General features: G+C 40.0%; 1 protein-coding gene across 2 annotated transcripts; it reads left to right on the top strand.

Annotated features, from left to right (window-relative positions):
• Nucleotides 1-34511: 34511 nt before the first annotated feature.
• On the top strand, nt 34512-58624 carry LOC140314769 (alpha-2-macroglobulin-like protein 1). Of its 2 annotated transcripts, none has more exons than XM_072393127.1 (36): nt 34512-34702; nt 36115-36295; nt 37011-37176; nt 38860-38912; nt 39614-39634; nt 40624-40792; nt 40916-41000; nt 41712-41832; nt 41929-42043; nt 42126-42235; nt 44407-44562; nt 44780-45016; nt 45188-45251; nt 45915-46060; nt 46170-46319; nt 46480-46695; nt 47061-47136; nt 47406-47535; nt 47882-48107; nt 48913-49039; nt 50083-50204; nt 51009-51060; nt 51227-51310; nt 51457-51633; nt 52382-52463; nt 53408-53564; nt 53998-54072; nt 54567-54732; nt 55947-56143; nt 56234-56449; nt 56779-56897; nt 57091-57181; nt 57262-57330; nt 57461-57566; nt 57684-57725; nt 58187-58624. In XM_072393127.1, exons 1-36 carry the CDS (start codon nt 34626-34628, stop codon nt 58207-58209), a joined length of 4404 nt encoding a protein of 1467 aa, XP_072249228.1. In that variant the 5' UTR covers nt 34512-34625; the 3' UTR covers nt 58210-58624. The 2 variants fall into 2 exon arrangements, with proteins under 2 accessions (XP_072249228.1, XP_072249229.1); XM_072393128.1 differs by having other exon boundaries at nt 34629-34702; nt 36150-36295.
• The last annotated feature ends 13465 nt before the right edge of the window (nt 58625-72089 follow it).

The raw sequence follows: 72089 nt of genomic DNA, 5'->3' as shown, positions 1-72089 counted from the left end.
GGCAGGACAGGAATCATGGACTGGTACGCAAAAGTCTCCTTAAAACTTTAAATCTTTAAATCTCTTAGGTCAGTACTTGTAATAGTAAAAAAAACAAAAAAAAAAACAACAAACAACTTTTTTTTAGGACGGAAAACAAGAGCTGACATCCATACACAGCACAGGTTCTTTGGCCCTCTTAGGAGTATTCAACGGTGAGTAAAAAGATCTGATGATAAACATATAAATGCGTGTATAATTATATTACCACACCATGACAGAGTGTTAATTTCCAGAGTTGGACGCGGACGATCTGGATGACTTCATATTGACGCAAGCCGATTATGGTAATGTTTCTTTAACTTTAATAACCTTTAACAAGTGAAATGTTTCAATGAAATAACATCAGATGTAACTGTTTACAGATTTATTAAACAGTGTGGAGCAAGGGCTTCCCTGAAAGAAGAACCCAGTCGTGTTTGAGGGAGATTTGACTTTCATCGCACCGAGTGGGGGAAACGGACATTCCCTGAATAAATCCCGGCTACGACGAAGACTGCTCCCTGTTCGGGACAATCAGTTTTCAACGGAGTGTCCGAGTGTTACTACAGAGGACGGGCAGTTGGAATCATTGGTGTTACACACACCACCGAGCATACGTTTCTCCCCTCGAATAATACCGCGGGCGGACTCGCCGGTGAGCGGCTTCGGCCCTGAGACAGTCGCTGGTGAAGGAACACAAGCTGGCGGTGTAGTAGGCTGCATATCGGCGCAGCTATTAGAGGCGCGGAGAGGAAGGACCCCTCGCTAAACAGCCTGATCTGCGGGGTAAGTTTTAAGAAAAAAACAACTCATCACTCTTTGTTTTTGTTTTCTCATGTGTGCGCGTAAGCGTCATACGTCATCAACACGGATGTGACGCATAGGGAGAGAGTGAGGGTGGGAGGGGTAGTGGTTAAAAGAGCGCAGCCTTTTTCAGTAGAACTCATGTGAAGTGCCTGTAAAACAAGCCAGTTGATATATTATTACTGCTCTGTCCACTTTTCCATGCTGCATTCAACGGGGGCATTACATGGTAACATCTATGCAAATGTCACATAGTGTATACTTAAGCAAGGTTTTTTATTTATTTATCTATTTTTATGCTATTAAACTGTGTTTCAATTTAATCTGAATCTGATGCTATAGTTCCTGTGAGGTCCGTGGTAAAGAATCGACGGTGCAATAGAGTGCGCAACAGACTGTCGCTTGTCCGAGGGTTAATGAGAGGTATAGTTTCTTTCTCTTCATTTTTTTCTCTTTTTAAATTTTTTTATTATTATTATTATTATTATTATTATTATTATTGTTGTTGTTGTTGTTGTTGTTGTTGTTGTTATTATTATTATAATTATCATTATTATTATTATTAATAATATTATTATTAATATTATTATCATTTTTATTATTATTTATTTATTTATTTTTAAAACATTCACAATCATGGAACCAGGTATATCTAAAATACTTTTATGGTTATTTCTCCTTCATCCACAGAGGCCGACCTGTTGATAGAACGGATAAGTCCTACAATTCGGCCCGACCCTCGTCTGTGGAGGAAAAGAAATGCTACCATCCAACGTGAAAAATCAAGAGCTCGGGCATTCATGCGAAGTAGCGAGATTCTTATACAGAAAATTAACCGTGACTTGAAGGTGATTTCGAAGTAAAGTAAATGTGTGTATATATATAAGTAGATATCTTAACCCCTCTTAGCCATTCCCAATTCTGTGTAAAGATGGATAATCAAGCAGGCAGAACTGTGCCGGCTGTAATATCCGAAGCTGTGGGAAATTTGGAAAACATTCCCATACCGGTTCATGTGTGGAATTACTTTACACCGCTGGAGTATGCGCTCCTTAATGTCGATTATCAGTCATCTCCTATGAATATTGAAGAAGATGAAAATGATGAAATTGATGTGTTTCACGAATTAGAATCATCAATCCTGAATTTAAACGGGCCTCCGCCACCCGCCCTGAGTTTGCAAAATGAGGCACCGAATATTGTCTCACCAAATACAGCTCCTTGTGTCACATCACTAGATACAGCCTCAGCGAATAGTGCTTCTCAAACATCAGCATTAGATACTGTCTCACCAAATCTTATTTCTTTACCTTCTCCAGCTGCAGCAGAACAAACTCGGCAGCATGGTAGGGGTTGAATCAGGAGAATGTAGCCGTCCCTGGACAGAATCAGAGAGATACACCTCCACCGATTGGGGGCTTGAATCAGGAGAATGTAGCCGTCCCTGAACAGAATCAGAGAGATACACCTCCACCGATTGGGGGCTTGAATCAGGAGAATGTAGCCGTCCCTGAACAGAATCAGAGAGATATACCTCCACCGATTGGGGGCTTGAATCAGGAGAGTGTAGCTGTCCCTGAACAGAATCAGAGAGATACACCTCCACCGATTGAGCGTGAACGTTTCAATTGTCTTGAAATAAGACGTCCCGTCACAATACCGCGTCCGTGCCCTGATATAATGCCCAACATCGCTGAGTTCACTTCAGCTGTTATGAGCAATCTTATTGAAGTGGCAGAAACAGCGCGATCACTCGCCAGATTTAATGATGTCGTCCAGCTAGAATTAGTAGGTGAGAGTATTTCTCAACACATTACCGTTTCTGTCACAGACGAGTCTGATGTAATCCTGAAAGCCTTTCTGGACTTTTTAGACGAGTTAACTCAATCTAACGCAGAGATTGCCTCTGATACTAACATGGAGTTAGTCCTCCAGGTAGTAAGAAACCCTAGAGGGGGCGCCAAACGGAAGGCTTCAAAAACCTTAGAATGCGAATTAATCCATAAGAAAAAACGTCACTTGTACATTACAGATAACTGTGACAATCAGCTCTGCTTCGCCATCAGTCTCGCGCACGTCTCCGGCTCTAAATTTACCGATAGTCAGGCTTCGGCCCAGGCGAGAGAGTGGCAGCGTCAGGCAGGGCTGACTGATCAGACGCCTGTATCTTTCAGTGATGTTGGAAAATTCGAAAAAATCCTAAACAGAAAAATTGTGGTGTTTCACAGAACCAAGGGTGATCTAGTTCTGTGTAAATTTGAGACTGATTTCAGAGATCGATCAAGCCCTCTCTTTCTGTTATTACTCCAAAACCATTACTATGGAATAAAAAACCTCAAAGGATTTATAGGGTCGAGGTACATTTGCGAGCACTGTTACACCAGTTACAATGAGCCACACTCACACTACTGTCCTGGTTACTGTCCTGTGTTTTGCACTCGTCATGTACAAATCAAGAGTTCAGTCCTGTATTTTGTGGCGATTGCAACAGAAGCTGTCGTAACTCGTCATGCTTCAACAGACACAAAGAACCTCGTGAGAGACCCCGAGCCAGAATGCAAGTGAGTGATTGTGATCTGATTAAAAGGTGTCCGACGTGTAAGAGATTTTATCGCGTTGCGATGACTAAGATAAAAAAAACCCACGTGTGTGAAGGTTTAAAATGTACAATCTGTGGTGAGAAACTGACCCCCGGTTCTACAGAAACTCTCAGTGGACACCAGTGCTACATTCAGCCTAGCAGCGCCGACGAACGGCTTGACGAAAAACTGATCTTTTATGATTTTGAATCCTTAGTCGGTCAGAACGATGTGCATGTCCCCTTTCTGGTCTGTGCAAAAACGCTGAAAGGTGTCGAGTGGTCTGCCTACGGATTGGATTGTGTCAGGAAATTCCTCCTCCATTTCAGGAGACCACGCTACCGTGGATACACGTTTATTGCTTTATTAAATGGACGAGGTTATGATAGCTATCTAATCCTTAACGTCACGGTGCAACTAGGTATGAAGCCCTCTCTCATCACACAGGGGAGTAAAATTCTCTGTTTTACAGACTGTGATTATGGTTTGAGATTCATCGATAGTCTGTCATTCCTGGCTATGAAACTGAGTATGATGCCGAAAGCATTAGGTTTCAGTGATCATACCAAAGGTTTCTTTCCCCACAGATTCTCTTCAGAACAGAATTTGAAATATGTGGGGCCTTTTCCTTCACCGAGTTACTACTCTGTAGAACTTATGAGCCCCAGTGAGCAGGGAGAGTTCTACAGATGGTACGATGGAGTGTGTAAAGGCACCTTTAACTTTCGTGAACAGAGCATGCTTTACTGCAAAAATGATGTAGACATACTCTTCAAGGGGTGTGTCAAATTCCGCGAGCAATTCTTTAACGAGACGCGTGTGGACACCCTGAAATGCATCATGATCGCGTCGGCCTGTATGAAGGTTTTTACCGCCAACTTTCTGCAGCCTAAAACCCTGGCTATACCTTCACCCGTTGATTACAGTCAGCAGAGTAAGACCTTCTCAAACGCATCCATCCAGTGGTTGGAGTGGTTAGCGTTTAGCAGAGGGATTGAGATTAGCCACGCGTTAAACACAGGGGAAAAGGGAATCGGTCCTTATCACGTAGATGGGTATGCGGAAATTGACGGTGTGAGGGTTGATTATCCATCTTTACACAGAATTGAGAATGGCTAAGAGGGGTTAAGATATCTACTTATATATATACACACATTTACTTTATTTCGAAATCACCTTCAAGTCACGGTTAATTTTCTGTATAAGAATCTCGCTACTTCTCATGAATGCCCGAGATCTTGATTTTTCACATCGGATGGTAGCGTTTCTTTTCTTCCACAGACGAGGGTCGGGCCGAATTGTAGGACTTATCCGTTCTATCGACAGGTCGGCCTCTGTGGATGAAGGAGAAATAACCATAAAAGTATTTTAAATATACCTGGTTCCGTGATTGTGAATGTTAAAATAAATAAATAAATAAATAATAATTAAAATAATGATAATAATGATAATAATAATAATAATAATAATAATAATAATAATAATAATAATAAATTAAAAAAAGAGAAAAAAATGAAGAGAAAGAAACTGTACCTCTCATTAACCCTCGGACAAGCGACAGTCTGTTGCGCACTCTATTGCACCGTTAATTCTTTACCACGGACCTCACAGGAACTATAGCATCAGATTCTGTCAAATTGAAACACAGTTTAATAGTATAAAAATAGTAGATAAATAAATAAAAAACCTTGCTTAAGTATACACTATGTGACATTTGCATAGATGTTACCATGTAATGCCCCCGTTGAATGCACCACGGAAAAGTGGACAGAGCAGTAATAATATATCAACTGGCTTGTTTTACAGGCACTTCACATGAGTTCTACTGAAAAAGGCTGCGCTCTTTTAACCACTACCCCTCCCACCCTCACTCTCTCCCTATGCGTCAAATCCGTGTTGATGACGCTGGGTTCTTCTTTCGGGGAAGCCCTTGCTCCACACTGTTTAATAAATCTGTAAACAGTTACATCTGATGTTATTTCATTGAAACATTTCACTTGTTAAAAGTTATTAAAGTTAAAGAAACATTACCATAATCAGCTTGCGTCAATATGAAGTCATCCAGATCCTCCGCGTCCAACTCTGTCATGGTGTGGTAATATAATTATACACGCATTCATATGTTTATCATCAGATCTTTTTACTCACCGTTGAATACTCCTAAGAGGGCCAAAGAACCGCCGGTTGGCTGTGTATGGATGTCAGCTCTTGTTTTCCGTCCTAAAAAAAAAGTTGTTTGTTGTTGTTTTTTTTTGTTTTTTTTACTATCACAAGTACTGACCTGCACGGTGGTGTGGTGGTTAGCACCGTCACCTCACATTAAGAGGGTTCCAGGTTCGATCCCTCCCTGGGGCCTTTCTGTGTGGAGTTTGCATGTTCTCCCCGTGCATGCGTGGGTTTTCTCCGGGTACTCCGGCTTCCTCCCACCATCCAAAAACATGCATGTCCGGTTAATTGGTGACTCCAAATTGTCCGTAGGAGTGAGTGTGAGTGTGAGTGTGCATGGTTGTTTGTCTCTATGTGGCCCTGTGATGGACTGGCGACCTGTCCAGGGTGTACCCTGCCTTTCGCCCGATGACTGCTGGGATAGGCTCCAGCCCACCCGCTACCCGATTAACGGACTGTCGGACTTTTGCGTACCAGTCCATGATTCCTGTCCTGCCTCGGTTGAGCCCCCGACGTAAATGCCTGAACCATTTTATATAGTCTTATATCCCCCTCCATAGAAATAAGGGTGAAGTGCTAATTTCAACCCATTTGCTCTTCACACCTAGTCTACATCCATCCTACGGTTAGTAACAGATGTGTTGATTCTGTTTACTTGTGAAGTAAGACATAGGATGTTTCCCGCACAGCATGATGCATTCTAGTGAACATCATATATGTTCATTTGTTTACTTGCGAACTAAGACAACGACACAGACTGTTTACCACACTGTACTTTGCATTCTTATGACCCCTGGCCATTTGTTCCTACTGCTCAGTGCCACAGTATGCATTCTTGCGACCCCCTGCAGTTGAGTCTCATGGTATGAGTTGATCAGTCAGAGGGAGCCAAATGTCTGTTACCCCCCACCCACACCCAAATCCTGGCAGTGCTGCATTCTTGCGACCCCCCACACATCTAATTATTTTCTCATCTTTACCTTACAGGGACCGATCTTTGAAGCTGTTAAAATGTTGACCGCTTCTACAACTTAACCTTTTCTATTAACCCTAACCCTTTCTCTTATTTAAACATTCAACTAATATATTTCTCACAACCTCCTGACTTTAGCTGTAATCGTTCTTAACCCTAGCCATAAACACCCCCTTCCTTAGATGTCAAAGACCTCTTCAACAGATGGCTGGTCTATGTCAAACAAAGGTCACACGTCAAATAGCTTGATCGATCGATAAGAGGTCAAAAGTCATATCCCCAGATGTCAGCAAACGGATGTCAAACAAAGGTCACCTGTCATATTAATTTGATTGATCGATAAGAGGTCAAGGGTCACCTGTCAAAAAGAGTTTGATCGAAGGTATCCTTTTATTTCTCTCTCGTGCCTTATCCCGTTACACCTGAGTAGAACCTGGAACTCCTGCCCGGTAAACTCTGTGCCATTATCAGATCTAATGCACTTTATCTTTCCATATGGAGCTACGTCTGCTATGAATTTTTCAGCAGCTTTTGTCGTGTCACCCTTCACTTTGATAAAGTATGGAAAAATCATCCCACTGTAATCATCAGTAAATGCTATTGCATACCTGTATCCATCTTTATCTGCTGGTTCTATAGGCCCGCATAGGTCTGTGTGCACTAGCTCCAGTATGGTTGTAGCTTTAGCATCTGCCTGTCTGTTTCTGCTTTGTGTAACCTTGCCCTGTGTGCATATTTCACAGTCTTGATTGGACTTATCATGCTTCCCCTTTATCGACATCCCTTCAACCACTTTTTCTAATTTTGCAATATCATCGAAATTACAATGACCAAGTATCCTATGCCACATTTGGATATCATGACAACCATACACTTCATCTGTATTTTCATTTTCCACTGTGCTTAGGTAATACAGCCTACCGTATACATCCATTTTGAACTTGGCACCATCCTTGTGGACCAGCCAATCATTACCGTCCTTGAAGTGAATCTCGGCTCCGTTGGCTGTGGCTGCTTTGACTGAAAATATGTTTTGTGGAAACGATGGGATGTAGAGTGCTTGCTTGTGCCTTGTTTTCACTTGCCGTCCCTTGCTGTCCAGCAAGTAGATTTCGGCGTCGCCCCTCATCTTCGCCATCCCGCTCACCTTGGTTCCATCGGCAAGCTCGATCATGTGGTCCTCGGGTCTGAAGCTCTTGTCCACTGTTTTGAACTTTGTGGCGTCGTTGATCATGTGTGATGTGGCGCCGCAATCGACCATGAGTCCCTTCTTGTTTCCTCTATGTGTAGGACAGTCACTCTTCTTGAAGAAACAGAAAGATGTAGGCTCTTCCACCTTCTCTTCATCTGCTTTCTTCACATGGTCACGGGCTCGTGCTCGACCGCGCCCTCTTCCTCGCTGTGGTGTGTCCCATTTTCGCTCTTCTCTTCTCGCCTGGGATGTATCAGGGCATGTTCTGGCCATGTTTCCTTTTTTACCACACGTGTAACACTCGACATCAGCCAGGTTAATTTTCATTCTCCCGCTTGTCTTCATCACGTTGTCTTCTTCTACATCCATGTCACTTCTCCCATACTTTTCAGTACTCTCATAACTTCGCAGTTTTGTTTTAAACTCGCCAAAAGTTACAATGTCATTTGTCTGGGTGATGTGAACAACAAACGGCTTGTACGAATCAGGTAGTCCCTTTATTACCATCTGAAGCCCATCACTAATATGCTCGTCTGCTCTCCTCAATGACGTGAATATAGTCTCTGCTCGAATAATATAGTCCGTGATTGTTTCGTTGCTCGCCTTATGGAGCGAGGAAAGTTCCCAATACAAACTCACAACGCAGGGTTTGTCCTTTCCCGCATAGTGCTCGCGCAGAATCTCCAGTGCTCTTCTTCCATCACGTTTTGCGTCCCTCATTATCAATGACAAACTCTTGTTGTCCAGGCATTGCACTAGTTTTGCATATGCTTCACCATTCTTTGCTTCATCTTCCACAAGAGCTGCTTCGTCCTCCTCAGCTATCTCCGGGTCCTCCAAGATGACTTCTCTGAGGCCGCGCAACTCCATGTGCGCAAGGAACCTCGTTTCTCAAAGTTCGTAATTTTTCTCATCACCATCGAATAAAAGTCTGAACCATCTTTCGCCTGCATGACTGGGCCCATAACCTGTAGCGTTAGACATTTGTGCAGCAGTCTATCGTTAACAGTCACCAAAGTGGTTAGCTAGCACTTATACCCACGGGAGAAAAAGCACAGGCTCCATCGTCTCTTTGGTCTTGGAACTCGTGACCATTTTTATTCTGCGCATGCTCATAACAACAACCAAGTGCACGCAGGCACGCATGATCTCACATGACTTTGCTACTTACTCATATTATTAAATATGCTTAACAAAAACCCCTCGTCCTCTACCGTTTGGTTCATGGTGTAATGTCGCTGGCAGGGTGTAGTGGAGGGCTCTTTTATACTCCAAAGGTCACTGACTCTGACCCAACTGTTGAATTTCTCAGATCAGTTTTTCCAACGGACAAAGGCCTGTTTTAATTCAATTCAATTTTATTTATATAGCGCCAGATTACAACAATTGTCATCTCAAGGCACTTAAGTAATATAGTCCAATTCAAGCCAATTGGAATTCAATTCATTGTAATCATAATCCAATTAATTCATATAGAGACAATTCAAAAATTAATATCCTAGCTAAGGAAACCAACAGATTGCACGAAACTTGTCTTCAGTCCAATCTCCCGTCCTGAGCGTGCCTGTGGCGACTGTGGAAAGGAACGACTCCCTTTTAACAGGAAGAAACCTCTGGCAGAACCAGACTCAGGAAGAGTGGCCAGCCGCCTCGACAAGCTGGGGTTTGAGAAGACAGAAAAAAGGGAAAAGGGGGGGGGGGGGGGGGGGGGGGGACATAACGCCATTCAAAGGATATCTGTTGGAACAGGGAAACACAAGTTAATAACCACAATAATGTCACATGTACATAAAATCAATTGTGAAATTAAACAGGGGGAAAAAGAGAGCAAAGTGAGGAAAGGTGTGACAGATGAGGTCCCCCAGCAGTCTAAGCCTATAGCAGCTTAACTATGGGATGTTTCAGGATTACCTGAGCCATCCCTAACTATAAGCTTTATCAATAAGGAAAGTTTTAAGCCTAATCTTAAAAGTGGAAAGGGTGTCTGCTTCCCGGACATTTACTGGCAGCTTATTCAAAAAGAGAGGGGCCTGATAACTGAAGGCTCTACCTCCCATTCTACTTTTAGAAACTCTGGGAACAACAAGTAAACCTGCAGTTTGAGAGCGAAGTGCTCTGTTAGGAAAATATCTTACAATGAGATCTTTAAGATATGATGGAGCTCGGTCATTAAGAGCTTTATATGTGAGGAGAAGAATCTTAAATTCTATTCTGAATTTAACAGGTATCCAATGAAGAGAAGCTAAAACTGGAGAAACATGATCTCTCCTGTTAGTTCTCATCAGCGCCCTGGTTGCAGCATTTTGGATCAGCTGGAGGCTTTTCAGAGAATATGTGGGACAGCCCAATAAAAAGGAATTACAGTAGTCCAATCTTGAAGTAACAAATGCATGAACTAGTTTCTCTGCATCACCCTGAGACAGGATGTTCCTGATTTTAGCAATATTACGAAGGTGAAAGAAGGCAGTCCTAGAAACCAGTTTTATATGTGCGTCAAATGATAAATTCTGGTCAAAAACAACTCCAAGGTTCCTCACTGTAGAACTAGAAGCCAAGGAAATACCATCTAGAGTAACTATATAACTAGACAATTTCTCCCTGAAGCGCTCAGGTCCAAAGAGAACAACTTCAGTTTTGTCTGAATTTAAAATCAGACAGTTCTGAGTCTTCCAAGTCTTTATGTCTTTAAGACAGGCTTGTAGTCTGACCAACCTATTAGTTTCATCTGGTTTCATAGATAAGTACAACTGAGTATCATCAGCATAACAATGGAAATTGATGCCATGCTGTCTGATAATGTTACCTAATGGAAGCATGTATAAAGTAAAAAGAATCGGTCCAAGCACAGAACCCTGAGGAACTCCATGACTTACTCCAACGTGTGAGGAAGATTCTTCATTTACAAGAACAAACTGGAATCTATCAGATAAATATGACTTGAACCAGCCTAATGCAGTTCCTTTAATCCCAATAACATGTTCAAGTCTCTGTAACAGAATGCTGTGATCGATCGTATCAAATGCAGCACTGAGATCCAACAGGACAAGCACAGAAACAAGTCCGCTACCAGAGGCTAAGAGGAGATCATTGGTAACTTTCACCAGTGCTGTTTCTGAGCTATGACGCACTCTGAATCCTGACTGAAACTCTTCAAACAGATTATTTCTATGTAAATGATCACAAAGTTGAACTGCAACTATTTTTTCAAGAACTTTACACAAAAAAGGGAGATTGGATATAGGTCGATAATTAGCCAACACTTCTGAATCAAGAGTAGGTTTTTTAAGTAAAGGTTTAATTACAGCAACCTTAAAAGTCTGAGGTACATATCCTGTCAACAAAGACAGATTGATCAAATCCAATATGGAAGTGTCAATTAAGGGGAAAACCTCCTTGAACAGTCTGGTTGGGATTGGGTCTAACATACAAGTTGATGGTTTAGAAGAGACTATTGCTGTTGTTAGCTCAGAAAGATCAACTGGGCAGAAGCTGTCTAAATACAAATCAGGTTCGAAAGATACTTCTAAAGCTGCTCTACTTGATGATACATCAGTGATAATAGTGGGAAGGAGTCCTATAATCTTCTCTCTGATAGAACAATTTTATTGATGAAGAATCTCATGAAATCATCACTGCTGAGAGTTAAAGGAATACATGGCTCAACAGAGCTCGGACTCTTTGTCAGCCTGGCAACAGTACTGAAAAGAAACCTGGGATTATTCTTATTCTCTTCTATCAATAATGAATAATAAGCAGTTCTAGCTTTACGAAGGGCTTTCTTATACGTTATTAAACTATCTTTCCAGACTAATTGAGACTCTTCTAAATTAGAAGTCTCTCCAGCTTTCTTGCAGTCTGATTTAACGCACGCAGCTGTGAATTATACCAAGGAGCCAAGCTCTTCTGACTGATTACCTTCCTTTTCAGAGGGGCAACATTGTCCAGTGTTGTATGCATTGAAACTATAGTGCTGTCAACAAGAGAGTCAAGTTCTACTGGAGTAAAATTTAGGTCGCCGTCCTCTGTCATATCTGCACATAACAGTGAAGAAAAGGATGATGAAATCAACTCTTTAAATCCGGTTACAGCATTCTCTGACAGACACCTTCTATATTTATAGTCAAGTAATGTAAATTCAAAAGTTATTAAAAAATGGTCAGACAAGACAGGGTTATGAGGGAACACTGTTAACTGTTCACTCTCAATGCCATAAGTCAGCACAAGGTCAAGGGTATGATTAAGGCAGTGAGTAGGTCTGTGAACATCCAATAGAGTCTAATATAGAATTAAAGTTAATATTTAGGCTATCATTTTCAATATCTACATGAATATTAAAGTCACCTACTACAATGACTTTATCTGTACTCAGCACTAACTATGATAAAAACTCTGAGAATTCAGACAGAAACTCAGAATAAGGGCCAGGTGGACGATACACAACAACAAACACGAGGTTTTTTTGTGATTTCTACTTTGGGTGGGAAAAACTGAGAATCAGAGATTCAAAAGAGCTAAAACTAATCTTGGGTCTAGGACTGATTAGCAACCCTGATCTGAAGATAGCTGCCACTCCTCCTCCTCTGCCTGTGGTTCGAGGAACGTGAACATTTAAATAGTCAGAGGGAGTTGATTCATTAATGCTAACATGATCCTCCTGCTGCAGCCAGGTTTCTGTAAGACAAAATATATCAATATGATGATCACAAATCAAGTCATTCACTAACAGAGACTTGGAAATGAGAGATCTAATATTTAGCAAACCACATTTAATAGTTAGATGTTTTTTTACAGTTCAAAAACTGTGCTTATTGATTTATTTATTTTGATTTTGGGAGGGTAGCAGGTGGGAAAACCATATTTCAACACCGTAGTTAAACTGCTATAGGCCTAGACTGCTGGGGGGCCTCTTATGTCACATGGAATATAAATATGAAAATGAATGGACTAATGAAAGCCAATGAGGATCCAGACATTGTTGATGAACATTTGAATGAATGCTCAAAACTTTTGAGAGAGTTTGGTCATGCAAATGAAGGTGTACTCAGATTGTTTCCTGATAATGAAAGGAATGCAGATCAACCATTTTGGTTTCAAACCAAAAGATGAGCACATTTATTAATGAAGCTTGTAAATGACCACATTTGGATTGTGCTGATTAATAATGATATGGTTTGGGCATAGCGCAAATATTTATGCAATATTTTCTGTGATTTATTGTTTTTATATTCTTAACTTATTCATTAATGTTCTAACTTCTTATTGATATGATGTGTGTATGATATGAAGTGTGTATGTGTGTGCGTGAGGTGACCGGAAATGCCTTCACCTGTATGACTGATATTTTTTCCAGCGGAAGCCCGTGATTTGTTTTGGCACAAAGGAAATTACTTGAAAGTAGCTGGCGGGTGCTGCCATTTGATATGGCTTTATGTGATGTTGATGATTTATGTATGTGACTGAGATTGCACTTTGTTTACACATTTGCACTTTGTTCGTGAGAACCTATTAATGGCTGGAGAATTGATGAACTGAATCGGATTGTGATCTTGGAGAACGCAGCAAGGTATGATTCTGGTTTATTTTCTTTTGTTTATGAAGAATTTTTTATTTTTTTTTTTAAATCGGGATTTTATGGCTGTGTAATTCAGGTGCTTCATATAAATGTGTGTATGGAGAGTGTAAATAAGTACCATGTGAACCAAGTGAAATGTTTGTATTTGTTTCAAAACAGTTTTCACGGTGCATGGTGACGAGGATTAAAAGTTTGGCTGACATCGTTTAGAGAATGAAATAAAGACACCTTATGCATCAGTCAAGACTCTCTCTCTTTGGATCCAAGGGCTGCTACGAATGGATCTATGCATCACGGCCACAGCATCAAGAAGAAGTGAGTCCAGATAGCAGCATATCTGTGGTTGCTACACCAGCGGAGTATGAATCTGTGCTCCATATGGCACAAGGTATAATGACTGTCCATTCTTTGAGATTGTTCAGATCTTCAAGATCGTCCAGATCATCAGGATCTTGAAGATTGTCCATTTCATCTATACGTCAGAGGGAACAAGCAGAACACGCTGCCTTACTTGAACGAGCAGAATCCCTGAAACAAAAAGAAGCATTGGAACTTGAAGAGTGCAAGATAAAGGCAAAGAAAGATCAGCTTGAGATTTAGTATAAAAGTGCTTGAGAATTGTGAGTATGAGAACCAACAATCTATAACTGCATTTTGACATTACCATTCATATTAAAACTGATAATGACGATGACAGGTTATACTACCTTGAACAGTTTACCAGAGGTGAGCCCAGAGACTTAGTCAGGAGTTGCCAACATATGAGTTCATATCAAGGCTAAAGTGAAGCAAGAAAATTGCTGACATCACTTTGGCAATGAGCTGAAAATCCTATCTGTCTACATGAACAGACCTCTCAATTAGCCAAAAATCAAACCAGATGATGCTAAGGCTCTCCATAGTTACTCTGTTCTTAACTGGCTGTAACAATGCAATGCAAGACCTTGATCAACTGCAAGAAATGGAGAATCCCACTAATCTTAGAATCATTGTCTCCAAGCTACCAGAGACCAAGATTTACAGATCTGGTCAGATTCATAAATAAACTAAAATAGCTGCAGATTCTCTTTTTGGTTGCATAAAGGATACTGAAGATAAGAGGAACCATTTTGCAAATATGAAAAAAGTCAGAGCAACCAGGCCAAAGGGGAGTACATTTGCTACAAGTGTAGCACAAGCTGCATATGAGAACTCACCTGAAAACTGTAAAAAGTCCTCTCGTCAAGTTGTTAATGCCTTTCAGAAGCCATGTATATTCTGTGAAAAACAACATACATTGGCAGAATGTTTCAAAATCAGAAAGCAGCCCTATAAGGAAAGACTGGTGTTTCTTAAAGGAAAATGACTGTTTTTCATGTTTGACTCAAGGTCATATGAGCTAAGATTGTAAACAGAGAGCTTCATGTGAACACTGTTCTAAGAAACACCCAAGCGTGCTTCATGTCACAAGGGAAGATGATAATGAAGCTGTCAAGAGCAGTGAGAAAAGCACAATAGAATACATGACAACTTGTGAAACAACACACATCTCAAGTGGAGCTTGTTGTGCCACCGGGGCCAGAAAAGACAGTTGTGTCTTAGCAATTGTGCCTGTCTGTGTCAAGGCAAAGAAAGGCAACTGGGTAATAGAGACTAATGCAGTCATGAACAATGGAAGTCAAGCCACTTTCTGTACTGAAAAGTTAATGAGACAGCTTGGTATTGAAGGCAAGAATAGGTTAGGGCAAAGCTGCCATCTTTCAGGTCTAGAGATTTTAGAACATTTACATTGACTTACCTGAGATCTATACTCATAAAGACATTCCTGTGTCCAAAGAGAACATTCCTGTGCATGAAGGTTTTGAAAAGTGGCCACATCTTCTTCATATCAAGCTGCCACAAATAAAGGCAGACTGTTGATAGGCTGTGTTTACAAGGCCATGGAACCATGGGAAATCATCCACAGTGAGGATGACGGCTCGAGTTCGAACAATCTTCGGTTGGGTTGTGAATGGTCCCCTCAGGGGTCATGGTTGCATTACTCCATCTGAAAGTGGACAAAGTGTTTCTGTCAATTGCATCAATGTAGAGAAGTTGCTTGTTGTAGCCAAATTATATATAGCCGGCACACGTGGCACCAACAAATAAATAAATATATATATATATATATAGATATATATAGCACACACACACATATTTTAGCTTGTTTTAGGGCACCACCTTCAATCGAAGGAAAAAGACAGAATCTTACAATTCTGGTATGTTCAATTAATAATCAATTATTAATGAATAAATTCCAGTCCCATATAGTCGCTACTCGTGAATTCTCGTTTTGTTGGACTCATACATACATAAAGAACACATACACAAAAGCCGGTTGTTTTTTATATATATATATATATATATATATATATATATATATATATATATATATATATATATATATACATATATATATATATATATATATATATATGAGCCATTTATTAAAATGATATGACCAAAGACGTGAACCTCAAGACAACAGTAGAAATGCTTTGAATGAACATGAATGAGTAATAGCAGGACGGTTCTAGCCTCCATTCTAGCCTTGGATAATATAATTTTTTTCCACCACAGAGGTCACTAAAATTTGTGTTTTATCGATGTGTAATATTGCCAAAACAATGTTAAACTTTTTTCCCTGGACCCCTGCGAAATCTGACTAGTAATGACAAGTTTAGCCGTATGTCATCCTTCAACCGCTGGCTGTCTGAGTGTTATCCAGCAAACAATGTGGACTACATAGATAACTGGCAAACCTGGTCTGATTAAGGACGGCTTCCATCCCACCTTGGAAGGGGCAGCTCTCATTTCTAGAAATAATTCTGGATTTATTAGTCGTCCAAAAACATGACAACCCAGGGTTGAGACCAGGGTGTTGTAGTCTTACACACTCTGCAGCTTCCCACTTGCTGCTACCCCCCCTCCAAAAAAAAAATTACTGTGCCTGGCCCACACCACCCAAATTAAATAAATCAATAAAACACAAGAGGAGCAAATCCAGAAAAACAAAAAAAGAATGAAGACAAAAAAATTTAACTGACCAGAAACATAAAACTATTAGATGTGGTTTGCTAAATATCTCTCAAAAAATCTCTTTCTAACTCTCTGTTAATGAATGACTTGATTGGTGGTCATCATATTGATTTTGTCTTACGGAAACCTGGCTGCAGCAGGAGCATCATGTAAGCATTAAATAATCAACTTCCTCTAGCTATTCAAATTTCCACATTTCTTAAACCACAGGTAGTGGAAGAGGAGTGGCAGCAATCATCAGATCGGGGTAGGCCCAAGATGTTGAAAATGACTAAATATGAATTTTATTCTAAATTTGATTCAATTGGATTTTAAAGTGTACACACACCTATTTACTATCGTAATCATACCTTTGATCTTTCACTGACTTATGGCATCGAGAGTGAGCAATTGACAGTATTTTCTCATAACTTGGTCTTATCTGACCATTTTTTGATAACTTCTGAGTTTACAGTACTTTACTTCATAGGATCTGAGAACAGTGTCACGGGGTGACAGTCAAAACAAAGGTAGGACTCAAGCATTCAGTGGATGAAAAAATAAGATTTTATTTTGACAGAAGTGGAATTTTGTTAAGCAGCGCTGAATCCGTGGCCTGGGAAATGCTGGAGAAAACATGTAAGCGCAAGGGTCCGGGCAGCAGGAGCAACTGGATATAGAGAGGTTGGTAAGCAGGAGAATCCACGCGGGTGAATGTTCCAAAAGGTAAACACGAGATTGCCTTACTGTGATCCGGTGGAAACTCAACTGGAGGGAGAGGTAGCAACTGACTGGCTGGAGGGTGTTTTCTAGAGTTGTGGTGGGTGAGCAGGCAGGTGGTGAGGCAGATCCAGGTAGGGCAGGGATGATGGTGAGATGAGAAGTGAAGCCAGGGGATCTGTCAGACTCGGGAGGAACAAGGCTGGGACGAGGCTGGAACAAGGAGACAAAGTAAGTACACAAAACTTTTCTTTGTCAATAAAGACTCTGGTGAGAGCTGGCCAAGTTACCACAAGGATGGCAAAACAATCTGGCGAAGACCGGTGCTCCTGCTGCTCCTTAAGAAGGGTCCTTGATGATGGTAGATGCACAACAGGTGTGACAGCTGGCAGCCACCAGACTCTGCCAAGGTAACTGGGGAAACCTGCTCACACAGCCTGAAACTCAAAACACACCTCCAAGACAAGTCAGATCATGACAAAAAATGTATTTAGATCAGAAAATTCTTTAACCAAATTTAAAGAATTACTTCCATTATCAGTTTCTTCACTGCCATAAGCAACAACATAGAACAGCTACATAAACTTGACTCCCACAGAAATTAATTGTCTTGTCGATAGCACTACAATTTCAATGCATTCAACATTGGACAATATTGCCCCTCTGAAAACGAAGACAATCAGTCAGAAGAAGCTGGCTCCTTGATTTAATTCGAAACTGCGTGCGTTAAAGCAGACTACAAGAAAGTTGGAAAGAAAATGGCGTTCAGTCTCAATTAGTCTGGAAAGATGTCTCACAACATATGAGAAAGCCCTATGGAAAGATAGAACTGCTTACTATTCATCATTGATAGAAGAGAAGAACAATCCCATGTTTGTTTTCAGCACTGTCGCCAGGCTGACAAAGAATCTGAGCTCTGCTGTGCCGTGTATTCCTTTAACTCTCAATAGTGATAACTTTGTGACCTTCTTTACCAATTGTTAGAAAAATTATGGAATTATACGATGAGAAAAGCTGCAAGAATAAAGGTTTTTGTGATGGGGGGGATGCTTCCTCCTATCTTTTGGTTCTCATAACACAGTGCAGCAAGCAAAATTGTTTTCGACTATCTGAACTCGTTTTCCCATAACATTGAATGGCTAGTAATGTCCTTTTCCCATAACATTGTGTGGCCAGCAAACATAAATAATGTAAATAGCAATAGTACCATTGTGAGTCAGACAACTCTGAGCCAGCTTCCTTATAGGCTGAGTGGACTTGTCTCCTTCTTGATAGAATAAAGGTTTTGTGTTAATTGTCTCCAGCAACTCTGAGCCTAATTTTGAGAGAATTTTTCTGACATGCAGAGAACGTGTTTTGCACAATAAATTACTGTTGCATATCTTACACATACTACCTTCACAAACAAGACAGTTGAAGTCTTCCTTTATATAGTGCACACAAGTATCTGGCATTACTGATGTGCTTTGACTTTTTGCAAGCTCGGACCACTGGTTTATTGTTGAAGTGATATCTTGGGGGCTCTCAGCTGCTTGCTTCAGTTGGTCAATTTTACGAATGACCTCTTGCAGACTTGACCTGACTTTGGAACTTTGACTTCAATGAAAAAAAAAGACAAAGCAAAGTGTGTGAGTGAATGTGGCTGCCTCTGTTCTTCAGCAGGTTCTCCTGGTACAGCTCTCTTACATCAAGCTCATCAGTTCCTGCTGCATATATGCTCCGGTCTCATCTCCGCTCAGAAAGAACATTGTGATACCTCTATAGTACTAAGTATAGTACATACTAAGTCTTCTGATTTACCTGTCGATGTCAACCTTGTTCTAACCAAGTCTCTCTTTGTTTCCTTGAAGAATCTACCGCTGGAAAGCTGTCTGCCACCAATCTGGAAATTCCTGCTGTCAACGTCTTGAGAATCTGACCTCCTGTCGAGCCACACCCGCACTGACCTGCCTGGAGGAGCAACCCCTGGAAATAACTGACTGACACTCTTCAACCCCAAAAAACTGGAAATACCCGCTCACCTGGAAACCTTATGGACCTGTCTGCTCGCTGGTGCTCATCCCTTTTTTCTGCCCACAGGAACATCTAACTAACAGTATACATTAATTTGTCGCAAATATAAATAGACCTGTTTGGATTTTATCTGCAACGTTTCAGTCTGTTTTTTGGGTCCAACACATCGCCTTGTGGCAGAACGATCTGGCCGCTATGGACCCAGACCATCTGCCAACAGTAGATCCAGCAGGTCAGAACCCAGAACTGGTCTCTTCTACGTCGTAACCAGCCAAGGAACCCTTCTCGATCAACACTTGCAGCTACTACAATCACTTGGTTAAAATCAACAAAGGATTTGTATACAAATGATGGAAATCTGTCTCAACACTGTCTCTCTCTCAGTCACACTGTGAAGTTTACGTTCCTGATCCTTTTTTCCGGAGAACTGGGTAAATGTATGGGTTTTCTACAACAATGCTCCTTGGTTTTTGAGCAGAAACCACTCACCTATTCAACCAAAAGAGCAAAGATCTCCTACATTATGCCTGAAGCGGTTGCAATCTGGTGAATGTCTCTATTGTGGTAAAACCAGACATTTGAGTCTCTTTGAGTCCTGTTCATTCAAATAACAGGACTTGTCAGTAAGGCTGGGGCTAACTCATATTAAAGCTGTCCTTATGTTCAATAATCTCAGGTCTCAGTTGCTAAACCGTTGTCTTCTAATGCCTTGGATGGACGTCTGATGGCTCGAGTGACTGATTCCACTGTTCCTGTGAGATTAAAATAGTCCAGAAATCATTCTGAACTGATTGAAATTAATCTAATTTTGTCTCCTGACACCCCTTTAGTTCTTGGCGATCCGTGGTTGGCATCTTACAATCCCCACAGAAATTGTCAAATCAGATCCATTTACAGTTGGAGTATTAAGTGTGACCAAACAAGTTTAAAAATCAGCCATGCCTCTTCCTACTATTCTGACTAACAAGCATGAGAAATCTGATCTTTCCTCTGTTACCCCAGCATATCATGAACTTGTTGAGGTGCTTAGCATGACCAAGACTCTCTCACTACCTCCACACAAAACATACGACTGTACCATTGATCTTTTACCTGGCACCCTGCAACATAGCAGCTGTCTTTACAACCTGTCACAACATGTCAAATCACAGGCTATCCATTGGGGACATGCCTCTCGTATGTACTGCCATCCTGGAACTGTGCGCACTCTCTACCTCCTCAAGAGACACTTTTGGTGGCTCACTGTGGTGAAAGATGTGAGGGAGTACGTCACGACTTGTCCCACATCTGCCAGAGGGAGGACTTCCAACCAGCCACCTGCCGGCCTTCTTCGCCCAGTCCCGGTGCCGAGCAGACCATGGTCACATATTGCCCTGGATTTTGTCACGGACGTCTTCCCTCCAAGGATAACACCATCATACTCACCATTATAGCTATCTAAAGCTGTTAATTTTGTGGCTCTTCCTAAGCTTAGAGACAACTGAAGTGGTCACTCAACACATCTTCAGGTTACACAGTATTCCCTTAGATATTGTCTTGAATCGTGGTCCCCAGTTCATCTCACAGGTCTGGAAATCTTTCTGTAATGCTCTTGGAGCATCTGTCAGCTTCAGCTCTGGGTTTCATCCACAGACCGATGGCCAGGCAGAGCGCGTAAATCACGATCTGGAGTTGGCTTTGAGGTGTATCACTGCCACCAACCCTGCGATGTGATGTTAAACAATTATCATGTAAATACTTTTGAAAATTTTAATTTTGATAATTTAAAGATATTACACTTTGTTGTTTTTAACTTTAATCTCTAATGGTAAAAAGGTAGTTCAGACTTCAGCTCCTATCTTCACTCAAAAGGCAGTTTAGGCTTCAAATTAAATTGAATATTGAATTGAAATATAACTTTAAAAATTTTAATTAGTTTCTTGAGAGGTTAGTGAATAATAACAGTATGGCTTCCATAATTATAACAATAATAACACCTTTGGAGTATCATGTAGCCCAATGGGCAAGGCATTTGTCTTTGCATCAGAAAACTGAAGGTTTAGGCCCCTTGGTGGTGAAGCTATTTGTCAACACTGCATAGATGTCAAGGTTGCACAGATTTGACACCAGGGAATATCGCACTAGTTTGTGAGTGAAAATCTGCAGATAGACCTCAAAAGAGCAGTGCAAGCAAGATAACAAAACAGTTTGACAGAACAAGAATCCCTTTACATGATAAATGAAGAAATACCTCCAAAACAAGTACTGAAAGAACTGACAAAGGAGGTATACACAAGGTGTGGTGCTTGACAAATGGTAGTCACTGATTACTAACCATGCAAGATGCTCAACCTTTTGCTTCAGGCACATATATTTTTCCATCTGTTCCCTGTGGGGGACGTTAAGGCCTTTGGTGAGTGAGTAACTAAGCGGTCGGTCGCTAAGTGGGGATGGGGCCATAGGAGAATTTTCCTGTAAATGAGTTACAGCAAATGGGTTTTTCGCTCCTATGCACTGCGACCCGTGGATGATTTTAATGTTAAAGGTTTTACAAGATGATGAGTTTTTACAGTGTTTAATCCTTGTTTTCTCCCAGCATAAAAATGAGCTCTATAAAATAGAGCTCACTTCTAGTGGCCTCTGAGTCCAATAATGAGAGTCGGTGAGAGTAATTCATCAGGTAAGATGACAGTCAAGAATTCAGTCAATGAATTCTTGCTCCTCTTGAACTACTAATAATCACCTTATTTCTCCCTATAATTTACACATCTCGCATAGTTAACTCTATCGCATACTTGTTATATTCTAACGCTCACTCTTACAGATCTTTAGTTTTTATTTTTCACTTTTTAGCGGTGTGTCTGGTTCTCTAGCTTAGCATGGCTACCAGTTCTCTTCCTCTATCTCCTGCTTTAACCTGCTCCGTGTGTCAGATGTTCAGTTACTCCTCTGCCTCCTTTAGTGGTAATGGTACATGTAACAAATGTAGTCTTTTTGTAGTTTTGGAGGCAAGGTTATCTGAATTGGAAGCTCGGCTCTGCACTGTTGAAAACCACCCGATAGCGAGCCAGGCCCCTTTAGCCAGAGCGGAGCCAACTAGCCTCGTTAGCTCTGTTAGTCGTCCCAGAGCAGATCCCAAGCAGCCGGGACTTAAGTGTGGCTGGGTGACTGTCAGGAAGAGGAGTCATAGTCCTAAAGTCAAGCCCGTGGTTCACCAACAACCTGTCCACGTTTCAAATAGATTTTCCCCACTCAGCGACACACCCGCTGAGGACAAAACCCCTGGTAACCCTGGTAAACGTGGCATTAGCGACACCAGCGGTTGTCGCCAGAGGCTAGAGCGGGCGACATAGAATCCTATTTAAAACTGCTGGCTAAGGATAAGCGTAAATACGGTAAAATAGTTATTCACGTCGGCGGTAATGACACCCGGTTACGCCAATCGGAGGTCACTAAAATTAATGTTGCATCGGTGTGTAATTTTGCCAAAACAATGTCGGACACCGTAGTTTTCTCTGGACCCCTGCCAAATCTGACCAGTGATGACATGTTTAGCCGTATGTCCTCATTCAATCGCTGGTTGTCGAGATGGTGTCCAGCAAACAATGTGGGCTACATAGATAATTGGCAATCTTTCTGGAGAAAACCTGGTCTGATGAGGAGAGACGGCATCCATCCCACTTTGGAAGGAGCGACTCTCATTTCTAGAAATATTGACAGATTTATTAGTCATCCAAAAACATGACAACCCAGGGTTGAGACCAGGATGCAGAGTTGTAGTCTTACACACTTCTCTGCGGCTTCCCACCTGATGCTGCCCCCACAATCAAAAAACACAAAAGGAGTAAATCCTCTTGTGCAAAAAAAATTTAAAACAAAAACTTTAACTGAATCAAAACATCAAACTATTAAATGTGGTTTGCTGAATATTAGATCTCTCCCTTCGAAGTCTCTGTTAGTGAATGATTTGATTTGTGATCATCATATTGATATATTTTGTTTTACAGAAACCTGGCTGCAGCAGGAGGATCATGTTAGCATTAATGAATCAACTCCCTCTGACTATTTAAATGTTCACGTTCCTCGAACCACAGGAAGAGGAGGAGGAGTGGCAGCTATCTTCAGATCAGGGTTACTAATCAGTCCTTGACCCAAGATTAGTTTTAGCTCTTTCTCAGTTTTTTCCACTCAAAGTGGAAATCACAAAAACCTTGTGTTTGTTGTTTTGTATCGTCCACCTGGCCCTTATTCTGAGTTTCTGTCTGAATTCTCAGAGTTTTTACCACAGTTAGTGCTGAGTACAGATAAAGTCATTGTAGTGGGTGACTTTAATATTCATGTAGATGTTGAAAAGGAAAGCCTAAATATTAACTTTAATTCTATATTAGAATTATATTGGATTTTCTCAAAGTGTTCACAGACCTACTCACTGCCTTAATCATACCCTTGACCTTGTGCTGACTTATGGTATTGAGAGTGAACAGTTAACAGTGTTCCCTCATAACCCTGTCATGTCTGACCATTTTTTAATAACTTTTGATTTTACATTACTTGACATACGGCTTCTGAGAAGAGCTTTACATTTAGAGGGTGTCTATCAGAGAATGCTGTAACCGGATTTAAAGAGTTGATTTCATCATCCTTTTCTTCACTGTTATGTGCAGATATGACAGAGGACGGCTACCTAAATTTTACTCCAGTAGAAATTGACTCTCTTGTTGACAGCACTATAGTTTCAATGCGTACAATGCTGGACAATGTTGCCCCTCTGAAAAGGAAGGTAATCAGTCAGAAGAGCTTGGCTCCTTGGTATAATTCACAGCTGTGTGCGTTAAAGCAGACTGCAAGAAAGCTGGAGAGACAGTGGCGTTACTCTAATTTAGAAGAGTCTCAATGAGTCTGGAAAGATAGTTTAATAACGTATAAGAAAGCACTTCGTAAAGCTAGAACTGCTTATTATTCATTATTGATAGAAGAGAATAAGAATAATCCCAGGTTTCTTTTCATCACTGTTGCCAGGCTGACAAAGAGTCCGAGCTCTGTTGAGCCATGTATTCCTTTAACTCTCAGCAGTGACGATTTCATGAGATTCTTTATCAATAAAATTGTTTCCATCAGAGAGAAGATTATAGGAATCCTTCCCACTATTATCACTGATGTATTATCAAGTAGAGCAGCTTTAGAAGTATCTTTAGAACCTGATTTGTATTTAGACAGCTTCTGCCCAGTTGATCTTTCTGAGCTAACAACAGCAATAGTCTCTTCTAAACCATCAACTTGTATGTTAGACCCAATCCCAACCAGACTGTTCAAGGAGGTTTTCCCCTTAATTGACACTTCCATATTGGATTTGATCAGTCGGTCTTTGTTGACAGGATATGTGCCTCAGACTTTTAAGGTTGCTGTAATTAAACCTTTACTTAAAAAACCTACTCTTGGTTGGCTAATTATCGACCTATATCCAATCTCCCTTTTTTGTCTAAAGTTCTTGAAAAAATTATTGTAGTTCAACTTGTTGATCATTTACATATAAATAATCTGTTTGAAGAGTTTCAGTCAGGATTCAGAGTGCATCATAGCACAGAAACAGCACTGGTGAAAGTTACCAAAGATCTCCTCTTAGCCTCTGATAGCGGACTTGTTTCTGTGCTTGTCCTGTTGGATCTCAGTGCTGCATTTGATACGATCGATCACAGCATTCTGCTACAGAGACTTGAACATGTTATTGGGATTAAAGGAACTGCATTAGGCTGGTTTAAGTCATATTTATCTGATAGATTCCAGTTTGTTCTTGTAAATGAAGAATCTTCCTCACACAATGGAGTAAGTCATGGAGTTCCTCAGGGTTCTGTGCTTGGACCAATTGTTTTCACTTTGTACATGCTTCCATTAGGTAACATTATTAGACTGCATGGCATATAATTTCATTGTTATGCTGATGATACTCAGCTGTACTTATCTATAAAACCAGATTAAACCAATAGGTTGGTCAAACTACAAGCCTGTCTTAAAGACCTGGATGACTCAGAACTGTCTGCTTTTAAATTCAGACAAAACTGAAGTTGTTTTCTTTGGAACTGAGCGATTCAGGGAGAAATTGTTTAGTTACATAGTTACTCTAGATGGTATTTCCTTGGCTTCTAGTTCTACAGTGAGGAACCATGGAGTTATTTTTGACCAGAATTTATCATTTGACGCACATATAAAACTGGTTTCTCCGACTGCCTTCTTTCACCTTCGTAATATTGCTAAAATCAGGAACATCCTGTCTCAGGGTGATGCAGAGAAACTAGTTCATGCATTTGTTACTTCAAGATTGGACTACTGTAATTCCTTATTGTTCGGCTGTCCCACATATTCTCTGAAAAGCCTCCAGCTGATCCAAAATGCTGCAGCCAGAGCGCTGATGAGAACTAACAGGAGAGATCATGTTTCTCCAGTTTTAACTTCTCTTCATTGGCTACCTGTTAGATTCAGAATAGAATTTAAGATTCTTCTCCTCACATATAAAGCTCTTAATGGCCGAGCTCCATCATATCTTAAAGATCTCATTGTAAGGTATTTTCCCAACAGAGCACTTATCTCCCAAACTGCAGGTTTACTTGTGGTTCCCAGAGTTTCTAAAAGTAGAATGGGAGGCAGAGCCTTCAGTTATCAGGCCCCTCTCTTGTGGAATAAGCTTCCAGTAAATGTCTGGGAAGCAGACACCCTTTCCACTTTTAAAATTAGGCTTAAAACTTTCCTTTTTGATAAAGCTTATAGTTAGGGATGGCTCAGGTAATCCTGAAACATCCCATAGTTAAGCTGCTATAGGCTTAGACTGCTGGGGGACCTAATCTGTCACACCTTTCCTCACTTTGCTCTCTTTTTCCCCTTGTTTAATTTCTCAAATGATATTATGTACATGTGACATTATTGTGGTTATTAACTTGTTTTTCCCTGTTCCAACAGATATCCTTTGAATGGTGTTATGGTGTTTTTCCCCCCTCTTTTCCCTCTTTTCTGTCTTCTCAAACCCCAGTTGGTCGAGGCAGATTTATTTATTTCTGTTTACAATATATGACATGTAATAGAACTGAACCGGACCGGGGGACAAGGAAAGAAGAAGAGGGAAGAAGAGGAAACAGAAGAAAAATAGAAACAAAAACCAGACAACCAGCTGCTACACCTGTAAAAAACAAAACAGACCAGAATCCGTTGCCTCTGAGGGGAATCCAGCCTTAGCGCCACCAGGAGCACCTGAAAGCAGACAAGCAGAGAAAAAACAAACACACAAACAAACAAAAACAAGCACAAGAAGCGGCAATCGCATACAACACAGCTGTGGATATAGATGACCTGAGACGACATGATAATACATCAACTGCTTAGCGACCATGCTACTGGACTAAGTGTGTGAGAACATGCAACACCCATGGCACAGGACCTACATGATAACCGTGCTTAGTTATGAGTGTATAAGCGTACAGGACCACAATCCACAGCCCCCCCAAGCAATCAGAAGCAGGCAGAGAGGGCCACAAGACCCAGGACACCAGCAGCCCCCACAGAGCACAGAACCCAGGAAGCCCACCGCAGGGGCAACCACGCATCCACCCAGAAGACTGCAGAGGAAGCCCCCGGACAGAGCCCCCATAAGCATAGGGCAGAGGCCCTCCGGGAGCCAGGGGCAACAGCCCACCGACCCCGCCAGGCCCCAGCCGCCCAGACACGGGCCGTGCACTGAACCCGGGCCCCAGGAGCCCGAGCGCCCCCAAACCCCCCGGCAGAGGCCCCACCCAATATCCAGGAGGGCCAAGCGCCCCAGACAGCCACACAGTGGGTCAGCACCTGCCCCAGCGCCCTTGGCCAAGTGCCCTGGGAGTCAAGACGTGCCCACAGGTGGGTGAAGTCGCGAGCAGCGGGGAGAGGCAACGCTGCCCCCCCCATCGGGAGAAGCACAGGCAGGCCAGGCGACAGCAAGTCCCAGATCCAGGCCCAATCATTACCACACACACTTTCACGTCCCATACATCCACATATCCACACGTCCTCCCTCCCTCGACTCCGCTGGGGTGTAGTGCAGCGGGCACACCAGGGGGCCAGCAGCCCCCCAGCCACCACAGACCCCGAACCAGCAGAACAATTAATTAAGCCTCTTGGCCCCTCCCGCCCCGAGCAGCAACCAGGAAGCAGGGGTGTGGGAAGAAGACCCCTCCCCTCACCCTTCTGGCTCTTCAATATTTTCTAATAGTGAGCAATTAAAATTGAGGGGCAGCCAAACTTGTAGAACTGGGAGCGCGGCCCTCTGGGCAGTCTACATACCCACAGAGCCCCGCCCACCAGATGCCACTCAGTGTAACCACCCCCCAAGACCTAATGTGTGTGTGTGAGTGTGTTTGATAAGTAGTAATGTCTAAGGTGTAATTAAAACAGGGGCGGGGAACCACAACCAAAGGGGACCACCTACGTGGCCCCATCCACTACACCCCATCGAACACACACGCCCCCAAAACCCTTCATGTGTGAGTCTGTGCTGTGTACAGGAGCCAGAAGGGAGAGGGGTATGGGGATATACACCGGGGGAGCTACTCTCCCCCGGAGAGGGCAGCCAGGGACTGGCTGCAATAGGCATCCCCGCTACCTGGGAGCCAACACAGGGCAGGAGGGCCTGATGTCCACCAGGCTCGGGGCCTGCAGCGACCATATTCCGGGAGCTACTGTACCCCAGAAGGTACCCATCCCGCCCCACCCCACTCAACCCAACCCCACCCCGGAGGACCTCTACAAAAAACAAACAAACAACCACAAAAAACAAACCACCCGGTCACACCAGTCGCAGCAGCCCGGGCCTGAGACCCACTATCACCCAGGCCCCCCCCAACAGGGGAAAAGCACCCCCCCCCCACCGCACGCCCCAACACCCTGAAAAAAAATCAACCAAGAAGCGAACGACGAAGGTACTGAGCTTGTCATTCACTATTTCGGCAATATGAACTGACCTAGGGATAAATCTGTGTTTAGATATCACACATATGGGAAAAAAATAAAATAAAAATCGCACATATGGGCCTAAAATGTTATTATTGTTATTATAGCTGCAGGTGTAAGATGCATATTTGACAACTAACCTTTGGAATGATCTTCCTGACAACAGGCCACGAGCTCGTGGAGTCCCAGGTGAAGCTTGTGGTGTTTCAGTAGCAGCAGAAATCAAAGGTGAGGGGCAGCGAATGAAGGCAAAAGGAACACCTGGAGTGGGTTGAGGCTGGGTTGAGCTTGCAGGGAGCTGACTTTGATCTGGATCTCCATGGACCTTATAATGACTGCGATGTAAATGATTGAGGGTGCTAAAATGTCTCGTTGGCTCTGGGAATATTGCAGTGTTTTTATCATCTGTAATATACAGACTACAGCCATTGACCTGTTTCAGTTAGATGAAATAAGAAATATCATACAAGTTATAACACTGTAACCAGGCAGTAAAATACTGATATCTCACACATTCACAAAACCTCTGACAAAATACCTGACAAAAAAATGCAACAAATTCATATATGTAATCCACAAACTCACACAAAGGCGCATTCAAACATGTAAAACCTGCTTCACACATACAAGTGAATTAATTTATGTCCAAATGTTTATGAATATGTTGAGTATGTTTTGTATGTTTGCATATCATTCTGTATTTTTGAGCACGTGGTTTTACAAAACACAAATAATAATAATTTGTGACAATGATGAAAATATTTGTTGATCATTGAACATGTTTGTGTCTGGTTTGTCCAGTCTGGATAATTTAGTAACAAAATCCTACTGCACTAAGCTGTGATGTGTACGCCTGATAAATTATCATCCTGTTATTTCACGTAAACTAAACTGTAAACAGTGTGATTGTCAAGAGTCTCCAGGTTTAGGTGTGCTTTCCCTCTTGTCTGTGTTTGTATTGTCTCCGCCTGCTGTGTGTGTGAGTGAGTGTGGCTGCCTTCAGCAGGTTCTCCTGGTACAGCTCTCTTACATCAAGCTCATCAGTTCCTGCTGCATATATGCTCCGGTCTGATCTCCGCTCAGAAAGAACATTGTGATACCTCTATAGTACCATCGACCATACTAAGTCTTCTGATTTACCTGTCGATGTCAACCTTGTTCTAACCAAGTCTCTCTTTGTTTCCTTGAAGAATCTACCGCTGGAAAGCTGTCTGCCACCAATCTGGAAATTCCTGCTGTCAGCGTCTGGAGAATCTGACCTCCTGTCGAGCCACACCCGCACTGACCTGCCTGGAGGAGCAACCCCTGGAAATAACTGACTGACACTCTTCAACCCCAAAAAACTGGAAATACCCGCTCACCTGGAAACCTTATGGACCTGTCTGCTCGCTGGTGCTCATCCCTTTTTTCCGCCCACAGGAACATCTAACTAACAGTATACATTAATTTGTCGCAAATATAAATAAACCTGTTTGGATTTTATCTGCAACGTTTCAGTCTGTTTTTTGGGTCCAACACATCGCCTTGTGGCAGAACGATCCAGCAGGTCAGAACCCAGAACTGGTCTCTTCTACGTCGTAACCAGCCAAGGAACCCTTCTCGATCAACACTTGCAGCTACTACAATCACTTGGTTAAAATCAACAAAGGATTTGTGTACAAATGATGGAAATCTGTCTCAACACTGTCTCTCTCTCTCAGTCACACTGTGAGGTTTACGTTCCTGATCCTTTTTTCCGGAGAACTGGGTAAATGTACGGGTTTTCTACTACAATGCTCCTTGGTTTTTGAGCAGAAACTCACCTATTCAACCAAAAGAGCAAAGATCTCCTACATTATACCTGAAACGGTTGCAATCTGGTGAATGTCTCTATTGTGGTAAAACCAGACATTTGAGTCTCTTGTCCTGTTCGTTCAAATAACAGGGCTTGTCGGTAAGGCTGGGGGTAACTCATATTAAAGCTGTCCTTATGTTCAACAATCTCAGGTCTCAGTTGCTAAACCGTTGTCTTCTAATGCCTTGGATGGACATCTGATGGCTCAAGTGACTGATTCCACTGTTCCTGTGAGATTAAAATAGTCCGGAAATCATTCTGAACTGATTGAAATTAATCGAATTTTGTCTCCTGACACCCCTTTAGTTCTTGGCGATCCGTGGTTGGCATCTTACAATTCCTACAGAAATTGGCAAATCAGATCCATTTACAGTTGGAGTATTAAGTGTCACCAATCAAGTTTAAAAATCAGCCATGCCTCTTCCTACTATTCTGACTAACAAGCATGAGAAATCTGATCTTTCCTCTGTTCCCCCAGCATGTCATGAACTTGTTGAGGTGCTTAGCATGACCAAGACTCTCTCACTACCTCCACACAAAACACACGACTGTACCGTTGATCTTTTACCTGGCGCCCTGCAACATAGCAGCTGTCTTTACAACCTGTCACAACATGTCAAATCACAGGCTATCCATTGGGGACATGCCTCTCGTATGTACTGCCATCCTGGAACTGTGCGCACTCTCTCCGTCCTCAAGAGACACTTTTGGTGGCCCACTGTGGTGAAAGATGTGAGGGAGTACGTCACGACTTGTTCCACATCTGCCAGAGGGAGGACTTCCAACCAGCCACCTGCCGCCTTCTTCGCCCAGTCCCGGTGCCCAGCAGACCATGGTCACATATTGCCCTGGATTTTGTCACCTGACTTCTTCCCTCCAAGGGTAACACCATCATACTCACCATTATAGATAGTCTCTCTCTAAAGCTGTTAATTTTATGGCTCTCCCTAAGCTTAGAGACTGAAGTGGTCACTCAACACATCTTCAGGTTACACAGTATTCCCTTAGATATTGTCTTGAATCGTGGTCCCCAGTTCATCTCACAGGTCTGGAAATCTTTCTGTAAGGCTCTTGGAGCATCTGTCAGCTTCAGCTCTGGGTTTCATCCACAGACCGACGGCCAGGCAAAGCACGTAAATCACGATCTGGAGTTGGCTTTGAGGTGTATCACTGCCACCAACCCTGTGATGTGATGTTAAACAATTATCATGTAAATACTTTTGAAAATTTTAATTTTGATAATTTAAAGATATTACACAGTTGTTTTAACTTTAATCTCTAATGGTAAAAAGGTAGTTCAGACTTCAGCTCCTGTCTTCACTCAAAAGGCAGTTCAGGCTTCAAATTAAATTGAATATTGAATTGAAATATAACTTAAAAAATCTGAATTAGTTTCTTGAGAGGTTAGTAAGTAGTAACAGTATGGCTTCCATAATTATAACAATAATAACACCTTTGGAGTATCATGTAGCCCAATGGGCAAGGCATTTGTCTTTGCATCAGAAAACTGAAGGTTTAGGCCCCTTGGTGGTGAAGCTATTTGTCAATACTGCATAGATGTCAAGGTTGCACAGATTTGACACCAGGAAATAGTGCACTAGTTTGTGAGTGAAAATCTGCAGATAGACCTCAAAAGAGCCGTGCAAGTAAGATAACAAAACAGTTTGACAGAACAAGAATCCCTTTACATGATAAATGAAGAAATACCTTCAAAACAAGTACTGAAAGATAAACTGACAAAGGTGGTATACAGAAGGTGTGGTGCTTGACAAAGGGTAGTCACTGATTACTAACCATGCAAGATGCTCAACCTTTTGCTTCAGGTACATGTCTTTGTTTGACTTGTCTTTGTCTTTTTTTTTGCAATCTTAAAACTTTAGCAGAAGGGAAGGAACAGGAAATTATACATGAATTAAATAAATCTGTCACCTTTCCCTTTTCTGAAATAAAATGATCTGTACTCAGTTTTCACAGTAACCAACATTTTGATTAGGATTGTCAAAGCTTTCATTTCAAATCAATATACCAGCATTGTGATTAGCTTTTTTTTTTAGAAAATGCTTCATCACTCATTTTGCCCAAAATTATTTTTTTCCACAGGCCATAAATGCATTTTGCTTCCATACCTACAAAAGGATCAACAGAAGCCTTGTCTTGAGAGTGGGGTAAGAGAACATCAACACCTCGAGTGAAAAGCTCTTCATAAATATGATTCCATCATGATAATTAAGCTGAATACAGTCATCAAACAGGAAATAATGTCATAACCTCAGTAACATTCAGTTATGAATTTGATAGATTTTTCAGCAGCAGAGATGAAAAGGCAAGACGAGACAAAAGATAAAAGAAGATAAGACGGTCACCATGTTGCCTCCAGTCAAACAGGTTCTCACTCTAACAAACCTGAAAAAAATTAAAAATTAACACAATACACTTGTGTATTGTCACGCAGGTTTTGGATATTTCTGGCAAGGTCAGATCAAACCATGTCTGTGTTGTGGAAATTACTGATTTGTATTTTATTTCCTCCCATCACACAGAAATTAATTGAGGAGGGGGCTTGGCATGTTTTTAATATCCTGAGGAATTCTTATGTTTGCCCTTTCCTGTTTCCCACAAGATGACAATCCTCATCCACAGTTTCCTGTGGTACCAGATTCTTTCATCTGTGTTTAAATAACTCACCACTTGTTGGTCACTTCTTATGTCTTGCTGTTTTTTATGGCTTTTTGGCAATTCCAATTTTACCAAAAAAGCCCAACATATAAACTAATAGCAACATGTCTTAAGCAAAATCTATTAAATATGTGATATAAGATAAGATAAATAAGAGTAATAAAGAAATTTTCACGTCACAGCAGCAGCAGGATACAAGATTGTAGATGACCAAAAGAAAAATCACAAATCAAGTTTAAATAGCAATATATATAAAAATCATGAGAAGATAAAATAAAATAAAATATCTAAAAGAGAACAGCAATCTAAAAAAGTAAATATTGATTATGAGCTATATTATAAAACAAAGTAAGGAAATAAACTGAACATATTTCACATTTGTATAGCACAGAGAACCATGTTACAGACACTGTGTTAAGTCGTGGTTGTTGAAGACCTTTATGGCTGATGGGATGAAGGATCTGCAGAAGCGTTCACTCTTGCACTGTGGAAGCAGCAGTCTGTTCTTGAAGGAGCTGCTTAGAGCCCCACAGTGTGGTATAGGGGTGAGAGGGATTGTTCATGATAGATGTCAACTTGGCCAACTTTACCTATTAATTTACTTGGGTTTCAAATAATTCTCTTCAACTGAATAAAGAAAAATCCTCTCAGGCTCAGACATATGGAACAGCAAAATAACCCAAATTATGATAATAATGGACAGCAGACACTATAACATTGCAGAGGCCAGTGACTTCCATTGATTAAAGGTACTGGTAACCAATTGGCTGCCCATGAGAAATGGGAAGCTGGCACTCATTCAACATAGCTGTCTGACCCACACATGGGCAAAACAATACCCTCAGAACACATTTCCAAATTTGATAGAAAAACTGCATTTTTCAGATGAATCTTGAGGTGAGTGAAATTGCTGCCACACCTTTATCTTGTAGCCAGCCCACGAAGATTGGACTAAAAGTTGTCTGCCAGAGACGGGTACGTAAAGTCAAGAGTTGTGATGTCAAGAAACAGACTTGGTTTGATTGCTTCAAAAAGCTAAAGACACATTTTGATTGAAGAGAGTGGACATCTAAATATTTTGTTATAACCGCTGGTTCCAAGAAAATATGTTTGATGTACCAAGATATTCTTGCTGTGTCACAGAGCGTGCTATGCTACAAGCTTGATTAAAAAAAGAATCAGGTACATGCCATCATGTAAGCTGCAAAAACAAAGCAAGCTTTATCCACTGGTAAATATTTGGAAGATGAAGAGAGAGAGAGAGAGATGAGGGAGAATACAGTGCCTGAATTTCAAACAGTGTAACAAGTCAGGATATTATAGCCTGATCGAGGTGAGCCACATTTGAAGGACATGCCCTTTAACTCTCACACAAAAAATATGCTTTATCATAATCTGAACCCAACTTTTTGTGAGTGCATTTCTAAATCTTTTTTTTTTTTTTAATTTCCACATTTTAATTAAATATGCTTTCCAAATTAAACATTTTCAATATGATGTATAATTCTATCATGACAATGTAAAGTCATAGATACTGTGCACTGGCCTGTGGCAGCATTGTTGAACTTAGTTTAAGTGCAAGGAATAAATAAATAAAGTGTCTGCAAGAAGCCACCAAGGCCCCTTAGGCTCTGAACTGTGTTATTTCTATTGTCTTTAGTACTATTTGCCCGTTAAAGTCAGGCCTGTCATACTAAAATTCTAAGGGCATTATGTCTGCTTTTGCCAGTGGACTTTTCACCTTTCCACCCTCGTAATTTATAGCCCTTACTTACGGAAAAGTGTGCATTCGTGAAATTCTCCAGAAAGTGGCCTGTTAGCTGCAGGCACGACTGTGATTCGACTGCCGGGAAGTGAAACTGTGGAATGGGGAGGAGGCTGCAAATGTCCAACGAACTTTGGAGGAGTAAACCACAAGGAGGGGGTAGTTTGGTGGTATAAAGAGCAACCCAGGCTACCGCTAATGCATTGCACATCCCTGTCTGTGAGTCCGGTTCACAGGGGGTACAGCAGTAAGTACGACCTCCTTCTCCTCGGTATCTGCTCGTGCTGTCCCGCTGCTTGCAAAGCACCAGCTCTGCTCTGCAGACATGGCACCTGTCCTCCAAGTATTTGCAGTCGCTGCAATTCTCCTACAAACTGCGACATCAGCCAACCTCAATGACACGTAAGTAAAATATCTTATTAATCATCGGCTGCATCCAATGTTGTCAGTAAAAGTTATAGCTTGGGCTACAGCAGTGGATGCCGTACAGGCGCTGAAGTTTGCAGGAGAAGCATTTGCACTTGATTAAGCTTGGGAGAAAAAAAACGCGTGTCTGGCAACTCGTGTTGGAGTAAAGATGATATCATTAAGAACCAACAGCCTGCATTACTCACTGTTAAGTCAGAGTCCACGAGTTGGCCTCAGGACACTGTTATGTACGGTGGCTGAGAAGTGCAAAACACATTTACAATTTTTAAAAAATTAACATTTTAAGAAACAAATTAAATTTTAGGAAACACGTATTTTTGAAAAGCAAGTTTGGATTTTTAAAAACAAATTTCCATTTCAAGAAACAAATTCACATAAAAAATATATTTTAGCAACAAAAAAAATACATTTTAGGGAAACAAATTTACATAAAAAAAACAAAACACGTACGTGACCTCACGGTGACCCAAACTTGTAGTACAAACAACTGAATTTGTAGTCCTGCCCCACGTGGAAAGTCAGTGGTGATTTTTGATGGCAAGAACTGCTTAATCTGTTTTTCTTAAGTTACAGCTAACTGAACGATGTTTTGCCCTTTTGGTGGAGTAAATTTCAGCGAGTTTACATCATATTGTTCTTAGTGCGAATATTAATGTCATTAATGCCACAATCAGTTCTCAGCCTCATGGGGACAACATAAAGTTTTCGCACACACGACAAAAAATTGTGCGCGATAACTGTAGGGATGATGATATAATTTTTTTTTATGTGAATTTGTTTCCTATAATGTAAATTTGTTTCCAATGACAAAAAATTAAAACCTGTTTGTCAAAAATACATTCGTTTCCTAAAATTTAATTTGTTTCTTAAATGTTATTTTGTTTTTTAATTTGTTACTGTTTTTTTTCTTAAAATGTTATTTTGTTTTTTAATTTGTTAATGTGTTTTTTTAATTGTAAATGTGTTTTGCACTTCTCAGCCACCGTAGTTATACAATCAGCAAAAAACAGTCCCACCAGTGGGTGGGCGTACGTGCGCTTGTGTCGTCCCATCTGGAAACTTTTCAGTACATTTAATTACTCGGCTCAACTATTCTAAGGTGCTGCTCTTTTAATGTGTTTTGGCTGAAAAGCCTGACAATTGGCAAACTTTTGTAAAATGATTATTGATTTTAATTTCAAAGTCATGTTGTAGTTGTTATTGAAAATGTTGATTATATACCTAAATACATTTTTCAGTGTTTCTTCCTCAAATCATATAGTATCTTAAATAATTTAAACCCTTGAAACCAATAACAACTAACAAATTTAATCTGATTCTGTTAAGAATGTTTTGTCCAAATCGTTACACTCATAATTTTCTATTTTCATTTTTTCTTAATGTAGTATCTATGCAGTGACTGTCAGCTCCCATGTGACAGGAGGGAAACAGGAGATCTTGTGTGCCCACGTCCACAGCCCCATGGAGGACATCACTCTGACCATTAGCCTGTCTGTGGGCTCTACATACAGTGTCATCCGAGAGCAGCGTGTTAAAAATGACTTCTACCGCTGCTTCGAATTTCAGGTCAGTTCTCTTTTTTTGTTCTTTCAAATTCATAATAATACCATTTTTGTCTCTCCAGTATTTGCTTTACCGTTGTCAGAGGAGTAGAACATGACTGTTTATGTTTGAAGAGATTAAATGTGGTTTCAAAGTTACTGTGTAGTTTTCTCTCCTCTTGCCCCTCACATTTACTGACATAAATCTTGGCCCCATCATATACCTCGTTATCATGTGCCATGACTGAAGCTGTCAATACCAGTGGGTCTCTGTAAATAACTGCTCTGGTCTCTGTCATACCTCTGCCTGCTGTTATGCAACTTCCAGGTCTTGCTCCTTATTGAAGCCTGCTGTAATCAGCTCTGTGACAATACCACTTTGTTTCAGCTTATTCCCCCATAATATTTGGCTCTGCTTCAGGACTGGTCTGGCATTTTCTCTCTGCAACTAAACAAAACACGTTTTCTGCCAGAAACCAGGGTCACAACACCCATGTGAACATTCCTGTATAAAATTTTAGGGAGTGGTTTTGACCATTGTTATGTAACAGCAGCGCCATATGCTATAAAATTACAGTAACATTTCATTTAGTAGAAGTCTGTCTCTTGTTGTTTTCTTGTCTCAGATGGATTTGCTTCCAAGCACTCATACTCTACCACTGCAAGGACACTATTTAGTATGATGCCTGCTAACCAGGCAGAAGAATCCATTCTGAAAGATGTTTTTGCTGGTATTGCAGGTCCCTACAGTGCAGTCCAGAACTGTTGCATCCATTGGTGTAGCACTTTGGACTGGGAGCAACTCGAAAAATGAAATGAGCAAGAAGACTAAAATCCTCATTGAGCCACCTGCTTTCATCCATATCGTCCAAACTGACAAACCAATATACAAACCTGGACAGACTGGTAGGTGATTAATGTCACAAATCCTCTTGGATGGTGTGTGGAAGAATTGGAGCTTCCAGCTGTGTGGTGCAATTGATGATACTTTGCTGCAGTATTGCTGTTCAACTTGCCCACATAAGCACTGCTTACCAATTCAGCTGCACATGCACAATTTTGAGCGACTTCATTATTTCTGCATAATGCTGAGCCACCATTTGAAAACTTTAGGAATTATGTCTAAATTCAGTGCTCAGAAAAAAGGGTGATTCCTTAAGACTTCTGGATGGAGGCTGTTTTCTACCTTTAAGGAATATCCAAAGCAGAAAAAATGTTGAATTTTTGAACCCATCAGTGTGTTTTTGATAAATTGATTTAATCTAATTAGTTTTTACAGGTAAATGTAGATCCGATCAAGATGTTTACATACATATTTATGTTGAGTTATGGCTGTAGCTTGACTAGACTATTTAATAGGAGTACTGTCCTTGTACAAGAAAGGGAGGGGAATCGATTTATTGAGCAATGTGATTCAGACCCCATTAAGATAGATAGCAATATGCCCATGTGCTTTACACGTTTATTTTTTTTTATTGTGTGTGTTTTTTAGCACATAAGAAGGGTGTTATTCCTTTTGATTATTCTCTGTATTTTGGAACATCATCTGTTACTTGCAGGTAAAACCCCGGATGAGAACTGTGGAGCATGCACAGAATTTTCTGTCCATTTGAAAGTGTGCAAGCAGAAGGAATTCAAAGATCTACCACCTTATTTGAGTCTGTTTGTACAACTTTGATTGTTAAATGATTCAGCATTCAACTTTTTTGTCCTAAAACATATAAAAACTTTCAGTGAGATACACACTGATATTGCTAAAGGCATATTTCAGACTGTTATTCTCTAACTCTTACACTTTGTCCTACCAGCTTTCTGTTTAAGTCTAACAACCTAACAAAAACAAAACAAACATTTTCATCTTTAAAATCTGTGTAAAATTAATGGGGAAATCCCATCAGCTTTGCACTTTTTAAAAATGTAATTGGCTCAACCCAAAGAAACTGCCTGTCGAAAAATCTCCATGTTTTGTTAGGTTTGAGGGGAGCCTGTCTTAGTTTTTTTTCTTTTTCTGGCGTTTGTAAATATGAGTTTTTTTTTTTCCAGTTGTGGGACTTGAAGCAAAAATTCTGCACAGTGTTGTACTTTGAGACTACTTAGTATCCTGTTTTAATTTTTGTGTTAGATGTTGGGCCCACAGTAGCAACTTAGCAGGATATCTTAATAAATTAGCAACATCAAATGGCACACAGTTTATTCTATTGTGCTATAGTGTTAGATTTGAAATACATTTTGATACTTTTCTTGTATTAATAAGATATTTTTGTCTCTCAGTTTTGTGAACATGCTGTGAAAAAATGCACGAGTACCATTTTCCTCGTAAAACACCAGTTTCTCCTTTCACTCCATCAGAAACATAATTCCTTCTTTTTGTCTGTGTTATCAAGAGGAATTCAGCAGATTTCTCTCATGATCCAATATGCATGTATACATCTCAAAAGGCAGTATATTGTATGATTTTTATTTTTTTTTTTAATTATTTCTAATTCTGTTTGTACACTTAGTGTGCCATTTTACTCACAATATTCTGCATTACCTTGTGCGTGTATCACAATTATACTTATGGTGATTATTTCTTTCTTGTCTTTAAAGTCCAATTCCGGATTGTCTCCATGGATGCCAATTTCATCCCTGTAGATCGAGTGGTATGTTTAATCTGCTCATTTTTGTGAAATTCACTTAAATTGTAGGATGTGTGTCATGAATTTCATAATCGGCTGTGATTTCCAGCAAGTACTCTGTAAATCTGAAGAACAAGGTCTATTTTGGTTCAGGAGAGTGGGAGGTGAAAGTAGGGCTGTTTGTTGATTTTTGAGGACGGCGTGGGTGTGAAGCGCTGTGTGGAGTAGTGTGATAAACATGCCGTCAGAGTTCATTTGGCACACACTGCATTTGACCCAAACATCTGAATCAATAGTGGCACAGTTCTTTCCCATTTGTGATGAGAGCATAAAAACATGTCTGAAATGTGAAATCTGTATCTCTTTATAATCCATATCAAATGATGATGAAAGTGGTTGCTAGAAATGACAACATCAGTTGTAATTAATACATCATGTTTTTGTTTTTTTTCACACTTTCAGGCTGAATCACACATCTAATAGTTGAAGATACCAATATGTCTTTTGTGTTATCTTGAATTTGGGAAACCCAATATTTTTCCCAATGCTCGGTTGAGACATGATATTTGCATCTGATAGGATGAGCAATATTAGGTGATAAAAAGATGGCATATATTATTGAGAAATGTTTACCAATAACTTTAACTTATAAAGATATAGCACTTATAGCGTGTTTGTGTTTGAAAGTTTCTTTGTGCTGCAATTTAATTGTCTTTTCTTTTCAGTACAAGGAAGTGGCGCTCCAGGTAAGAACTTTAAATGGCTGCTATTTATCTGAATTTGAGAGGGCTAAGGCACTGGCATTTCTCCTCAAAGCTGCTGACTTGCTTTTCTTTTTTTTTTAAATTGAGGAGGAAAAAATAGTTTTCTGCCTTTTAGACTTGCAGTAAAGGCAGGCAGAAAAGAACAGGGAGAGAAAAGGCATTATTCGGTTAATTCCAGTTAAACTAACCAATGGATGAATGAAACTGCCTGTAATCCAGCCTTGTCTCCCACCGAAAAAATCCTGCCTATGATAATCTATAATACCAAAAAGGACTCCTCAGATTAGTGATCAACTGAAAGTCTATTTTAAGCAAGAGTTTCAAAATCGGTCGGAACCATAGTGGAGCCAAAATACCTTCAAAGTCTTTCAAGTGAAGAGGTGAAGCAGCATAGGGAGAACACAAGCCCTATCCTACCTATTATGAAAGGTGTTTCTGGCCTGAAATTAAAAACAAGCAGCATTTTCTTTCAAAGAATAATACAATTTCTCCCTTTCAACAGTTCAGCATATTTGTTGTTTATGTTTAGTTGATTTAAATGGAAACAATTTGCAAAGGTTAGCATTTAGTTTTTTTACAGTTAAGACAGTATCCCAACTGAAACAAAGTTTTTATACTAAAGTGTTAGTTCACACAGAACGCAAATAATCCAAGGTTGTTGGGTAAAAAATGCCAAATATGATGTGAAGGTCACAGAGCACAACTGCAATATTCTTTTTTGAAGCTAACATTTGTTAGAGTTGTTGTGTTTGACTTTGATCTTTTCTTTGAATGGTGAGTTCCCAGAAATGCGGTGCAAGAACACCAATGACAAATAGATTTCACAACTTTGCACTGTGATTATATGCAAAACTTAACCCACCAAAGTTGTATGAAAGATTAGGTCAACTGACTAAATTCTGATTGTTATCTTTATCAGAATGGAGAATGAAGTAACATTTAATCAATATTAGTGTCTTTACTATCTGCAGGATCCAAATTCAAATCGCATTGCCCAGTGGCTGGATAAGGTCATTGTTGGCGGCATACTTGACCTTTCACACCCTATAATTCCTGAGGCTGTACAGGGAAGCTACATGATCACTGCCTTGACAGACAAAGGAGAGGAAATATTCCACAGCTTTGACATCAAGGAATACGGTGAGATGTAGTTTTGGTTTAAAAAAGAAAAAAAGTACATTTTATTCACAAAAACACTGCCTTTGAACTACGTTTTGTAACTTTTCACTTGAAAGACTTTTATTTCTGTTTCCATTGCTATAGTTTTGCCAAAGTATGAAGTGAAGGTTCACTTGCCCAATGTGATAACCATCCTGGATAAAGAGGTCATGATGAAGATTTGTGGAAAGTGAGTGTCAAGTCATGGTTATTGGTATGATAGCTATTAAAAGTAGATGAGTACTTTTTTGTTGTTTTTATGGTAATGTCACAGGAAGTACAAGTTATGATGATACAGCTATTCACTTTTTTCTACTCTTTCATTAATTGAACTGTTTTTGGAAATAAGTCTGTGGTGCAGGTCAGTGGCAGCAGTCGTAGTTCGAGCTAGGTCAGTTAGTCTATTTTATTAGCTGGCTAGTGTGACGATGAATTCCCTCCAGATGGGACTTTCTGGGTCATCAACTGTGGTGCAGAAACTACTGTTTGTCACACTGATTACAAGGGAAGAGTCCTGCTAGCGTTGATATTTCCGCTTATTGACTCTCATTATAACAACGACAACTGTCCAAAGTATTTGCTACTGAACTGCTAATTAATAGTCTTAAACAAATCCTGACCAATGTAAAAATGAATGCACATTGTCCACAAATTACTAAGACTAAGAAATTTAAGACTGTTTAGGACACTACAAAATGTTTTTTAGTGCCTGCTCATATGCATATAATCCTTTTAGCATTACATTACATTAGGGGCTGGGGTTTGACCTTCTGGTTGGAAGATGTCAACACTACCTGGTGAACCATGGCTGTCACATAATACTTATCACCTTCAGTGTAAATTCAGGCTTTTAATCTGCAGAACAAACAACATCTCTGTATTTCTGCTCACTCTCCTGAAGATATACGTATGGGAAACCAGTTCTTGGTTCAGTAAAGGCAAACTTTTGCAGAACTAGCAGCTGGTTTTTTTTTTGGCACGTACCGCACCCAGAAACCATGTGCAAGATGTTTGAACTGACTGTGAGTATTCAAAACTTGTCACTGGTTATCATCTTTAGTTGTGCTTTTTAAAAAAAAAAAAAAAATTTTCAACTCACCTGTTTGATTATCTTCTAGACGGATAAAAGCGGATGCGCTACACAAATTGTGGACATGGAGGAGTTTTTCCGTGACAAGAACATAAATGTTGACAGTTTTGAGGTGACCGCTGAGCTGGAGGAATATGGCACAGGTAGGCTGACAGGGACCCACGTCTTATTCACTGAATTGGCCGTTCCTGATTAACTGTGGTCTGTCTGTTTACCACCATCTAGGAGTCATTCTTAGTGGCAGCGAGAGGACCAGCTTCAGCAGTCAGATCAGAACAGTTACTTTTGAGAATGTACCTGCATCATACAAGCCTGGCATTCCATTTGAGGGAAAGGTAATCACACTCACCAAAGTGCAGTGTGAACTGTAAAAACAACATTTTTCCAAAGGTTCTATTACTGTGAAATGTAGTTAGATACCACTGGGGACCAGAGGAAGAATTCTAATGACATAAAGAGTGGTCTTTGAGGAAATCCTTTTTCCCCCCACCTTTATTAAAGTAATTGGGTAGTGTTGATTCTTAAAAGTTTGGTCCCCAGTGAATGCATCTGCTTAAGATCAGCACATAAGCAGTATAGTTTTTAGGTTGACAACTTGCTTACAGAATCCTTTGAAAGTACAACCTCAGAGGTGCTGTTAGCTTTGTTTCTGGGTATGTGTGTAGCCCAGTGTTGCTTTGTCTGCTAGCTTAGTTTCCATCTAAATGACACATTAAAACTGATACTCAGTAACAACCATAATCCTATCGTACTGTTAAAGGTAATTAATACTATTAATGGATGGAGAGCTTTTGGCAATATCTGGTACCTTTTATTTTGTCACCTTTACCTTTTTTATTATTCTATTCATTTTTGTTTCTGTAACTCATCTTATCCCTTCTTGTTCAGCACTTTGCAACACTGTTATGATCAACATTTTCACAACTATGAAGAAAATCATCCAAACTTCCTTTGTTTTTAAGTATCAAAAATCAAACAAGCACAGAAGAGAACATATGTATCTGAACAATTTCCAAAGGTCAAAATGTTGGAAAAATTATTAGTTTCATGTATTGATTTGATGAGGGATAAAACTTCCTAATCACCACAATCATTTCTAACTTCTGCCACCTCAAATGAGCATGAAATCTTTTTATAAGATTATCTTTCTATATTTAGGTATTATGTCTCTGTTTTTCTTTTTGAAACAGTTTGTTTGTAGCAAACAAATTGAGCATTGTTTTTTTTGTTTTCATATTAACAAAAACGTGGTGCACCAGTTTGCCAATTTGAGTCTTGTACACTATTTCTTGTCAATTTCTTGTCCAGTTGTGCTTTTAGTAGTATTATTTTTATGTATATGTATATACATTTTTAAAATGAGAGAATCTCTAAAACGATTGTCAGCCTTTGATCTTTCATTGGTGGTTACCCTTCCCCTCTTTGTATCATTACCTGCTATAACCAGGAATTTAGCCTAATGTTAGTTGTTTTCTATTACGACTTAATCTTGTAACGGACTGTCAAAGAAAATGGTTCACACTTTCTCTGCTTTCTGTTTAAATGCTGGCCTTTAATGCAAAAAACTTAAAATTTCCTGAAAGATTCCTTCCACATCTGTGGATCCTCTGTTTGTTTTGTGATGTAATTCTTTTTTTATGACTTGAATTTTTTTTTTCAGTGAATAACAACAATTACACACAAACAAGCATGTATACTGACAACAAGTAGGTACTCAAATAATAAAGAAAAACGAAGAAAAATAAACAACTAACAAAACGGAAAGAAATTATCTAGATAAGAGCAGCAATAATAAGGATGCCAACAACAGACATAAGTATAAGGTTACATCATTACTAACACGTCAAGCAAATCAACACAATGAGCTGGGTATGTCAAAGGCCTATATGAGAAATATAACAGGCCCTCTTGTCATTAAAGTGATTTATTCTGTTCAGCAATCTGTACGACAATCTTTCAAATGCTGCTAGTTGACCGAGAGAGGTATGCCATTGGTGAAAAGTTGGAGTTGCTGGGGCCTTTCACTCTCTCATCAAAAGTTTGTTTTGTGATGTAATTCTAATATTCAGCTGCCTCTTTCACTTATTCTAGTTTAGTATGCTGGAAAGGTTTAATCCTTTTACATAAAGTTGAAACTATTTGCCACTTCTTAGAAATATGTGGAAAGTTGTAAGCTAATCGAAGACTCCGTTTGTATTATGAATGCAAGCTAAATTTTTGTTCTGTTTATATCCATAGTGACTCCTGCATTAGTAAATAGCCATGGTCTAATCATTTTAACCGGGGGGGCGAACATTTTATGCTACCTTCAGGCATCTGTCATATCTACACAAAATGGATTTCACTCTTGCTTCTAAAAGTGTAAGCTCCACTGACTGGGTTCATAAATTTTAGATTCATTATCAGACTGGAATAGAGGGATGTCAGAATCATAATGACGAGAGAATGGACAACTTTTCTTTATTGTATCTTAAAAGCCTATCTTTACTTTCTGACTGTTTTGCAGATCAAAGTGGTCGGTCCAGACAACAGACTTGTTGCTAATGAGGCAGTCTATTTGTTTGTGGGACTCTCACCATCATTAATGCTGACAACAGACATGAAAGGCATAGCTCTGTTTACTCTGGACACATCCCTCTGGAACCACTCTGTGTACCTGAGGGTTAGTTACTGTTTATAATGGTTATTTCCTGTCTTTTGGAACATTGCAGTAGAAGCTCATGATATGACACACTGGATTAATCATATTTGATGTATTAAATGTGGCACATATTGGCCTGTATTCTATGAAAACAAGTTGTTTTGATGTTAGTTTATGTTTGAAAATGTTATGTGATATCAGATTGGGAGCATGACCTTTGACCTTACCCTCTTAACAGGCAAGCTCTAAAAATACAATGGATAATGAACCACATGTACCCACTGATTGGAGATCAGAGTACGGGTCTGCACACCACCATGTCACAGAATTTTACTCCAAGAGCAAAAGTTTTCTGAAGCTCATGCTGGTCAATGAAAGGCTCTCCTGCAACAAGGATACATCTCTGCGTGCTCAGTACATCATCCAGGGAGAGGAGCTAAAGAAGGGACAGGAGGTCCTTGACTTTTTTTACCTGGTATGTGTTATGGTTTGGAGCTGTTGTCCGTACACTGACTCCCATCTGCAAATGTCAGAGATTGTAAACATCTAAATGAATTTTTAAAGAGTGTAGAAATATTTGTTCTTTAATTCTTACTTCATTCATGCCATGCCATGTATTTCTCTCCTTGTTTTTTCTTTTCTGTAGGTTCTGTCCAGAGGTGCAATTGTGCAACACGGTCGTGTCCCTGTGGCTGTCAAAGCAGGAACTGGTACAAACTAATGCTATTTAACTAAGAAGGAAAATAACCCTAACCCTAACTGATGCAGTCTGTGGTTTCTCATTCCTTAAATGACCATGTCACTCATTTAGAAAGGTCAAATTATTGGTCTGCATCAAGCAGACAAAATAAGTAAGGGGATTGATAAAACTACTTTTAGTCACATGATATAATATTTTGATATAATCATATTGAAGAAAATCAACAGTACAACTCACATCAATGATTAATAGTGATGATAAACATTTCCACACACACCATGTGAAAATAACTGAAGGTACTGGGACAAAATGGCTGTGTGGCTCTAAGAAAACCACTTCTCTGTGAGGCAAAATGGAAAAAATTGAGACCTCAAGGGGGATGCAAGGGAGCATAAAGATTGGACTCTGCTTTATCCAAGATGACCATGCAAGGATTCATTGGCTCAAACTGTGAAAGAGTGGTTCAATGAGCATGAGACATGATTTTCACACATTTCCAGACTTAACCACACATAATCAATTCTAAAGAATTAATACAATCCCAGATGGAAGTTGGGATATTGCATACGTAGATATTATTTTATAACTTGTATTTAGCCTTTCTTAAACAAAGTCACCAGGTGCTGTTGTCAATAATATAATGTTACATTTGTTTGCTTGTTATTTGTCCCAGTCAACAAAGGAGAGTTGGCTTTACCTCTCAGTCGGGTGATAAACCTGGCACCAGTTGCTCAGGTGGTAGTTTACACTATGATGCCCAGTGGAGAGACTGTGGCTGACAGCAAGAACTTCCCTATTCAGCTCTGCCTCAATAACAAGGTAGGAGATATGAAAATATCTGTTTCTAACTCAGAAATGACATGGTGATAGACTTCACATAATCTGCTCCAAACCTCTGACTCTCTCCACCGTGGTATTTCCTATGCAGGTGTCCCTCAAGTTCTCCTCTCTCCAGGAGCTTCCTGCAGGGGAGACCACACTGAATCTGCAGGCTCACCCAAGCTCCCTGTGCTCTGTCAGAGCCATCGACCAGAGCGTCCTCCTGCTGCAGTCAGAGCAGGAGCTTACCGTTGACTATGTACAACACTTATCATCTTTGACCCATTTTAACATCTGTACCTTTACCAACACTGTGACATGTGTTTGTGTTGTAAATGGCATAATACCCTGTGCTTTAAAGATGAGAAAAGGCTTTCACATCTACCCAGACTCATGTGCTGAGGTGTGTCTTCATACAGGTGTACAACCAGCTGCCCATACGGAAGCTGTCTGGATACTTCACAGAGGTTGAGGACTCTGAGCCGTACCCCTGCTTCCCCATAGAATTTAGAGTGCCTGAACCAGAACCTGAACTCGCAGTAACACCAGACACCGAGATTAATGCTTCATCCAGTGATCGAAGAAAGCGCTCGCTCTACTTCGGAGAGAAGGATGACGTCTACAGCATCTTTAAAGTAGAAATGTTGTCATTGTTTTAGCTGTAGGGGAAGCTAGCAGGCATTGCATTGCACATTTAGGCAAAAATATAATTAACTGACATCACTGATTCTATCTATCCATTTCTACACTTTTTATGTATATTTTAACCAGCATTTTTCTTTTCCTTCACTTAATCCTGAGCTAATTCATACATTATGTATTTAAGCTACTTCTTTTCAGTCTTCATCTCTGTCAGTGTCAGTTTGTGTCTCCAGATCTCTAGCAGTTTGAGCTTCAATCAAATTTTCTTCTATTTCTATCTTTGTAATGGGTAATGGTAGAATTGCATACAGAACATGGCTTTACTTTCTAATTTGGTTTTCTTTCTCTCCACTTCTAGGACATCGGAATCAAAATTGTGACAAACTCTGACGTGAAAAAACCGTATCACTGCCGAGAATTACTTGGAGTTAATTGTATGTTTTGTGGTGTTTTGTTTTTTTAAGTCCATTCATAATGACACACCAGAAAAAGGACCTTCACTGTAAATTTTATGTAAATCATGTGTTCTTGACATCTCAGAATATTCAAAGACTGAAAGAATATCTGTGCCTGATGGAGAAAGCATTGGAAAGACCAAGGAAACTATAAGAAAATATTTCCCTGAGACTTGGCTCTGGGAGCTTGTTTCTGTTGGGTAAGTGTAGTGGTGTAATGATTTTTTTTTTCATCTATGTCTTCTTAGACAGAGATAATCCTGTTCCAATGGCGTTTGACAAGATGCCACTGAGTCCAGGTAGCATGATGAGAGAGAAAAAGGAGACAGTCAGAACGTTCTTCCCGGAGACCTGGATCTGGGACCTAGTTACTGTGGGGTAATGATAATACATATTAAAAGTATTTTTTCAAGCATTTGTGCATTTTGAACAAGAGTTTGTTTTGGCAGGATTGTTTAAATCAGTAATTATTTCAGTGTGGAAAATAAGAAAGCTTGGTCATGCGTTCTGTATAATAAAATTATCCATATTTGTTTGCAAAATGTTTGGGTACAGGGTATATTAAAATGTACTTTTACTGAATGAAGGATTGAGCATTCCCTTAGGCACCACTATCAAAATTGCAAGAGATCTTCTCATATGTATTAAAGTATTTTCTTATTTTCATTTATAAATAATAAAGGAAAATACTTTTAATATGAATGTTGCTTGTCTATTTGTACAGTGACAGTGGATCAGTGGTTATGGAGAAGACAGTCCCTGACACCATCACTAAGTGGGCAGCTGGAGCTTTCTGCATTTCCTCTTTAGGCTTTGGCGTGTCACCCAACATTGGACTTACAGTCTTCCAGCCATTCTTTGTCAGTCTCACTTTGCCTTACTCTGTCATCAGAGGGGAGGTGTTCACACTCAAAGCCACTGTCTTTAATTATCTCTCCAAGTGCATTATGGTAAATATAAATTTTCCTAGAGATGCTATATCTTTTTGAGTTTTTAGATGTCTGAAATATTGGTCTAAATGTAGCAGTTAATAAGATGGTGTGTCTGTACTTTAACTGATGCTGTGTGTCTTTGCATAGTCTTTCATTTAGGGGTGATTATTAAGTATTGGGTCATCATGTAAGGTCAAAGCATCCTAATTTTTAAAAATAATTCTGCCAGTCACATGAATTTAACTTGCATCATTGCTTCAACAGAGTTGGACATTTGTCAGTTTTGATAAACACATTTTAACAGGTGACCATAAGGTGATGGTGGAAAGAAAAAAACTTCCTTTCAACAGGAAGAAACTTCCATCAGAACCAGAAATGGTGCACATCTGCCTCGACCAGCTGGGGGTTGAGAGGACAGGAAAGAGTGGACACCAGGCCAGGGATACCTGCTGAGAAAGAGAAACACAAGTTAATGACAACAATATATATGTATGTACATGGAGAGTGGAGTGAGTAGAGGTGCATCATGGGAGGTCCTCCAGTGGTCTAGGTTTATAGCAGCATAACTATGGGATGTTTCAGGGTCATCTGAGCCATCCCTAACCATAAGCTTTATCAAAAAGGAAAGTTTTAAACCTAATCATAAAGGTAGACAGGGTGTCTCCTTCCGGAACCCAAACTGGCAGCTGGTTCCACTGAGCAGGGCCTGATGACTCAATATGTACACACATACGTATACAAGTATAATTTGATGTCATGGAACATTGAGTTGACATATTAACATTTGACACTGTGTATGTTTTACTTTTGTATCTGTTTGCAGGTGAAGGTAACCCTGGCTGATTCTGACCAGTTTACCTTTAGAAACTGTCATGACTGCCAATACACAGTATGTTTGTGTGGAGAAGAGAGCAGGACCTTCTCATGGATTGTGACTCCAACCACTTTAGGTAGTGTTGAGCAGAAATGATACACCCGTTTGCCTTTCATCAAGACATATTGTATAATAGGTCATATACTGTACATTATTATGCCTCTGGACATACATTTTATGCAAATTTCCAATGTATTCTGAAGAATTAATGACACTTTACATCCAGAATATCAGCTTTGCTTTGACTTAAAACACCCTGCGAAACCCCTTTGGATTGTGAAAACACCTATCTGGCCAACATCTAACGTCATATCTCAGGATCAGAGTGGGAGATTGTGAATGTTGCACATTTGATTCGCAACTGAAATGAGGACACTAATATTTGGGGGCCCTCTTTGAATTGAACTTGATCTCAGATTGTGTCAGCTAGCTCTCATTAACCAAAAAGGGAATATTAAACTATTATCACAAACAATATAATGCAGTTTTCATATTTTTTTTATAAATATGTTTATTCCATCAGATATGGTCTTAAATTTTGATTTAAAGATGAAACGGAAGACGCTAATTAAACCTTATGAAGAGCACTGATAGTAGTTGCATCTGCACTGCTGGAATTGAAGACGGCGCCTCTTGTTGGAATGCTGCCTGGCCTCAAAGCAGAGGCTTTCTATCAGCCTCCATCAGGAGGGATGGAGATGAGATGAATGTCAAACTTCCTCTAACTCCCCCCTAGAGGAATCCTGACAATCACTTGTACTAACAAGTCAGGTAGTATCTCTGACGAAACATTCAGAAACCTCTCCCTCAGGGGCTGATCTGTACTTGTCCTCCACGTGAAGCATTGTGGGCTGTGTGAAGGAAGTAAGAGAGGGGATGGGAGATGGAGCTGTATGGGGGAGAGATGGAATAAGTCAACAAATGGGGATTAATGAGGGTGAATGTGATGGTAAACGGGAGGAGAAGGAAAACACAGAGGAAGGATGGAGGATAATGAGTTGGGTGGAATAGCAGATGGGAAGCTGTCTTGCCGTCTCTGTACACACTGTGTGACGGGGAAGTCGTGAGCAGTAATTATTACAGCCCAGTTTTAGACTGAGTCTGTCTGTGTGTACACAGGCAGGGTGAGTTTCAAGGTCAGCGCCGAGGCCCTGAAGACCGAAGAACTGTGTGGCAACGAAGTGGCCACTGTCCCCGATGTGGGCCAAATCGACACAGTAATCCGCACCCTACTGGTGGAGGTCAGTACCAAACGTGACAAAACATCACATCACTGTACATTTTTTTAACATGTTATGAGTTGGTGCAAATATGTAAAGCACAAGGTTGATTTGCAGTGTGGATGGTTCTTTAACAATATTTTAATTATATTCTTATATTATGTAATACATAATTTTATGCAATTATGTGTAATCTGTTAGTTTCCTTAGCTAGGAAATTGGATTATGATTACAATGAATTGAACTTCAATTGGCTTGAATTGGACTATATTATTAAAGTGCCTTGAGATGACATTTATTGTAATTTGGCGCTATACAAATAAAATTTAATTTAATTATTATGTAATTATTTATATTTTTAACCAACCATTTTTTAAATTGTATTGTAAATAAGCATAGTGGATTTGAATATGCCTGACCAGCTTTACAAGCGTATAAACTCTTGGTTTAAATCAAAGCTCATTTTAAACAGGAATTTTTATCTCTTTCAACTGAAAATGGTTTGCAAAATGAACGTACCAAAAATGCAAAGAAATAACTCTAAAATCCAGGAAACAAGAAATGCAGCCAGTGCAGGGACTGTATTATGTAATGTAATGTATGATGAGTCATGACAGATATCCAAAGAATTATATCACTCTGTTTTGAAGAGTCTAGCATCATTATACACATTTTGTTTTAGTTCTAGTTTATTCTCATCATTATTAAAGGTTTGTTTAAAGTAATGGACACATGAGTGCTGTTATATTGTTATACATCAATGACTGATTTAGTTACCATTTGCTTCCATCTTGAAATCATCTTTGCTCTTTGTCTCTCCAAAAGCCTGAAGGAACACCACAGATGGTCAGTCACAATGCTCTGCTGTGTCCTGCAGGTGAGTGTGCACAAACCAACATGTGCATATTCAGGCACATTGACAGACAAAATACAAATTGATTTGGCAAAAAAATATCACTAATGTGTCTTAAGTTTTATTTAATGGACTTACACCAGAGAACAAAAGAAGTCTAACTTACTTCTTTCAATTTCATTCCTGCCAGAGGGACCTGTGGAAAAGAACATCTCTCTTCTGCTGCCTGAAAGATTTGTGGCTGGATCAGAGAGAGCATCTGTCTCTGTACTGGGTTAGTTATACTACACTGAGACTTTTGAAGGAATTTCTTGTACTCTTTTATTGAGACGTAGTGTACGTTGCTTCCAACCCGTCAAGTGAAAAATCTGTACAGAGTGGAATCTTTTAGTGTTTGTTATTCCATTTCTGCTTCTGTAGGTGACCTGATGGGCCGAGCCATGCAGAACCTGGACAAGCTCCTGGCCATGCCATATGGCTGCGGGGAGCAAAACATGGTGCTGTTTGCTCCCAACATCTTCATCCTCAACTATCTGAACAGCACTGGTCAGCTGACCCAGAAAATCCTGGAGAAAGCAAGACGCTTTCTGGAGAGCGGTAAGCATTGAGGGCTTTTTCAAAGTCATTTGTAATGTTGCTGTCCTTGCAAATGTGGTGCATACGAAAGATGGTTCTAGATATATCCTACAGGTTGAATTACATTTTGGACATGAAGGGACAATAAACTAAAATTGTAACTACCATTACATGGATGAAATTGGAGACGTTGTCATATTCCTCAAACAGCGCAAAACCTTTTACCGGTAGGTTAATAATGGCCCTCTGCATCCTCAGTGGCCTTGCAGAGGCAGCGCGAAAGCTTTTGGGCTTGACTGTTTATTGGCTTTATTAGTTTCACCTGTGAAACTAAGGATTTAAGGCATGGCTGGTGGGGCTCATTCTGGTGTGGCTGGTGGTTGTGTACCCGAGCCTCACTGGGTGTTTTGGACATTCATCAGAAGGCACCCTCAGCTGGGGAAGGCCCACCGCAGGCTGATCAGACCTGGGTGTGTGTCGCCTGGTGCCTGAAGTGGTCTTGGGCAGCCCATACTCCATCCGTTTGTTTCAGCCACAACCAGTGACTGCTTCATTCTGAAAAAAACAATTGGAGCCTTTTTTGTAGAATGTGCTTCGTTCAGTAAAACTGATATGATGATGTAGTTTCAGACATTTAGTGTACAACCAGTTTAATACTAAAATCAATAGTGACACGTCCTCCAGCACTAAAATACAATGTTCTTTTAGAAGTAAAAGATTGAATTCTAAATATAATATCCCGCTTTTGCTTTCTGTCTGTGTGTTGTAGGATATCAGAGGGAGCTCACCTTCAAACATGATGACGGCTCCTACAGCGCCTTTGGGAAGAGCGATGAGTCTGGAAACACATGGTCAGTAATGTCAATGAGTGGGTGCTGCGAATCCACAATCATGACACTTACAGCTCATAAATAAACTTTATGTATAAACTGAAGAAGAACCAGATATGTTTCTTATAAAACCCAAGTACTGAGACAGGCAAACCTGATGGTAAAACTGTTACCAGTTATGCAGTTGTATCAGTGGTAGCAGAGGCTTTTAAAACATTTATCCAGGGGTTTGCTGTTTGTGTTTAACAGACCCTCTGTTTTTTGGAAAGGGTGCTGGGCAGTTTTGCAGTTGAGGGAGGCTGTGTATTCCAAGAGAAGTAACTCGGATAATAACTTGATGTATAATTTCAGTAATAGTCAAATTAAATTAAAAGTAGAATTAAAAATTGGTTTTACTGAAAGCAAAATACAGGAAAAAAACGTAGTGATCATTCTGCCTGCAAAGCATTTTGATGTTCAGTTCAGCTTCACTGCTTTAATCGGCATGTTTTTTGGGAATGTGTCCTCATGAGCCCTCCAGACAGACAGCAGACAACTCCAACATGTAATGACTGTTTTGCTTTGGAGGTCTTGACTAAACCTGATTAAAAGGAGAATAAATACTTACATTTATCAGGTGGAGCCAAGCATAACTCCAAAAGAAAGCTAATGTGACAAAGTTGCATCTACAGGACAGTTGTTTAAAAATGAGCATTGTAATGTAGAGATATGCCCATACTCAAACTAATAGCCAGAATAATTAAGTAAATCAACTTTTGAACATTATTGGGTAATGTTTAGATAAAATGGCTTGATGTAATGATTGTGTTGTTGTACATGCTGCTCCAAATGTTCTGATTTGATGGGAGACATAATGCTGTTACATAATTGTCCTGCCACTGGGTTCATTTTGAACTAACCAACGCAGGCGCACATGGTTTGCTTTCCACAAAGTTTGTTAGTATTTTGTGTATGTGACCTTCCAGGCTGACTGCTTTTGTGATGAAGTCCTTTAGTGGTGCAAGACCATACATCTTTGTAGATCCACAGCACATTAGAGATGCTAGGAAGTGGCTGTCCAAAAATCAGAGGGATGATGGCTGTATCAGATCTGTTGGAAAGCTCTTCCACAATGGGATGAAGGTATGGAACTTCATAAGACTAAAACAAAGGTACAATGTTAACTCGGTGCCAGAGGTGATTTACATAGAAAATAATATTTGAGAGCTGTTGATTTGAACTGAGAGTGAAGACTGGCTGTGACCTGCATATAGCAGTGATTAAAATATGTCTGCATGTGTAATAGTGACATTTAGATGTCTTTGCATCTCAGTATTCACTTATTCTTAGACCGCCTCCTACAGTAATCCCCAAACAGACAAGTATCCGTTTTAGAGTGGTTCTGTCTTCTCAAGCACTGATGTAGTTGAGGAGAACCAGTATTTGGTTTTGTCCGATGCACTTTTGAGTTGCTGGGTGGTATTTTGGAAAGACATCTGGGTTTACCTGTATTTACAAAATTCTGAAGAATAGATGTATGTGTGATATGGTGCTGCTGGTTCTGTGTTTCTGTCAGGGAGGAGTGAGTGATGATGTGTCCCTGACGGCGTACATCGCTGCTGCCATGCTGGAGCTTGATGGAGATGCCTCGGTGAGTCTGACACCACTCTACTTCTTTTTTAATTATAATTTCAAATGTTGATTATTTTGAATATCACTTAAGTCACTCTTAAATAGTGGTTGCTATTTTTCAACAGGACGAATATAGGAGAATGGAGTCTACAGATTAACACAGTCACCAAAAGAGATCTAGGAATGTGAAAAAAAGTCATATTTTCTGTCTAATTTGTGTTTAGTTTTTAAGAAGTAATCGTGTTTTGAAGACATCAGCTTCTAAGACTATATGCAGCTTCAGGAATATGGAGTGGTCTCTTTTAACCTTTACTACTGCCCTTCAAAGAAATGTCATCAAGCTTCTTTACTGTCACTATATCCGCAGAACTTGTTCTAAAGGCTGCCTAACAAAACTGCTCTCTAATTTTTCAAAGCCTGCAGAGGAGTTTACAGATCTACTGTATGAGTTCAGGTGTTTCTTCCCCTTCCTGCACATAGTCTCATCTCTGTGCTTTTTTGGCTTTGCGTCAGGACCCTGTGGTGCAGAACTGCCTGAGGTGTATAAAGGCAGCAGTGGCTGCTGAGATGGACAACCTGTACACCACCTCTCTGCTGTTCTACACCTTCACTCTGGCTGGAGACCAGGAGATGAGGAGCAAACTCATCACCTTACTGGACCAGAAGTCCATCACAGAGGGTAGGACCATTTAGAGAAAAATAAATAAATAAATTCAGTAATGCCACCAAGCAGCACAGTAGTGAAACAAGATGAGATTACATTCTTGGGAAAATTGGCTTTTGAAATAGTTTTTTTAATAAAGAAGCTAGATTTGCAGGAAAAATGAAAAGGCTCAATGAAGTTCAGTTAAACTCTGACTGATGCCTAAATCCTACATTAAGTATAAATTTTGAGCCATTGTAAGCAAAGTAAGCTTATTACTTTAATCATTTGTAGGGAATATTTTGCATAATGTATTAAACAATATGAATACTCAACAGTCATACATAACATGCTGGAAAGGAATGCAGTATGGTTTCTGATGAATACACAAGGTTCAAAGTTGGTGTGTGGATGCAGATCTAAATGCAGATTGGTGATGCACAGTAACTACATCCTGATCTCCATGTATAGTTTGCAGCCCTCCATATGATAACTTTGAGCTATTTAGAGATCTTTAGACAAGCAGCAACTCCAGCACACTGGAAACGCTGGAAACCAGCACAATGTGATATGTTCTTTTTTTATTGTTCTTTTTGGATGTTTTTGACTGAGCTGTTTAAGAGGTTTTACGAGGAGAAAACAGTTACAGCAACATAGTCCTCTGGAAAGAAGAAAAGACTTGAAATTAAAGCATGGTTTAAATTTTAATACCTGGAATGAATGCTGACTTGCGTTTTATTTATTGATTGAGTTAATTTTTTTTTTATTGATAACCTGAGACTTCCAATTAAATGAAGACTAAATGGTTCCTGTAGATCCACGGTGCCAGAGGTGATCAACTCCGTCTGACGGAACTTTGTGCTCACACCTGTGTCGAATAAGAATTGAAAAAAATTTTTTAAACCTCTAATGGATGAATATTCAGAATCTTAAGTGGAGTTGTGTCAGTGCTGTGGTGGATTCAAAATCCAGATTAAAACAAAATCCACATTAAAACAAAGAGCTGACACTAAGGTGTTAGCTGAAGGGAAATGCAAGGTTTTCTGCTAAAAACAGCTGACTTAGTAGTAGAAAGGTCTGACATGAAAGTGATAAATGCAGTTGAGAAGGAGTGTCATTTAAAGCGGAAACAGAACTACCTCTGTTTTACACTTAAGTTTGGAAATATGAGTCTCATTCTTTTAAATGAAGTTCACAAATGTAGTCTTTGCTAACGTCTATATGGATTACTCCACTGTGGTGGCTGGTAGGAGGCACCCGCCACTGGAAGAGAGAGGGAGCTCCTGGGAAAGGCCTGGACTCTCTGGAGGTGGAGATTGTCTCTTATGTTCTTCTGGGTCTACTCCACAATCCGCCCATGCCAGGTTTTGGTTTGGATTACTCCAGTGGCATCGTCCGCTGGCTCACTCAGCAGCAGAACCCATATGGTGGCTTCTCCTCCACACAGGTAGCCCAGACCATGTTCAAGTTTAACATATATGGAGAAGCTAGTTCTGAACCAGCCTTAACCAACACATTTAACCAATGTCATCTACAGGACACTGTGGTGGCCCTCCAGGCCCTGGCCAAATATGGAGCTGCCACCTTTAGTCCAGAGGGCAGTACGACAGTGCTGGTGACATCTTTAGGAAACCTGAACATAGAGTTTAAAGTGAATCAGGACAACAGGCTGCTGTACCAGGAGGAGAAGCTGAGCGAGATCCCCGGAGAGTACACCATCAAAGCTCAGGGACAAAGCTGTGTACTGGCACAGGTATCATTTCATGATCCACACAGCGACGACAGGGTGATAAGCAGGAATTTTCTAAATAAGCAGGAAAACACTGACATGAGCTTTATATTGATGTCTGTTCTTTCTGCTCTCAGTACAAAGAGTTTCTCATGTTACCCAGCAGCAGAAAAAGAGTTTGAATTCAGCAAACCATACCAGACCACCAGTGTCCTGTTAGCAGCCATAGCACTGACTGTTAATGCTCTGCTGTGTTCTATATGTACAGCACAGAGGCCACAGATGAATGAGCCTGATTAACATGTGTGTGTATATCTGCTGTATGATGTGGGATGTTCAATGTGTCTCTGCAGATCTCCATGCATTTCAACATTCCCCCTCCTGCTGACTTCTCTTCCTTCAATATCTCTACAAGCGCTATGGCTAAATGTAGCAACAGTCGGCCACAGCTCATCCTCTTTGTGCATGTCAGGTACTCTGTGGTTATGTATGACATATTAGATGTGGACTGATCAAAACATTACGTAAACGTGAATAAAGCAATTTTTCTCAAGATGTTGAATATTGTCATAACGTATGCAGTTTGTTGAAAAAGCAGTCCTACTGGAGCTGCTGTAAAGCGTGAGCCTTTGTGTGAGCGCTGCTGTGGTGTTTGACTCTTACAGGTATCAGGGCAAGAGAGAGGAAACTAACATGGTTATCATTAACATCAAACTACTATCTGGACACATTCTGGATCAGAGCTCCCTGAAGCTGGTCAGTTCATTATACTGATCAAACTATCTATGCTTTCACATTTGTGAAGAACATATACTGACTGCTGTGTGTCTTCATAGTTGCAGAACAACCGCTCTGTGAAACGGGTCGATGTGGATGAAGGTTTCATTAACATCTACTTGGATGAGGTAGGAAGCACTGAGGGTGTGTGTGTGTGTTTAGCTTGGTAGAAATGGGATGCATCAAGATGGAATGTTGCTATTCACATTATTCTATCTGCAAAAAGAAAAAGTGTTTGAACTCTTGTTTTTCCTGCAGCTGAAGAAGGATGAAACTCAAATCTACAGTGTGACTCTGGAGGATGACCAGCGGGTCAGAAACCTGAAACCAGCTGTAGTTAAAGTCTACGACTACTACCAGACAAGTAATGGCCTCCTTTGCTGTCCACTTACATCTTTACAAGTAGAAGGAACCTGCCTCCATCATACCAACCCTCCTGATTTTTAATCTGGATGCACTTGTGTTTTTGCTTGTATTTCAGGTGATGAGGCGGTCACTGAGTACACATCCCCCTGTGCAGAGAGTACATACAACTCTGAAGCTTCACACTGATCCCTCTTATTTTCCTCTTGTGCTAGATCCAATGTAGCACAATCTCACAGGCTTCTATTAGACAATATCTGTCAAACTGAAACACTTATGTAACAGGAAAAAGTATAAATAATTTTTCTTCAAATTTAAGTGCTGAAATTAAAGTTGGAGTATTTTAAACTGCAGTTAAATGTATCTAGAAATTGATCTAAAGTCTGCAATATTTTCAGTTCTCTCCTAAAAATAGCACTGTTGGATGACTATCTTTTGCTGCCGTATAGAACAAAACAGTTCTTAAATTAGACTGTTAGAAGTCTGATTCATAAAGGATAATCACCGTCGATCATGCTCTTGAGTTCAAACTGGTTACGTATTGCAAGCCCATAATCTGTGTAGACCGTGAATGTAAATATGTGTGGTGTGTATTGGAAAATGAAAGTGTTTTCTCTGCAGATGACACCACCAACCAGCTGTGAAATCCACTTCCTGCAAAGCCCTGATGGGACTCGTTGCAGTTGTGGGAGAAATCAGTCAAACAAGGAAAGTTTTAAGTGTGCGTTGGTGTTCTTTTTAAACTTCTGTTTAGCTGTGTTAAATTGTGGGTTATTTCTATTTTGGTCATAGGGATTAGGGATTCTTTTTTTTTTCCCCTGTAAGTTTTTCATGGTTTTGGTTCATCTCCCTCACATGTTAAGCTGGTTTCTGTCCATCATGTAGTGTAGTGTTTCTCTGCTTAACACTGTCCACTGAATTCAAGGATAGCAGCCGATACTCTGATAGTTGTTTTTAATAGATTTGACAAAAAGCCATATTATTCATACATGAACATAAGAAATACAGAGTACCAATTAGACCGTATGGTCCGTGTACTGATTGTGAATCTGTTTGTTTCTTTGTGGAAAAAAACAACAACAAAAAAACCTATAGGCTCATGGGGTTGCTCGGTGATTTATTCTGTGTGTGCACCTACAAATGTGTTCTATTGTACCAGTAAAAAAAAGATAGATTGATATGTCACTACTGTACAATTTTAAATTTAACTGCAATAAAAGTTCTATAATGACAAAAGTAAAAATTGTTCTTTTCATACAATACTACATTTTCAACATTTTCTTTCATTCAGGCATTTTGTTTATACGTTAGATTTTATTTTTTGTTGATTCAAGACCAAAATATACAAAGTTTGATAACCGTTAGCAACCTGCCAACCTTATTTTACCGCAATATTCAATACAGCCATTCCCTGTTTAACATCAAATAAGGGACATTTTACCAAAAGCTACCATCAGTGTAGCTTTTAAAGCAAATTGGACTTAAAAGTGTCAGATGAAAAAAAAAAAAAGTGTCTTCTCACTTTCTCTGGAGAAATAATTCAAATTTTCCATTACACAATTAAGGAAAGGGTTATGCATACAAAAACATTACACAGTTTGTCAGTTGACAAATTAAATATTTCACAACTGAATATAGCCACATACACGACTGGTTGTAGATGCTGTATACAACAATGTTCAACAATACAACAGTTTTACATTGTGATGGTAACACTTTAATTAGTGTCCACACATATCTGCCATGTATAAGCTGACAGCTAGAGTAATTTTAGTCTATTCCATAATGAAGACTTAATCATGTCTCACTTTACTGACCTGAGAGAAGTTCTTGGCCCTCATCTTGACCTCCTTCTCCACGAGCTGCTGCCGGTGGAAAGTTTCATCCTGCAGTCTTTTCTCTGCATCCTCCCTCCTCCTCCTCTCCTCCTCCAGCATCTGACGGCGAGCCAGGCTCTCTCGTTCCTGGGGGAAGATCGCTTTCATTAAATATTTTTTTGATCCATGAAACGGCTTCGAAGAGCGCCCATGTTCTTTTTTTTTTTTTTTTTTTTTCAGCTCCCCATTCATACATTTATGTACATTCTTCCCTGCTGGGAGCAAAAACTCTTCTGGACACAGCAGCTCTTTTTAAACAGAAAACTTTTGCTTATATAAAGAAGTAACAATTAGCTTAGTAGATGACAATAGACCAGTGACATGAAGTGTCTTTCAGTGGTAAGATGTTGGCTTTTTTTTCTCTATCATCTGTCTGTATGCATAGTCAGTATATTTATATGGACATCAAGAGATAGAAAAATACAAGACAATATTCTGAAAAATGCAAACAGTTATACTGGTGTTACATAACCACAAATATACTGAACTGAATTGGACTGTATTAATTTGGACTATACTACTTGTACTATACAAGTACAATTATTATTACTTGATGTTGTTGTTGTTCTTATTACTACAAATACTCAGTTGTTATATGGCCTAAACAATGATGTTCATTTGTACACATTTTTTTTCATTTTTCACAAGTGTTTCAGTCCTCAGGCTTTGAGGATGAGAAAGAGTTGTCTTTGTAATAACTTCACAGTCACAGACAGCAACAATAGAAATGTGAGAGAAAAGCAGCGCTTATTGTGTTTTGATCTAATCAAAATGTTTCTTTTTTCTGTTTCCACCCATCTTTCAAGTACACAACCATTATTTTGTTCAATGAATATCTATGAATTAAGCTCATAAATCAAAGGAACACTGCCTCCAGTTTTAAGCATCACAAACTATCTTTCTGTCTTTATCCATTTGCTATAAACATTTGAACTTAAAAATACAGAATTTCCTACAAAAAGCAGAGATTTTTCAAGCATTTAATCAATTTTATTGACATTTTTGTTAATTTCCTTCTTCCATCTGACAAATTCAGGCTCCATGTCAAATGTTCTGATCATAGTAGCAACGTCCCTTCTTTCTTTGTGAAATCTGTCCCACCCCACCCACCCCTAGCTGGAGGTACAGAAGAGTGAAATGCAGGACCACCAGGCTCAAGAACCTTTTTTTTCCCCACTGCCATCAGATTCCATAACAGCTAATCAATTGTGAACTACTACATTTGCTCTACCAACAATCTGTTTACATTTGATTTGCACTATTCAATATATATACACATTTATTATTTTTCTTTTGTTTATTTGTATAGTATATAGTATTTTTACTACTTTGACTGGCATTCTTGCAGATAGCAAAGTAAGTTTTTCATTGTACAAGGAAGCATGTTTCTACTGTGCATATGACAATAAAACTTTGAATCTTGAATAATAAGGGGTGTCGTTCATATCATCATTACATATATATATATATAGCTGTGATCAAAATGATTCAACCCCCATTACGGTAAAGGGTTTTAGGAAATTTAACATTTTTCTTAATCTTGTTTATGATGAAATCTTACAAAGACTTTTAAATTAGCAACTAAATGCAACTAAAATACAACAATACAAAATTTTTAATTCGCAAGTTTAAAGCTAAAGGCACAGGGGAAACATTACTTGGGTGCAGCAGAAAAAGGATGCTGTCGGCGACTGCTGTCTTGTACCTGAAGCCCCCCCCTGCTGACTCCAAAGCACAAGACGAGTCGACTCCAGAATGTCAAAAAACACGTGGACAAACCACAAAGGTTTTGGGATACTGTTCTCTGGAGCGATGAGACAAAATTGGAACTCTTTGGGCCTATGGATCAACCATATGTCTGGAGGAGGAAGAATGAGCCTATAAAGAAAAGAACACCCTGCCTACTGTGAAGCATGGCAAGGGGTCAGTCATGCTCTGGGACTGTTTAGCTTTTTCAGGTACAGGAAATCTTCAGTGTGTGCAAGGTATCACAAATTCAATTAACTACCAGGAGATCTTGGGTGTAAAATGTCATGCCATCATTGACAAAGCTGAAGCTTGGGAGACGTTGAACCTTCCAACAGGACAACGATCCCAAGCATACCTCCAAATCTAACAGAGCTTGGTTGCAGACAAAGGGGCTGGAAGATTCTGGAGTGGCCATCGCAATCACCCAACTTAAATCCCTAAGAAAATCTCTGGTGGGACTTGAAGAAGGCAGTTGCATCACGTAAGTCCAAGAATGTCAATGAACTGGAGGCCTTTGCCTATAAGGAATGGGCTAAGATACCTGTAGATCGCTGCAAGAAACTTGTGTCAAGCTATGTTTCACGTCAGAAGGACGTTATTATTGCCAAAGGGTGTTGTTAAAAGTACTAAGGACTAGGGCTGCAACAACGGATCAATAAAAAGTTGATTATTAAAAGTGTTTGCAACGAATTTCATTTTTGATTTGTTGTGTCGCTCGATTCCTGTGTCATTCCCCATATCGTGGAGTCATTTGCTTCACCTGCAGAGCTTTGTCAATGCTGGCTGAGTGAAATAAAGTTTAAAAAAAAATGTAAAAAACTTAACCTGAAGAGCTAGTTAAATGGAGCAAGGCGGAGGCAGAGCGGAGGCGGTATTTTCAAAGGAAATTAAGTAAATTCTACAATTCAATTCACACTTCACAAAACTCTTATAAATCTATATTATAACTTATAACTCTATATAAATAAAACTTGTGCTCAGGGTTCAGATGACTTTCTCTGGTGTGTGAGGAAGATTCTTCATTTACAAGAACAAACTGTAATCTATCAGATAAATATGACTTAAACCAGCCTAATGCAGTTCCTTTAATCCCAATAACATGTTCAAGTCTCTGGAACAGAATGCTGTGATCGATCGTATCAAATGCAGCACTCTGAATGTAAATTATCACAATGTTGAGCTGGAACTATTTTTTCAAGAACTTTGGACAAAAAAAGGGAGATTGGATATAGGTCGATAATTAGCCAACCCTTCTGAATCAAGAGTAGGTTTTTTAAGTAAAGGATTAATTACAGTAACCTTAAAAGTCTGGTACATATCCTGTCAACAAAGACCGACTGATCGAATCCAGTATGGAAGTGTCAATTAAGGGGAAAACCTCCTTGAACAGTCTGGTTGGGATTGGGTCTACAATACAAGTTAACAGTTTAGAAGATTAGACAGTTTAGACTATTGCTGTTGTTAGCTCAGAGAGATCAACTTGGCAGAAGCCGTCTAAAGACAAACCAGGTTCTACAGATACTTCTAAAGCTGCTGCACTTGATGGTACATCAGTGATAATAGTGGGAAGGATTCCATCAATCTTCTCTCTGATAGAAACAGTTTTATTGATAAAGAATCTCATGAAATCATCACTGCTGAGAGTTAAAGGAATACATGGCTCAACAGAGCTGGGACTCTTTGTCAGCCTGGCAACAGTGCTGAAAAGAAACCTGGGATTATTCTTATTCTCTTGTATCAATGATGAATAATAAGCAATTCTAGATTTACGAAGGGCTTTCTAATACGTTATTAAACTATCTTTCCAGACTAATTGAGACTCTTCTAAATTAGAGGAACGCCACTGTCTCTCCAGCTTTCTTGAAGTCTGCTTTAACGCACGCAGCTGTGAATTATGTCACGATATATCCACGGGGCGGCTGTAGCTCAGGAGGAAAAGCAGTCGCCCACCAATTGGAAGGTCGGTGGTTCGACTTCGGCTTCCCCCGGGCTACAACCCCACGTTGCCTCCTGATGTATCCATCAGGGTATGAATGTGTGTATGAATGATTAGAAAGCACGTAGTTATCTGTATCCTAAGACGTGCTGTATGAGTGGGTGAATGTGGCATGTAGTGTTAGAAGCGCTTTGAGTGGTCAGTTAGACTAGAAAAGCGCTATACAAGTACAAGTCCATTCATGTCTTGTCTCGTCATTTCCTGTCTTATTTTGAAATATTAACTTCCCTCTCGTTTCAGGTATCTTGCCCTTCCTCCCGTGTCAAGTGTCTGATTGTCTTTCCTGATTCCCAAATGTTTCCACCCGTTCCCCATGGCTCCTCGTGTGTTCAAATAGTCTGCGTTTCCCTTGTCTTGTGCCAGTATGTTGTCTCGGTCCATGAGCTTCATTACCAGCCATCTCTTGAACCACAGCCATAGTTTCCACGAGCCTGCAGTGAGCGATCCTCCTGCAGAGCTATCTTGATTTGTAATTCATCCTTAGTCCTAGTTTTTATGTTTATTAACTCACGGTAAGTTTCATAGCTCTGTTCTGTTCCTCTGTTTTTTGGAGCGTTTTTGATTTGTAATGTTTCATAGTTCCTCCCCTAGTGGAGCGGTTTTGTGTTATGTTCTTTAAGACCTTTTGTGCCACCGTTCAAGGCAAGCTTTAAGTTAATAGTTAAAGTTTCACAGTGCTTTTTTTTTTTTTTTTAAATCACGTCTTTTGTTTAAATTCGCCTCAATAGGAGAGCGTGAGAGTTTAAATCATTCATAGCCCTTTGTTTTCCTCCCAGCGTGGAGTTTTTCTGTTGTTAACTTTCATAGCTACACTCATCCTCAAACATATTTGCTGAGAGGAGTGCTTAAGATTTTCACAGCCTGATCATTTGCTCTGTGAGGAGATCCTCATCCTGCCTTGAATTGCTGTGCTTTGTTTATTTAATAAACGTCTTTTTAATCTGAACCGACCCTGCACTTGTATCCCGAGGCCGTGACAGATTATACCAAGGAGCCAACCTCTGCCTTCCTTTTCAGAGGGGCAACATTGTCCAGTGTTGTACACATTGAAGCTATAGTGCTGTCAACAAGAGAGTCAAGTTCTGCTGGAGTAAAATTTAGGTAGCTGTCCTCTGTCATATCTGCACATAACAGTGAAGAAAAGGATTATGAAACCAACTCTTTAAATCTGGTTACAGCATTCTCTGACAGACACCTTCGATATGTAAAATTCTTCTCAGAAGCCGTAATGTAAATCAATGTAAATTCCAGTTATTTAAAAAATGATCAGACAAGACAGGGTTATGAGGGAACACTGTTAACTGTTCACTCTCAATGCCATAAGTCATCACAAGATCAAGGGTATGATTAAGGCAGTGAATAGGTCTGTGAACACTTTGAGAAAATCCAATAGTCTAATATAAAATTAAAGTTAATATTTAGGCTGTCATTTTCAACATCTACATGAATATTAAAATCACCTACTCCAATGATTTTATCTGTACTCAGCACGAACTGGGATTAAAAACTCAGAATTCAGACAGAAACTCAGAATAAGGGCCAGGTGGACGATACACAATAACAAACACCAGAGGTTTTTGTGAATTCCACTTTTGAGAATCAGAGATTCAAAAGAGCTAAAACTAATCTTGGGTCTAGGACTGATTAGTAACCCTGATCTGAAGATAGCTGCCACTCCTCCTCCTCTGCCTGTGGTTAGAGGAATGTGAACATTTAAATAGTCAGAGGGAGTTGCTTCATTAATGCTAACATGATCCTCCTGCTGCAGCCAGGTTTCTGTAAGACAAAATATATTAATATGATGATCACAGATCCAATCATTCACTAACAGAGACTTTGAAGGGAGAGATATAATATTCAGCAAACCACATTTAATAGTTTGATGTTTTTGTTCAGTTAAAGTTTTTGTTTTAAATTTTGGATTTGCTTCTTTTGGGTTTTTTGATTGGGGGGGCAGCATCAGGTGGGAAGCCGCAGAGAAGTGTGTAAGACTACAACTCTGCATCCTGGTCTCAACCCTAGGTTGTCATGTTTTTGGATGACTAATAAATTCGTCCATATTTCTAGAAATGAGAGCCGCTCCTTCCAAAGTGGGATGGATTCCGTCTCTCCTCATCAGACCAGGTTTTCTCCAGAAAGATTGCCAATTATCTATGTAGCCCACGCTGTTTGCTGGACACCATCTAGACAACCAGCGATTGAATGAGGACATGCGGCTAAACATGTCATCACTGGTCAGATTTGGCAGGGGTCCAGAGAAAACTACGGAGTCCGACATTGTTTTGACAAAATTACACACCGATGCAACATTAATTTTAGTGACCTCCGATTGGCGTAACCGGGTGTCTTTACCGCCGACGTGAATAACTATTTTACCGTATTTACGCTTATCCTTAGCAAGCAGTTTTAAATAGGATTCTATGTCGCCCGCTCTGGCCCCTGGAATACATTTGACTATGGTCGCTGATGTCGCTCATGCCACGTTTCTGACTATAGAGCTGCCAATTACCAAGTATGTGATTGAGCAGGACAGTTCAGACACAGAGGCCAAGTCAGATGAGGAGGAAGACACAACGCATGTCAACCCCCCTTCTTATAAAAAGATCCACCTGGATCCACAGAGAAGGTGAAAGATGACACTATATGGTTCCACCACAAAGTTGGAGACTTTTCTGCTCATTGAAATAGCAGTTAGGCGTTTGTCATTACAGGCAGCAAACTCAGTGGGGGTGGAGTGGCTGTTCACAATACAATGGAGATAGTTAGCGCCTTTAGAGGAATACGCAATTTTTGCAGAGGGCAGGGAAAATGCAGCAGAAGTGAAAATCTTTGGGCCTGCTAGTGTTAATAGTCCAAGAGGACCAAGAAATTCCACAGTACACAAACCATAGATATATACACTTCGATGCCGCATTCGGGCTTGTCAGACACGTCAACATGGCCGCCATCTTGGGACGGGGTTTCTGACAGCAGTTAGTAACGCAAATGCCAGACTTTTGTGTCGCTTTTGGATGTTCCCGTGGAAGAAAGGCCAAAACGAAGAAACTTGGAATAACATTTTACAAGTAAGAAGTTGTTTTCTTATTTAACTGTTATGAACGTGTTGAATTTGATGTATCTCTTAAGATAACAAAAATTTAACTAGCTTATTACTAGCTTATGTCAGGACAAGAAGAAACCAAAAGATGTTTTTGTTTGTAAGATATCAGTAAGATGATGAAAGTGACATTTAGCAATCAGCCACTGTATTTAATTGTGCTAAGTAGGCCATGTTATTCCTAAATGATCAATTAAATCAGTTTCATAGCTCTAACATTAACGTTAACTGCTAACATAAGTTATGTACCTGAATTGTAGCTACATAAGCATAGAGAACTGAGCGTTGTTCAGAGGGAGTTGTTTTGGTTGAAGGTTTCCAAAAGATAAATAGAACAGGCAGGCATAGGCAGCAGCACTCAGGAGGAGAGGTTTTATCCCAAAGGACTGTTCAGTCGTCTGCAGCTGTCACTTTAAACCACAAGACTCTGACAGGACTGGACAGTCAACTTGTTTAAAGCAGTGGTTCTCAACCTTTTTGAGTCGCGAGTCCCAATTTAACATCCATTGCTGTCCGTGACCCACCCACACTCACACACACACACACACATACACGTGCATGCACACTACGCATAACTCACTTCAGCTAATAGTTTCTTTGTCATTTTATTTTGAAACACATTGGGATTTTTTTTTAAAACACGAAGCAGCATGTTAGCCCGATTCTTTTATTGGAAGCCCAAGAAAAAGCTGGAGAAATCTTTTATTAAACAAAGTATTTATGAGTGGTCACATGTGGAGTATATGGCAGCGCTGGACTCGAAGTGACAGAGTTCTCGAAGGAAACCCGTCAGGCCGAGTCTCGATATCCGGAAGCATTCCATATTTATATTCAGCTTTATCTCACAGAGGTTGTACTCACACTTGTATAATTGGCCAGTTTTTAGTGGCATGAGCAGGCCAACCACGGTCCTCGTTGTGTTCTTTGGATGTGATAAACAATGTGTGTGTGAGTGCTGTTTTAGGCGTTTATCTAATGTACCAGACCTATCTAACACAATAGAGATGCTTTGTCTGACCCAGTTGTTTTGTCTCGCTATGTCATCCTAAGGTCTTGGACCATTTAAGGTCATCTATTGTGCAGTATGAGCAGAGTGGAAAAGTACCAGCTAGGAACATAGGTTATTTAGGAAAATACAGAATATGAATACATAATGTCTAAGAACAAAGCCAATTATCACAACGCCCCCTTTTGACATGATTTCGTCATGTCATCATGATTTCATCATGTCAACTAAATGAGGTAGGAACGTTATATTCTGTATTGTATTACACCTGTTAGCAACAGCCAACTTAGCAGGTCCCCAAACTGCAAGTGGCTAACTACCTCGATGTGCAGCACAACCAGACAGGAGATTCTTGTTATCCCCCTTTTGATATAACTTCATTATGTGAGCTGTTATGTGTATGCTGTTTTTCTTTGCGATGTGATGGTAAATTTTATGTCTCAGGACTGACAGACCCTCCAATCCACATTAACCATTTGTATCACCCAGACATGCTAATTGTTTTAAATCATTTACTTCTTAATTAACACTCAGACAAGATAATTGTTTTAACCTCCTGTTTCTTAATCATCAAGACTGCATCCTACCCCCCCTGGAGGTGTGGTTACACACCTAAAGAACAAAGCCCCCATTCTCAGGTATAAATGCTCTGTATTCCTTTTGTTTGGATCTCTTCATACCATTGCCGCTGAATGGTGTGGACTGATCTTTTTCCTTGCAACAAAGAATAAAAACTTAGCCGGCCGGCAGGAAAAGTAAAGTTCTCCATTTCATTGCTCATCAGAGGTATTAGAAAGGAAGTGATTGAAAACTTCCATCACAGCGATTATCAGCAGCAAGCAAGTTTTCATTGCATATGCATGTGTAAAACAATTGTAATGCGTTCGCTAAACCTTTCTGTATCAGGAGTGTTTATCATGATGCTGGGAACAGAACCTCTTTCCCAGAATAGTTCAACCTTCATTACTCAACTGATCATAACTCTGCAATGACCACATTTCCTAAAAGCTATAAGTATCACGCCTGTACGTGTATGCAAGGAATAAATTAATAAATGTTTTAATATTTCTTAAAATTATTGTGTGTATGTGGCCCCCAACCCAATCCCTGTGTAGAATCTTAGTTCATTTTGGCCCAAAACTATATGTGGTTTGAGCAGTGTCGAGGACCTGCTAACCTATAAGTACCACCACAACACATAACAATAATTAACTATGCTACAACAAGTTATAAAATATTAAAACTCAAAAATTGCTTAAGGGATCGTCCACTGTTTGCAGCGAATAGGAGCAAAAACCCGATGGCTGATATCCGGGAAAATTCTCCTATGACCCCATTCCACCTAGGCGACGACCACTTAATTACCTTTCAGTGCCTACGGTCCCACTCTGAACAACCGATTCACACCAGTGGCAATGGACATCCTGTAGAGTCCTGTAGAGGTTCTGCTGTTGATGCAGTAAATTTAAGCTGTGGATGAATGTTAGCAGGAGAGAGAACCGAGAAGCATAACATGTCTTTTTCACAATGTTCTATATTCAGGAATTGCCTTTTAACAGGTTCAATCCCAGTATTCATTGGTCGACCAATTAAGTTTTCATATGAACCCCAAACAAAAACAAATAAACAAACCGAAAAAAATAAAATGAAAATAAATTTAATGAAAAGCAAAACGACTGGCCAGTTGATATAAACCATGCTTTAGGACAATACCAAAATACTCACCAACCTGCTGTACAGCGTTAATGAGAACTCCAGTACCATTAACTTTTTCTGTGGAAAAAACTTCGAACAATTTAAAAAACACACCAACACAAAGACAAAACACAAGACAACATAGAACAAAAGACAAAAGAAGGACAACAACTCACACAGAAATCTGGGAAAACTTGAGAAGTTTTAGTAAACCATGATTAATTGTTGTATCTCCACCCCCCTGACGAGACTTAGTCTCATCCGTATTGGAAGTTCTGCCAAACTCTTCCCCTGCAGTTTCTGCTCCTGTGTTGCTCTCTGCTGCAGGACAGAAATGTTTGTGGTTAGATTTGATTTTGGGAGCAGCACAGTTGGTTTTTTGGTTGGTTATTGATCATGCATGCTTTGACCTAAGGGCCCAGGTCAGGTATGCTATTCTCACTTTCTTTTCTAATATTGTTTTGTAATAATTTTCTTTGCTCTTAGCAGTTTTGTAATGTTAGCTAAATTGTTCAGGATCCTTTTTGCTTTTCCTTGACATAAATTAGGCCTTTAATCGTGCAGTGCAAAGCTCTGTGCTTTACCTTACTTAGAGCAGCTCCGCCTTCAGTATATTCTGTTTTACTTAAGCTTTACTTCTTCTTTCCAGTATGAGTGGATGTATATGTATGTGTGTGTGTGTGTGTGAGAAGTGAGTACCATTGTCTGATCTTATCACTTCTGGTACCCCAAATCTTGGAATAATTTATCTTGTAGGCCATTCAATGACTTCTTTTCCATTTTCATTGATCTAGTCTTCTCTTGTGGCTCCTGTTGTTTTCACTGCTTGTTTTTCAGATGGAGCATCCTTGAGATGTGGGTGTTTAAGGGGGGTGCTGGCTGAGGTCAAAGGATTAATTTACCTTTTCCGATAACAGCGCGTGCTTAACTTGAACAAAACACAGTAGAAAAACAGCCCATGTTTAATTTTAAACACCTATGTTTCTTGTCAGCACCTCAGAGCAAATAACACATTGTGGGTAGTCAATGCTGTTTTTTGTTGTGCAGGAAAAGCCATATTTCAAAAAGTCGGGTTGATACTTACGAAGCCTCGAACCTAACATTAACATTAATCAGTGGCCGGTGTCAGTTTAGGGCCAGTGCCCTACTTTTCTCTAGTGGTGGTTCTGGTGGCTGATCTTGGGACCCCTGCTGCTACTGACTGTCTGGAACACTTTTTCTTTTAAGCCATCGCTCCATTTTTCCAGTGAGCAAAGTTGCTGCAGATGTGGCTGAAACAACAACGCGCCTTTTTTTAAAAAGAAATATATTTTTCTGAAATCTTTAATAAGTCTAAATAATCACATTTCTAATGTATGAATGATAAAAATAAAAATAATATATATATATTAATCTATGTTTTATCACAAATATATATCTGAAATTCATATTAAACCAAACCGCTTGAAAATCGGTTGTAAATTCAGTGAGTTGTGGTGATTTTAATTGTTGATAGACCTCTGCTTCTGTTGAGTAATGCACTAAGTAAACACGACTTCCCCAGTCCCAAGATGGCGGCCGCAATGACGTATCGTTCCAATGGACAGCAACGTCTACGTGTATATATCTATGACACAAACCAGGTAACAGGAAGTGATGCAATACGTCCTACCGCAAAGTAAAGCGTCATGAAACGGTTTATCAGCTAAGCAAACACTTAGCTTCAGCATTCATTCGGTTGGAGATCTTGTTATGTAGTGGTGGATGAAGATTGTTCACTGGCTCCACCATTGGTTCTCAGAAGGACACCTGAGGGGCATTCCATGAAACAGTACAACATATTTAGAGCTCAACACTTTTTTTGGACAAAGGCATTTCTTCAAAGGCTACTTACCACTCTGAAATATGTTTTTGTACTTTATTTTCACCTACTTCCAGGTACGCTTTTGGCTGTTAAGATTGCTCCTGTTGAGATGTAACAGTGAAGAATTAATATGTAGGCCACACACTCAAAATAATATAGTCAGAAAGTATGATGATGCGTGTTGATTATTGTGTTATTAATAATCAGAGCAGGGCCAGTATATTTGTGCATTACATCTCATACAGAAACAATTCAGCATGCATAAATATGGTAAATGGACTTGTATAGCGCTTTTCTAGTCTAACTGACCACTCAAAGCGCTTCACTACATGCCGCATTCACTCCACTCACACAGCACGTCTTAAGATTCTTAACTACGTGCTTTTTTTTTCTAATCATTCATACACACATTCATAACCCAGTGATACACTGGGGAGGCAACGTGGGGTTCAGTGTCTTGCCCAAGGACGCTTCGACATGTAGCCTGGGGAAGCCAGAGTCGAACCACCAACCTTCCGATTGGTGGGCGACTGCTCTTCCTCCTGAGTTACAGCCGCCCTGGCTGAGGTCTGCTGAGGACAGTGAAATAAACATGTAACAATAGACAATTGTATGAAACTTGTATTACTTAAGGTGAAGAGAGTGGTAATTCAGTTTGTTCAAGAGGGGGAGAAAGTTGATAAGACTATAAGGAGGCAAGGCAGCTTAGAGGATGCTTGTTATTGGGAGATGCAGGTAGATTAACAAGGAAAGCTTGTTGTTCCCCAGGAAATATTCTCTACAAATCTAAGGCCCGATATAGTCTTGTGGTCTAGGAGTAAAATGAGAGTCTGTTTCAAAGACCTGACTGTTCCTTTGATGGCAGAAGCATATGAAAGATAAAAGCTTAGGTATGTGGAGTTGGGGGCAGAAGTAGAGTAGCGATTATGGAAAGTTAGGATATGTCCAGTGGAAGTAGGATGTGGGAATTTGTTACAAAGTCTGTTGTCTCATTGTTGAGGGAGTTGGGTGTCAGTGGACTGAAAAAAGTACTATTTTCGTTGGTCCCGAAGCCAACTTCACCAGTTTTGCTTGTTTAAACAAGCGGTTACTTGCTGCCATTCCGACATCTCGCCATTCCAACATTGGCCTCCAATTGTCGGAATGGTGACACTTAATTTTTTATTAAACGTGCCGCCATTCCGACACTTTTTTCCTCCTATGGTCGGAATGGCGGTATGTTTTTTTTTTTTTTAACATACCGCCATTCCGACAGTTCCTT

Source organism: Leuresthes tenuis, unplaced genomic scaffold, assembly GCF_036924035.1.
Source record: "Leuresthes tenuis unplaced genomic scaffold, fLeuTen1.0.hap1 SCAF_9, whole genome shotgun sequence".
In the NCBI taxonomy this organism is placed as follows: Eukaryota; Metazoa; Chordata; class Actinopteri; order Atheriniformes; family Atherinopsidae; genus Leuresthes; species Leuresthes tenuis.
Note: the sequence above shows the minus strand (reverse complement) of the source record. Positions and strands in the feature narration are given on the sequence as shown.

Coding starts and splice junctions, on each gene's coding strand:
- LOC140314769 (XM_072393127.1), top strand. CDS start 34,626: ATGGCACCTGTCCTCCAAGTATTTGCAGTCGCTGCAATTCTCCTACAA. Junction 51,311..51,456: donor AGCATCTGTCTCTGTACTGG/GTTAGTTATACT, acceptor CTGCTTCTGTAG/GTGACCTGATGGGCCGAGCC. Junction 57,182..57,261: donor ATCAGAGCTCCCTGAAGCTG/GTCAGTTCATTA, acceptor GTGTCTTCATAG/TTGCAGAACAACCGCTCTGT.